This window comes from Lygodium microphyllum, chromosome 16 (assembly GCF_053477565.2).
Source record: "Lygodium microphyllum isolate KBCC chromosome 16, Lygodium_microphyllum_v1.1.10, whole genome shotgun sequence".
NCBI lineage: Eukaryota > Viridiplantae > Streptophyta > Polypodiopsida > Schizaeales > Lygodiaceae > Lygodium > Lygodium microphyllum.
The window spans coordinates 48189462-48261550 of NC_141150.1; the positions used below are offsets into that span (position 1 = coordinate 48189462).

General features: G+C 41.5%; 1 pseudogene; it reads right to left on the reverse strand.

The window, feature by feature from the left end:
* Positions 1 to 10720: 10720 nt before the first annotated feature.
* Positions 10721 to 18991, reverse strand: LOC148022785 (uncharacterized; annotated as a pseudogene).
* Positions 18992 to 72089: the final 53098 nt, after the last annotated feature.

Consider the following 72089-nt stretch of genomic DNA (forward strand, 5'->3'; position numbering starts at 1 on the left):
CTCTCTATAATTCTCTATCTTTGCGTTAATATTCTCTCTCTTCTCTTTCTCTCTCTCTCTCTCTCTCTCTCCTCTCCTCATTTTTCTTTTTTCTCTTTTAAAATTTATTTTTTTCTCTTTATGTTTCCTCTCTTTTTCTTCTTCTTCTTTTTCTTCTCTCTCTCTCTCCCTTTTCTAAAAAATGGTTCAAATTTAAAAAAAGACTCTTTTATATTTTCTTCTTCTTCTCTCTCTCTCTCTCTCTTTCTCTTTCTTCTTATTCTTCTCTCTGTCTGTTTGTCTTTCTCTCTCCTTTTTTTTCTCTCTCCTCTCCCAGTTTTTTTCTTCTTCTTCTCTCTTTCTCTCTCTCCATTTTTTGAAATTTTTTCTTCTCTTTTAAATTTTCTCTTTTATCTATATAGTTCTCTCTATGTTCATAATCTCTTTTCTTATTTTTCCTATTTTCTTTTCTTATCTCTCCGTTTTTCTTCTTCTCTTTCTCTTTGTCTCCCCTTTTCTTCTTCTCCTTTCTCATTTTTTTTTCTTCTTCTGTGTGTGTGTGTCCTCTTTCTTCATTTTTCTTTTCTATTCTCTCTCTCTCTCTCTCTCTCTCTCTCAAAGTGTTTGAGAAAGTATATCAAAAATTTTAAATTGATTTAAAAAATATTTAATTTAAAAAGTAAAAATACTTTTAAAAATTTTTAATTAAAAGAGAAAAAAAGATAGGGAAGTTTAAATTAAAAGTTTAATCTGAGAGAGAGAGAGAGAGAGAGAGAGAGAGAGAGAGAGAGAGAGAGAGAGAGAGAGAGAGAGAGAGAGAGAGAGAGAGAGAGAGAGAGAGAGAGAGAGAGAGAGAGAGAGAGAGAGAGAGAGAGAGAGAGAGCTTAGGCTTTACACGTGAGAGGAGGGGGGAGAGGATTTATTTAAAAAGAGGAGGGGGAAGAGAAAGTGAGAGATTACACGTGAGAATATTTTTAATTAAAATAAGGGAGATTTGAAAAGGGATGTAAGTTTGGGAAGTCCTTTGAAGATTTGGGATTTCTTAAATCTATAACTAAAATAATATAGTAGTAAGATGCTTAGTAGATAAATATCCTAATAGTAAAATAACAATGGAGAAAACATGATTGAATTCTCTGCTTGTTTATCTTCCTTGTACTTGTTTTGCTTCTCTTTTCTAACAAAAAAAGGTATGATGTGCTAAGTGTGCAAGAAGATAACACACTATGCACATAATGATGTGCAAAAATCCACCGATCTTAAGAGGAAAATATTTATGCTTGTAGTAAGTCCATTTGATTCGTAGAAAATTTATATCTTAGAATTAAAACACCATAACAAGAAGTTATAGCTAAATGTGATGCATAATGATGACTATATTGCCCATAAATTTGGAGAAGAAAAATAGAATATTACTAGGCTTTGGCATTGAGTTGATGAGACTAAAAATGATGCTCAAAACAAATACAGTATGAGTGAGGGTGGAGCCAAGGATCTTCCATCTAAAAGGGAATGTTTATAAGATCATGTGCGCATTCATATTTTCTTATCAAATCTACAACAACAAAGTATACAAGGTTACATCTCGTAATTTCTCTTTTATTACTCAAATATGTGAACTTTTTCATTATAAATGTTCAATTTAACATCTTTTGTCCATTTGTCTCTCGCTCACACACACACACACTCTCTCTCTTTGCCTCTCTCTCTCTCTCTCTCTAATCATGGAAAATCAAATATTACTTTTTTCTCATTGTTGATCCCATATGGTAGAAAAATTAAAATAATTATTAATAAAGATGAAGAAACAAACCCTCTTAGTGCATATAACCAATCATGATGGAAAATACAATATTGAGTTTTCTCTCTTTGTTTGTTTTGTAATGTAAAGCAACTCAAATATTAGTTAATACAAATGATGAAACAAACCCTATTAGTGTGTACATATTATCATACACATGAGGGGAGAGAGAAAAAAAGAAAGAAAGAGAAAGCTATATTAACATGTATAAAAGGCAAAATTAGTTTAGTTTGAGACCAAAATGTTACATTTGTAAGTTAGGAATTTTTTGAAGTCCCAAAATAGATGTTATCTAATACTATGACCAACTTAATGGAGAATAAACAATACATAGTTGATAAATACAAAATAATGTTAAAACCATACAATGTGGAATTGTTTTGAGCCAACTCTTATCCCAAGATATCTCTAATGGGTCTATCTAACACAAAGAGGTTGAAGTGGTGAGATAGGGTTCCCCGATGACGATGTAGCATCCTTTGTATCTGTTGATGATGCCTCTTGTGAGGGTGTGGATCAGCTAGGTATGGATGATGGGCTTTGCATCTCCTGGTGGTGATATCTAGGGTGACTCATTAGGGTGGGGCCACCAGTCGTTCTGATGGATGCTCTGTAGAACTCAATGAGTGTTTGTTGGTTAGTGCCTCCATGTGCATGCTCTTAAGTTTGTAAGGATGTAGCTTCAGTAAGAAGAGCTAGAGATATCTTTGATGTGAAAATTCCATCAGCTTGGATAATGGCATGAATCCCTCTCTAAATAGGCAATGGAATTATTCTCTTATCTCATAATATACTAGGTATTTGCATATGTAGTGCTTCTCCGTTGCTAGCTCGAGCTAGTAGATCTTGTCCTCCGAGGGAAGGGAGACTATATTCTATCTACTTGTCTCGATTCGTAGATGGTGTGAGGATGGATGGAGGTATTGAATGGTGCATCATAGACCATGAGACAAGTATGCATCCAAGTATCTTAGACAGGTAACAAAGCCATTGGGAGATATGTGTAGAAGACATTTCTAGTAGAAAGCCATTTTCATCCCCAAATCCTAGTAGGTGCTATGTCTTGGTTGTGTATATTTGAATAATGTCCATCTTGATGATGCATTTTAACTCATCTCAAGTGAGCTCTAAGTGAGGGCAATCCAAGTTGTATTGTAACGGTGGGAGATGATTCATGTGTAATCCATGTAGCTTTAACCATGCCTTTTATTGAACATCCTAGCACTCAAATCCTCCTATAATGCTAGTTGTCTAGCCTACTGCAAGTCGGGGGATCTTTACCTTGGCAAGCTCTAAAGCCTATGTAAGAAAATCATGGTTTGGAAAAGGGCCTTTGCCATTATGGGTGGTGCTCTTATCTTTGCTATGATGATCTCATGTGGTATAGAGTGTGTACTTCGAATCATTTGTGAAATCATTTGCACTGGGGGTCTCTCTACCTGCTCACATCTTTCATATATCTCCTCTCCCTTGGATAGTGGTTGATCTTGTGTGGCTCTCCTCGCATGATAGAGGCTTGATTTTCGTATGGGAATCCCTTGTAGAAGTGTTGGTGTGACCAAAGTGTTGAAGAACCAGAGCTTCATTTGAGGCTCTTGACATTGTATGTGTGCACTGTCTCTTTATCGACCAAGGTTGTATAGCCTTTGTCAATCTATCCTCTATTGTCCTCCTCAAAGTGAATCTCGGCTCGGAAAATGTAATCCTAGAGTAAACATATCTTTGGACCACTTCCATTGTCTCCTCTCCATATCTCATGAAATACTTTTTATATACAATGAGTACCATTAATATGTTGGTTAGGATGTGGGCCAAGCCCTTTGCATGGCTACAGATGTAGGTTGCATAAGATTCGTGTAGGCATGATGGTGGAGGAAAAGGAATTGTAGGTATAAAGAATGCTTGTTCACCTTGCTTTACTTTTCCCATTGCCACATAGTAAGCCTCTTAGAATCACTTAAACTTCTTTGATTGGCATGCTCACCACCTTTTATACAATTTGTCTCTCACTTATAAGAAGCTCCACCAAGGCTAAAAACAAGAAACACATAACCCAATAGAAGAGGAAAAAATCAGAGCAAAGCCTAGAACTTGCACCCCACTCGAATTCAATCTCCTTTCAAAACTTACCATTCGTGTGATTCAAGCAATCATATTTTCAAAGTTGTCGATAGTTATCCCAATTCCTATTGAATTCTAGTGCATCTTCAATCTTCAACCCATTTTTAGCTGTGCCAACTTTCCAACATCTTCTAGTAAGCAACTTTGATATCTTCCTTTCAAGTACTACCCCTGTCATGGACTAGCAGAGCATCATCATCCACCGTCTTCAGTACAATGAGGGTTCACAATGTGATCCATCATCTTCAGTACGAGGGTTCGCGATGCCATTGATAGACTCGAAAATGTTCAGCTCGGGCCTAGGACCATGATGGACTACCAAAGCACCTATCGCATGCCAAAGATATACTCATGCCCCTTCTAGCCCACCTCTTCAATAGGGCCCTATTATGGATCTATACTAGAGTATGGGTTGAGAAAATGGGTAGTGAAGCACCAAAATTGGGTACATGGATATGCAAGATTTAAGAGAGGATACTCTACACTTGATCATATCCTCACACTCCAAGCCATAATCGAGGAGAGTAGGGCACAGGGTAGGAATTTTTGCAAGGCCTTAACACAATACCCCATGCCAAGCTCATGTTGAGACTATAAGAGCTAAAGGTCCCGATTGACATGAGATGGGGGGTACTAGAACTGTATAAGTTTGGCTACAAGAATTGGGAGGGTTGTCAGAGATCACCAATACCATTGGTGTGAAAGAGAGATGCCCATTCTCACTTACTCTGTTCAAGATTTATATTGATGAGATATCAAATTATGTGGATAGACTTGGAGGGGTGGGGTCCAGCCTAGGAGAGACATTGATATCCATATTATTGTAAGCAGATGATATAGTCCTCATTCCTGGTACATCAAAGGGCTTGTAGCACCACCTAGATGCACTACAAGCCTTCTGTTAAGATAGGGATATCATAGTGAACCTTAGGAAAACCAAGATTATGGTGTTTAATACCTCCGCCTAGTGGATTCAATGATTAGTGCCCCCTTTCATATGCATGGTCGTAAAGCGTGTTGATGTTCAATGTAAGATTGTGATTTAGACATGACAGATGCAAGTAATTGTGACATGGTGATTTGGATCCATTACCTAAATAATAATAATCTCGGTAACTCTTACCTCATTTACTGTTTGTCTTGTTAGATCCACTTTGACTCCTTGTTACCAAGAGACATGTCCATAAGCAATAACATTGAACTATAGGCAAGACTTTAAAAGAGGGCTCACTCTATTGTCCCATGCTAAGTAGATAATTATCCTAGTAGTGAAGTGACAATGGATAAAACATGATTGATTTCTCTGCTTGTTTTCCTTGCTTGCTTCACAGTTTTCGCTTCCCTTTTCTCACAAAAAAGAAGGTACGATGTGCTATGTGTGCACGAGGAAAACATTTATGCTTGTAGAAAGCCCAATTGATTTGTAGAAAATTTGCATCTTAGAATTAAAAGACCGCGAAAATAAGCTAGAACTAAATGTGATGCATAAAGATGACTATATTGTCCATGAATTTACAAAAGAAACACACAATATTGCTAGGCTTTGGCATGAGTTGATGACTAAAAATGATGCTCAAAATAATAAAAGCATAAGTAAGGGTGGAGCCAAGGATCTTTGATCTAAAAGAGAACTAATTGCAAGATCATTTGCACATTCATATTTTGCAATCGTATCTATATTAATAAATTATGCAAGTTTACATCTCACCTCTTTTTATTGTTCGTAAAGGTTTAATCTAACATCTCTCTCTCTCTCTCTCTCTCTCTATGTGATATAAATGTAAATAAATAAACAAATAAAACACATGATATAAAATACAATATTATTTCCTCTCATTGTTGATTCTACACGCGCGCGCGCGCGCACACACACACACACACACACACACACACACACACACACACACACACACGTACACATAGAGTCTATTCTATATATATTGCAGTTTCCTTGGGGATCTCGAACCAACCAAAAGGCTCTCAAGCCTATGTGGCACAAGGAGAAGAAGTTTGGTATTCAAGAAATAAAAGGGTTTTTCCTTAAAGGGTGAGTGGGGTTTATATTTATTTTCTATCATCTCTCTCTCTCTCTCTCTCTCTCTCTCTCTCTCTCTCACAATTGAACACACACACACACACACACACACCTCTCTCTCTCTCTCTCTCTCTCTCTCTCTCTCTCTCTCTCTCTCTCTCTCTCTCTCTCTCTCTCTCTCTCTCTCTCAATGGAACATAGGATATGATCATGGAAAAGGGAAAGGTGAGTCTTTGAAATGTTGTATGTGGTTTCCTCTCTCTCTTTTTCTCTTTTTGTCTCTCCTTTTCCTAGAGAGATGAATTTGTAAAAAAAGTAGATATATTATATGATATGATATTTTAATTTTTTGAATATGTGCATGTAATCTTTACATACTCTAAAAGTTTTCATAAATGAATATATACTATAAAAATAGAGTTAAATTTTTTAAAAAATTGAACATATGAAATGTGATAATAACTTTAGTGGTTCAACATGTTCATGCAATGTATACATACTCTAAAAACACACACACATGTATATAAACTATAAAAATACATGAATAATACATGCATACATATGCATATATGTGTACACATGTATATGCAAACAAATATGCACATATATGCATTATATACACACAAGAATATAAACATGTATAAGAGAAAAAAATGAGAGAGAGTTGAGGAAAGACAATGGATACACACTTATAAACATGCACTTACAAACATGCACACACACATACACAACCACATACATCCACACATAAATATATACATGCAATGCATCCATATATATAGATATGTGCACACATATCTTTCATGTCTTAGCATAAAGTAACATTGCCTCACTCACCCCATCTTCCACTCCTGTAACATGTTTTCACCTTTGTGGATAATTTGTTTCACTTTAGAATAACCAAAACACACTTTAATTCTTTTCATATTACATTTCTCTACTTACTATGTTTACTGGAAATTTTCTCTCAGTCATTAATTTTTTTTCAACTATCTCTTATTTATAGTTAAGTATTTACCATGTTTTCTTTCCTAACAAATATTTTTTTGTTGTCCTTATTTTTAATCTTTTACTAATCCCTTTTTTGTTTTTGATAAAAATGCTTTCTAATCTAAACAACAATAAAGGTTTTGTCATGATTTTCATCATTCTTAGTTTTAATCCCTTACTGACATTTTATTTAAATGGTTTTTGTTTTTTGAAAAAGATCTTAAAAAAATTTCCCCCTAATATACATTACCACATTTACTATCCCATGGTTTATTTTATCCAATATAATCCACCTAAACTCCCTTAATTTTAATCCCTCCTAACCTTTTATATAATTTTTTTAATAATACATGCTACTGTGGTTACTATCTCATGTTTTATTTCCCCCAAAATCTACCTAACTTTCCCTTGTAAAAAATATGTTCGAAAAACCTAATATCACAATTATCCCACTCCTTTCTGCCTTAGATTCTTAGTGATTTCTGCTTCTATCTTATTTTATTATTTATTATTTTTTCTCATTACTTGATCAAAACCCTAAGCCTAGCCTAACGCATTTAAAATGCCTCCCCACCTACTCTCCCATCCCTTGCTATCCCTAATTCTGTCATAGCTCTTTTGAACTTCAAGCTCTTGAAACTCTTCATTTCTCTCATCTACTTGGTGCATTGAAGTCTTGGCCACTCAGATTTGCTTAGTTTTCAGCAACAAGTACAACCCTCAAACTCAACAAGAAGAAGGTTCAAGAAGATTCAACATCAAGAATCAAAGTTCAACATTAAGCTCAACAACTATAGTATCTTTTAATACTCATTTAGTGCTTTTTGGCACTAGTATTTCTTGTGTCTCTTGACATATCCAAGTTCAACTCACTTGCTAGTTATTTGCTGCTGCTTACATATCCAGTATGGGAAAAGATTCACCATCATGCTGCTTCAAATGAATGGGCTTCCACACATGGTAGACAAGGATAAAGCTAATCCTCATGAAGAAAGGTTCGTAGACAATAACTAGTGGACAGGAGAAGAGACCTAGAGATGCTGCTCTTGCAGTAGTATGGCAAAAGAGTGATGTCAAAGCCCAAGCAATCATCAAGCTTGAGCTTGATGACAGTTAAATCCACCATGTAGATACATGTGATACATCTCATGCCACTTGGGAGTAGTTGGGCATATTGTTTAGTGCCCAATCTAAATCTTCAAAATATGGATTGTTGATTGAGTTTTTAAGGTTGGATATGAAGGCTAATACATCCCTTGCTGCTCACCTTAATTATATAGAAAGTTTGCTAACTCAACTTGTAGGGATTAACTTAAAAATGGAAGAAGACATATGCATTGGAGTCTTGCTTAAGAGTCTTTCTCTAGAATTGGGTAATGTATCCACCATACTAATTAATATGCCAAATCCAAAGTTGGTAGACATAAAATCATCACTCCTTGAAGAAGAGAAAAATATCAAAGGAAAAGAAGAAGCAAGTACTTCAAAGAAAGAACATATTTTCTATGTCAATAATAGGTACAAGAGAAAGAAAGACATTGTCTATAAATTCTGCAAAAGAACGAGACATATTGAAAAATTTTGTTATGCCAATAAAAGATCACAAAAGGCCTACCTAGCAATTGCTAAAGAAGAAGAAGAAGAAGAAGAAGACACTCGATAGCAAAATGACAAGTCTCATCATTCCTTTTATTCCTAGTATTCAAATCGACTTTTTTAAGCCTTATATGTACTTGCATTAATGCTCCAATCATAAGATTTCTAACCCTCATGCAACCTGTGCACTACACCCTCTACATGCTTAGTAAGGCAATGTAACAACCTCTAGCTTTATATGGTTGGTTTTTCCATGTCTACACTTAGCAAGGTTATACTCATGATAGCCTCTGTATACTTAGTGCTTTTTATGGTTGTGATTGAGGAAGGGTGTTGACATTTATGCAAGCACACTCCTAAGATAGCCTCTTTGTATGGAGCAATAGGGCAAGGGACATGCAACAACTTAGGAGAAGTTTCCTTTATCCCATAGGCATAGCGAGGAAAGTAGTACCATCTTGCAACTATAAAGGAGTGTACTTGACAATCATTTGAATGGAATGCTATTGTACTTTGTACTACTGAAGATTGTGTTTATGAGTCCAAGCTAATTTGTCTTGGAACCTAATTCACTTGAGTAAGAGTCTTGCTCAAGATCCGTGTTTATGTATGTAACCTCTACAACTAACCTTGCTCAAGATCCGTGTTTCTCAACACCATGCATGTCATACCAAACGTTTTGTGTATTACGTATCTATTTGCTATATAAACAATGATCATAAGACTCAAAGCACTTATAGTCAAGGAGGAGTGGAAGATACTAAAAACGGGTAAGCATTTTCATTCATTTCAAGGACATATGCCCAAGTGGCAATGCTAAAGAGATACATGTGGAACTGCATCCATTGCCGAAACATGGTCAATTGGCATAGATACAACAAAGGGGTAGAAAGTATGGGACTTAGCACCATGTGAAATAACAAGATTCCCATGGGTAATCTTCCATGAGGAATCACCAAAAGAAACTACATAACATGCATAATCCAAAGTGCCAGCAGAGATAAGGCTCTTCGTGAGCACTGAGACATGACATACATCATGAAGAGTAAACATGCAACCTGAACCAAATTGCAGCTAGACATCACCAATACCAACTATCTTTAGTGCCATGTCTTACCCAAATGAGACCCAAATGGACAGATCCAGTAAAAGTGCGATAGGAGTGGAATCATTCTCTCTATGAGGGGTCACATGAAAGGAGGCCCCTAAATTTGTTAGCCAAACACTGAGTTTGCCAAGAGCATCAATCAACTGTGAAGTATCAAGAGAAGAAGTTGCAAGTATGAAATCATCATCATAAATCAGTCTACACAATACTAATCTCTTCAATCTTAATATTTGAGTTGCTAGGGACAATGTTGTGATTATCATTTTTGTCCTCTACTTTACCCTTGCCCTTTTCCTTGCACTTGTCCTTGCACATTTTATGGCATGGTGGCCAAATATACCTTGCTTTCCCGCAATAATGATGAGTCAATGAGGACTTATGGCGAGGGAACTTACTACGAGACTGTCTACATGATTGAGAACAAGACTGCTAAGAGTCTCTCCCACATCGGTCATTACTGCTCCTACCATTATTTTCTCTAGTTGTCAAAGTATGAGAGATATGGGAAGCATTGACGCTCTTTCTACTAACCTCTTCATTCAAGAGTGCACCTTCTACACCTTGTAAGTCTAGCCCATTAGTAGGCATGTTTACATACATAGTAGTACAAAATGTATCCCATGATTCAAGTTGGGTAACCAAGAGGAACAAAGGGGGGAGATTGCCCTTGAATTCAATCCCCTACGAAGACAAATGGCTGAGAATAGAATGAAACTCATTTAAGTGGGTTGACATGGAAGTGTCCTCCTTCATGCAAAGGTCCATGAGTTGCTTCAGCTAGTACATTTGAGAAGTGGGGCTCTGCTTGTCATAGACATTGCAAATCTTTTCCCATAAGTCCCATGCGGACTGCCCATCACAGACAACATTATAGAACACCTGCTTAGAGAGGGACACTATTATGGTGGACTTACATAGCTCATCTAATTTAGCTCAATCCTCTACATTAATATGTTTAGGCTTGACACCCTCATGTTTCAAAGGCTTAACCTGAATTTTTTGTACTAAAACTTGGCAAGATTTGGGCCTCCCAATAGCTGTAGTTGGTGCCATCCAACTTGCAATATTAAAGATAGCACTATCCTTGGAACTACCAGCCATACTGAGACCAAGTAAAAGCACATGAGGGTAAAATATGTTGCTGTAATAGCTTGCAAATCAACCCCAAAACCACTATTAGATCAAGCATAAGAGAAACTGCTGAACCAAGAAGCCGTCTACAAAGTATAAATAAATGAATGTTAAACAAAAGTGACTGCCCTCATGAAAACTACCAAAATTTGGAATTACAGTTTGTTGTAAATAAAGTACAGTAGTAAGAAAACCAAGCCAAAGTTGAGCTATCATTGAGACTGGACAAACTAGAACTGCTAGGTGATATCCCGCATCATGCGGGGTGTGTAAGAAACTCTAGCAACTAGCATACATAAGACAATCACCCAAAGTTGTCAACTACAATCTGTTAGTGTGGTATATATCAACTGGCATAATAGTCATTCATGTAGGAGGTCTTGAGGTAATGTAAGAGACCAACCAAAGGCACGAGTGAATGAGAAAAATCTCAATAAAAAGCCAAGTTAGGTGTACGCATAACTGATAATGACTTGATAGAGGTTGGTGCTAGTCTAAGACAAGTGTCAACTCAGATCAGCCCTCAAGGCATAAATTGCAGACATATAGCATGTAAAGAGAGTATATACATAAAGTGAATATCCCAATAAGTCAATAATCAAGCTCAACTGCATAACCACAAGCTCTATGTAACATTAAAGTCAATGAAGTGGCTTCCACTGGAACAAAGTCAGATGCGGAATGAGCAAGTAAAGCTCAGATACATCATGTACATAGTAGCAGACATCCAAGATTCAAGTGTATACATCCAGAGCATCCAAGTTAAAGTAGTTGGCAAAGCATCCATTGTAGCATCCAAGTAGGTAACTAGCAACCAATGTCAATGTCCAAAGCTCCAAAATAACTCAAATGCAAGTCAAAGGACAAGTCCAGTGTGTAGAGTCGACATGTATAATCTATATTAAACATCTAACATCCAAGCGGATAGCCCGAGTATCATTCACCGATAAAATCCAAGTAGTTGGTAAGCACCTAAGAAGCAATAGGCATGTATTGTACTAACAAAATAACCTTCATCCCTGTTGATTACAGTAGCCAAATCTCTATCAAACTGAGCAAGAACATTGTTCAAATCAATGCCAAAATGAGCTCAAAGCATAGGCATATCATCCCTGTTACAAGAATGTCATGGACATGGACCATGCAACCAAACAGAAACAAAGGAAGACCAAGGAAGCTTAAGTTAAAAAGTAAATGAAAAAGCTCTTTCTACCGAGGCAAGAAAAAGTGGAGGATAAGGCAAACCTAGAAAAAATGCAGGATATCACCGAATATTCGAGGGAGGTCCTCTCAAGGATGAAGGATACTCTCTCAAGGATGAAGGAGAGCCTCCGAGGGCTCTCGCAAGGAAAGCACGAGGCGCAATGTAATTCATTTTATAAGAGCGCCAGGCTCCCAAGGTGCTCTCAAGGATGAAGGAAAGTACTGAATATTCTAGCAAGGTCCTACGAAGACTCTAGCAAGGAAAGCGCAAGGTGCAATGTAATTCATTTTATAAGATCGCTAGGCTCTCTCCTATGCAAGTTGTAAATTCTAAACGGACATAGATGAAGGGATAAGGCAACTAGAAGGGAATAGAGAAAGAGGAACTTGGCAAGATGACCGGTCATGTAAAAAGGGGGATGGGTGCCCAAGGGATTTAGGGTTTTGTATATAAACTTAAAAAGTGAACGAGGAGCTCATTCTTTGGTGTGTGGCTAAAGTGGTCTCTTCTTCTTCTCTTCTTTCTCTCCTTATTGCTTGCTTGTGTGTACTTGAGAGAGGCAGTATGAGAGTGTGATGGAGTGAGTGTGTGAAGGTGAGGGATCAAGGAGAAGAAGCTCTCCATAATATCCTCTCTTCTTCTCTTCTCTTCTCTTCTCTCGCGTGCGGCTATGGAGGATGGAGCTTGAAGGTGGAGGCTTGAGGTTTCTTGAGCTTGCATCTCAAATTGTGGAGCTACCGGGTTGCTCTCCCTCTAAGGAGAAGGAATGGGGAAGGTTCTGTTGGTCTCTTATCTAGCTACAAACATAATATTAGAAGTATCTAGTGTACATTTAGTTATTACAGACGCTCTTGGACTACGAGGCTGGGTGGTGGTGGAGGTGTCTGTTGTATGCATGAGGTCCAGCTAGTGCTATAGCCAGTGCTAGCCCATTTGTGGTTCCATCAATGGTGCATCTGCTGGGAGCGGCCTCAAAGTGGTGGTTTCCGAATCTAGGGTCTCTTGGGACCTATTTGTTAGTTGATGTCCTTTGAAGAGATCCATCAAGTCAAACTCCAAAAACAGGAGAGATCCGAGAGGGCTAGACAAAGGGTCGAAATCAATAGGCGTTATTCTCCTAAAAGGAGTAATCTTGAACCTATTCAAGGGCGGGGTCTTAGTAGCCTTAGTTTGAATGAAAGTCCGTCAGGAGGTGGAAGTTCTAGTACTTTCCCCCTCCCAATTAATCTTCCCACTTCGAGTGGCATGACAGCTTTGCATGTCCCAATTCCATTAGCAAATCCAATCATTGCCACGGCACAACCTATCGCAATCCCTGCAGGGGAATGATGGATTTGCGAGCCTTAGGTTTTCCCCTACCCATTTTTAATGGATTAGTGGAAGAGGATGTGGAGCTTCATATAAGGGAGTTCCAAAAGTTGATGTTTAATTGCCGCATCCAAGAGGAAGGGCATCTAATGATGTTCTTCAATATGACCCTGAAGGAAAGGGTAGCTATATGGTATCATGGCCTTGAGGTCGGAACCATAACCATTGTGGATTTATTTTATGAAGCCTTCCGTAGGGAGTTCGCCCCCGAGAGAGGTGGCCAATATTGGCTGTGCGTGTTGAATTTGACACACCAAGAATCGCATGAAGATATATGAGCCTATGCTAAGAAGATCAAAGAGGTTTTCCGTAAATTGGATGCCTCTATCCCTATTCCACCCATTGCCCAGTTACAATACTTCTTGCATGGTCTTGATTTTAACATCTAGGTGCAGTTGAGTAGTGTCACCTTGGCGGATATAGACACTGCCATTAGACGAGCGCAAGAAATAGAGTCCCGTCTGCAAGCGGCCTATGCTTCTCGAATCAATCCCAATATGGGTCTAACGTTGGGAAATAATTTGCAATTGATCAATGGCAGCAGTGGAAGCCAAGGGACGAGGATGGCCAACCCTAACGGGAGAGGGAATGTGGTGCCGAACGTGCCTTTATTGCCACCTAGTGTGACTATGCCTATGGCTAGAAAGATGCCTCCAAATGTGGGAAGCCAAGCAGCGAACCCTAATGTCATTCCTGTGGGTTAGCAACCAATGCAACCAATGCCTAATCAAATTGTGTGGCCAAGGGACCGACGGGTAGATGATCAGGGCTATGAGTCGAGTTCGTCAAATGTCCTTAGCGAAGTCAAGGACATGATGAAGCACTACACGGATATGACCTTTCAACAATATTGGCAAATAGCCGTTCATGTTAATTTCTTAAAGAAACAATAGAACTTATAGGGAGTCGACGCCCCGAAGAGGGTGCACCCTCTAGATTCAACTGCAAATGGTGTGGTGGGCAACATTATCCACAAAATTGTCCAAATGTCAAGTGCAACATTTGCGGGAAGTCTTGCCATTTAGCAGCCTCCTGTTGGAGCAAGATCAGTTCCCTCTAGCAAGGCAGTCGGCAACTAGGGCCTGTTAATCATCGTGCGTAAGGAAATAATTTTCAGTAGAATGTTGGGCCGAAACAAATACTCCAAAGGGGTAAGGCTGCTATCAAGGAACTGCCAAATGGTAGTGGGGTGAGCCTCATCGAGGCTATGTAAGTTAATGGCACTGAAGCTTCTAGTCTACTACCGTAACAAGAGGCCAAAAACATAGAGAAGGCGACAAAGATAATGTAAAACCTGTCGACAAAAACCCTAGGCAGGAGGATAAAGGAATGCAAGTTCTAAATTCTAACAAGGAAGGGGGACCTCTGAAGCCTGTAGAGAGTAAGACTGATGCCAAGAGAGATAAAGAGGTATCAAGAAAGAAGGTGAGAGTTAAAAAAGAGACAATAAAGCCGGTGCAACGTCCTAAAGAGCGGATGGTTTGGCACGAGAAGTGAGCTTTAGCGAATTATCACGAATTTGATTTAGTTAGCTCCCTTTGCGATGTTAAACGAGACGTGAATTTCTTGCAGCTAATCAAGTTGTCGCCAGGAGTATGCAAAGAATTTAAAAAGATCTTGCGTACGGGGTATATCGTAGAACCCTTGGGAATAGCGCGGGTAGGGGATGACTGGGTTGAACATGCCAAAAAGCACTGCCCAAGGGTTGCAGCCTATGTTGATGGGATTCTTGGTGCATAGATCGGATACTATATGCACGCGTAGCGAGTGTCAGAAGGTCCCCAAGAACAAAAAACTCTACTTTTGCACAAAAAACAAGAGAGAAGACTTGCATGACATGAAGCAAAAGACTAATTGGGTACAATCTCCCCCCATGCCTTGTGTGAGCGCTCCACAAAGCATGTATTTGATATATTATTCATCTCCAAGCTCAAAAAATAGCCCAATTTACAATTAGCACACTTTAGCTTTTGTGTTTGCTTTTGTCCCACTAAAGAATTAAAGCGATTGAACGCCCAAAGAATCAGGCTATGTTGAGAGAGAGAGAGAGTACGAGAGAGATACACAAGACATGCTCCCAAAGAATGATTCATATTGATGTAGAGTTAGTATATATAGGTGAGACCCAAGTCAAGTGAGAGATGATATATATAGTTGTAACATCCCCACTCAAACAAAGGTCTTTGGCTGCGAGTGAAAAAACCCTTGGGGAGAACAAGGGAAAAACCCGAGCCTCTACACATACCTACGATACAAAAATGATTTACTATCTTGAATACAATGATACATGCCTCAATTATTAGTTAAGAACTTGGAACAATACCAAGTGCATGTCTTAATGAACTAAAGCGAGCTTCACTAAGAGCTTTTGTGAAGATGTCTGCAACCATTTGATCACTGGGACAATGCTCCACCATAATGGAACCTTTCTTGACTTCATGTCAAACATAATGATAATGAATAGCAATATGCTTTGATTTACTATGTTGTATATAGTCTTTGGTAAGACTAATAGCAGTTTGCTTGTTGCATCGAAGAGGTGTACTAGATGATGAAGGATGTCCCATATCATTAATAAACTTTGTCTGGCGAAGAAGAAGAATGCCTTGTTGTCAGTGTCGTTGAACTTGAATACCCAAACAAGAATGTATCTCACCAAGATCCACCATTTCAAATGCAGTCGATAAAAGCTTCTTCACAGCATCCAAGAAAGCAATATTATTTGACACAAGAATAGTATCATCAACATATAGAGCAAGAATAATAAAACATTTGTCCTCCCTTTTGATTTAAAGAATTGGGTCAGCAAAACATGCAACAAAACCTTTAGATGTGAGGAATTGATCAATCTTAATATACCAAGCACGAGAGGCTTGCTTCAATCCATATAATGCACGATGAAGCTGGCATACAAGATGCTCCTTTCTAGATCAAATAGTGTTGCAAAAGCCAAAAGCATACGAATAGTTGTGGAGCGCACAATGGGAGAAAATGTTTCTTGATAATCTACTCCTGCAATCTGCGAGTAACTTTTGCAACAAGTCGTGCTTTGAACTTATCAAACGAGCCATCAACTTTGGTCTTGATTTTATAAACCCATTTACATTTGATAGGAACACGATTTGGGGGGAGTTCAGTAAGAATCCATGTACCTTTGGAGATTAAAGAATCGTACTCAGCTTGCATAGCTTCTTGCCATTGATCCCTTTGAGAGGAATCGATAGCTTCCATATATGATATTGGATCCTCTTGGACAGGCATAGCATCATCAAAGACATCATATTCAATAGAATAGAATCCATGCTCTATCTCAATAGGAAGATCGACATATATCTCCAAATTTTCATCAATCTTCTTTGGAGGTGAAGGAGGTTTATGATCATCAAAATTAGTAGACTCACAAAGCAAGTAAGAAAATGCACTAACCAAAGACTGTGTATCATCTGAAACATCTGACGACCATGTGCCACCCATAGTCTTCTCATCAAATATAGCATCACGACTAATGATAACCTTTTGAGTAGAAGGATCATAAAATTTGTAACCTTTGGAATGATCTGAATAACCAAGAAAAATAACCTTCAAACCTGGAGGATCCAACTTATGTTGAGTGTCCTTGGGCACATGAATATAAGCAATGCATCCAAATGTGTGAAAGTGAGAGACTGAAGGTGTCTTCCCTGTCCAGATTGTTATAGGAATTTTACCAGCAGTTGCAGTTGTTAGAAGATGATTTTGAATAAAAACGGTTGTTAGAAGTGCTTCAGTCCAAAACTTTCGCGACAAACCAGAGTGTATAAGCATGCAACGTATAGCATTAAGAATAATGCGATTTTTGCGCTCAGCAACAACATTTTGCTGAGGAGAATAAGAAACTGTAAACTCATGATGAATACCTTGATCCTTACAGAAGTCATCAAATAGATTGGATACATATTCACCGCTATTGTCACTGTGAAGAGTCTTTATAGAGAATCCAGTTTGAAGCTCCACACTTATCTTGTATTGTTTAAATATAGATAAAGCCTCAGACTTATGCCGAAGAAGATAGACATGTGTGTACTGTGAGAAATCATCAATGAAAGTTATAAAATATCGATATTGAGACTTTGAGGCAGGAAAAGGACCGCAAATATTGGTATGAACCAAATCCAAGAGAGCACATGAATGTGATGAAGTAGAAGTGTGAAAAGGCGAACGATGGTGTTTTCCAAGTGCATAGTACTCACATATTCCCATACGTGGATGAGATTTAAGCTCCATACCTTGCACAAGACCATGACGATGAAGATCAAGAATTTTGGCAAAATCAGAGTGTGCAAATCGTTGATGCCATAATTTGCAATCTGCATCTCCAAGGATAGTAACAACATTTGCAACCGTATTGTTCAATGATAGCTCAAATAGATTACCATGTCGAGGAGCCACTGCTATAGTATGTCCGTCTTTCTCTATATGACATTGATTATGATCAAAGCCAACAAACAAACCAAGATCAACTAGACGAGCAACAAAAAGAAGATTTCTTTGCAAATGTGGAACATGAAGAACTCCTCTTAATATTCTAGTGGATGAAACAGTCCCCATATATAAATCACCCACTCCTTTGACTTGACAAGTCGTATCATCCACAAGGTAAACAAACTTCTTGACAGGAAGAGTATGATAATTGTGAAGCCACTGCGATTGGTATGTCATGTTTCCAGTGGCACCTGAATCAACAATGAATAGAGAACCATCATGAACATGAAGTACCTTTTCTGGAGAGATATCATGATGGACAAAATTGAGCTCTTGATGAGTATGATCATCATCAGTTGTAGTTTGTTGAACAATATAAGCTCGAGAATGTTCTTCATCATATCTACGTTTATAACAATGAAGAGATGGATGATCTGTATGTGCACAATAATCACAAGGAGGAAAAATTTTGGACGAGCGAGGTTGCTTTGTAGTAACTCCATGCTCCTCATCATATTGACGTGCCCAGCAATCAGAAGCCACATGGCCTTTCTTATTACAATAAGAACAATGTTTGTTAGGATAAGCAAGACAAGAAGATTTACCACCTTGATTAGGGCGTCCACCCTATTGAAGACGTGAAGTGGGACGCTTGTGAGCAACAAAAGCAGCATCAAAATCCCTTTTTTCGTGAGTGACCAAAACAGCATCAGATTTTTCCAAATGATGCTCATGACGTTGAGAATATTCAATAAGAGATATACATGCTTTGTTAAAGTGGATATCATCCTTGTTAGAAAAAATAGTGATGATATTGTCATATAAAGGATCTTTGATGGTATGAAGAAGTTGAGTAAAAATATAATTTTTAGCAACAAGAGCGTCGGCAGCACCAAGCTGATTGATAATGTCTTTAAAAGCCTCGATATGAGAGTGCATAGAAGTACCAACCTTATATTGAAGATTATTCAAACGAGTTTGGAGATATAAAATTTCGATGACCGATTTCTTCTCAAACGTTGAGATAAGATACTCCCAAACAGCATGAGAGGCTTCCAGATGAAAGACATCCAACATAAGTGAGTCAGGAAGTGCAGAGAATATATAACAACGAGCTGCTTTGTCATGACGAATCCAATCAGTATGATCAATATTCCATTGTTCAAGTAACGGGCCAATCAGAGAATTGTCATTCATCACATCAATAGGTTGAACTGGGCAAGACAGGTCGCCCAAAACAATATCAAATAATTCGTCACCTTCAAGAATTAGCATTATCTTTGCTTTCCACCCAGGAAAGCCTTGTCCTTGGAAGAAGGGAACCAAACGTTGGCCAGACGGATATCCGTTAACAATTACGCAATTGACCATGCCTGTATCTCGAGAGAAAACAAATAAGATGAGATTGCAGAATCTGCAAACCATGAACAGCCCGAAATAGAGAGATGTAACGTGCAAGACGAGATGACACGTATAAGAAAAGTGCTATTTTGGTCAAACAAAGAACGTGAACGAGAATAAAACATCGCTAAAAATAGCAAGATGTTTGCTTGTCGTAATCAACGTCATTAATCAAGATGAGCGATTAACGAACTGTAATTGGGAATTAACGAACTGTAATTAGAATTATAGTTTTAAATAAAGAATTGCAGATTCGAGTAAAATTGTTGTCTTGAATCCTGAACTGTCATAACTTTTGATCCAAAACTCCGATTGACAAGCGGTTTTGAAAGGATTCGAGAGAACGACGAGAGCTACGCACTCAGACCTGGTTTTTTTTAAAAGATAAAATTATTTAATACTTCTAATTTGAACAAGTTCTTGTATCAAATCATCACTTGTGCAAAGAATTCAATCAAGTATAAACAATGAAACAACTTATCTTCCTTGTTGTTGCTACACATCCATAGCTCTGATACCACGTTGAGAGAGAGAGAGAGAGAGTACGAGAGAGATACACAAGACATGCTCCCAAAGAATGATTCATATTGATGTAGAGTTAGTATATATAGGTGAGACCCAAGTCAAGTGAGAGATGATATATATAGTTGTAACAGGCTGTGCCCAAATACAGTGCCCAATAACAAATATTTGAATCGTGCGCCCATGCGCATATAAAATAATAAATAAATGTTAGGTGCTTCAATAAATAAGTGCGTCAAAATAGATATTGGCACTATGCCTAAGATGTGCACCCATAAAAAATGATAATTTCTTCTAAATAACTTGAATACACACTATCGCCCAGTGCTTCCCAACGCCACCGCTGCATGCCTGCTCTACACATCAAATGAAGCATTCACAATTGTTAGAAAATAATAAAATTAAACTGACAAAAGTGTCAAAATAAATATTGGTGCCACGTCTAAGATGCGCACCCATAAAAAAAGATAATTCCTTCTCAATTGTTAGAAAATAATAAAATTAAATCGATAAAAGTGAATACCTAGTAGTCTTCAGCTACAAAATAAATAAATAGGTTAGAACTCAATCCTAACCTTAATTTATTACGAGTGCGCACTCTAAACTCATAAACATCCATTAATTTAAATATGCATTTTGTGGAATCACCCGCTATGGAATCACCCACTTGCACATTAAATTAACAAGACGCCCGAAAAGGACAGGCATCCCCATTGACTTTTTGCACAAGGAATCCACCTTGTGTATGAGCCCCGGCAATAAATATAATTTTAGAGAATCCACTGCAAAACCTTACGAAATCCATCGACATGCTTTGTGAAGTGCTCACACAAGGCATTAGGGGGAGATTGTACCCAATTAGTCTTTTGCTTCATGCCGTGCAAGTTTTATCTCTTGTTTTTTTGTGCAAAAGTAGAGTTCTTTTTTCTTGGGGACCTTCCGACGCTTGCTACGCGTGCATACAACATCCGATCTGTGCATCAATTCTAGTGGATAGTGCTATTGTCGACACAAGATCCTTGGTTAATATTATGAGTTCTGAATTGATGGGGAGGTTGGGTCTTGCGATTCAGAAAGATGCCTCCACAATCCTTCGAATGGTTGATGATAGTGTGAGACAACCAGAGGGTTGCATTACTAAAGTCCATGTGATAGTCACCAACATAGAATGCCTGTTGGACTTTAGGGTAATCGATTTGTAGGGCGTCCAAGTTACCAAGTATTGCTTGGTCGACCTTGGATTTTACAAGAAGATTGTCAAGTAGATATATCCACTAGTAGATTGATATTTGGAAGAGGTGCTAGATGGGTGGTAGTTGATGCATATCTTGAATCACCTCAAAGTGAGTAAGCTCCCTTGTCTTCTACAAAGTTAGAGACAATGGAAGATGTGTCTGAAAGTGAGACGTCGTCGACTGATGAATCCAAAGAGGGATCGACCACGGAAGACATCTATCAAGTAACGTTGAATGAGCCATTAGAAGCTCAGGATAGAATAAGGGATGTAGATGTTATCGAGCTAGACCTTGGTACACCAGACGATGAGCGGCCAATAAAGCTAGGGTCCATGCTTAGTACGAAGGAGCAGGAGGATTATGTCACTCTAATCCAAGAGTTCCACAATATTTTCACATGGAGCTATGATGAACTTAGAGATATTCCTCCTAGCATCGCTGTCCATACAATTTCATTGAAGGAAGAAACCTGCCCTGTACATCAGAAAGTAAGGCATATTCCTTTTGAATTACAGGACGGGTTATTCGAGGAGCTACAAAAGTTGCGGAAAGTGGGTTTGATATTTCCTGTTCAGCATACTGAATGGTGTTCACTAGTTGCGATCAAGAAGAAGAAAAATAATCAAATCCGATTGTGTGTGGACTTTTGAGAGCTAAACAAGCAAACAGTTAAGGGCTACTACCCGTTGCCTTTTATTGACCAAATTTTGGATCAATTAGCGGGTAGAAAAGTATATTCGTTCATGGACTGCTTGTGATGGCATTTGGTTTGTGTAATGCACCAGGTTCGTGGCAAAGAACATCCGAAAAGACCTTTGGTGACATCTCCCCAGAGGAGTTAAAGGTATTTATCGATGATGTGGGGGCAGCCACTGTAAGGGATAGACAGTTGATCATTTTATGGAAGTGTTTTGAGCATTGCAGACAATTTTGCATAGCTCTTAACCCACGGAAGTGCGTCTTTGGAGTGCCTTATGGGCTATTGTTAGGGCATGTGGTTAGTTTAGTAGGGATTGCGACCAATCCTGAAAAGATCAAGGTCATAGTTGCCATGAGTCCGCCACGTATTCCAAAGGAAGTACATAGCTTTTTGTCATCAGTAGGGTATTATCGAAGGTTTATCAATGCCTTGGCAGAAAGAACATTGCCACTGACAAACCTATTGTCCTTTAATTGTCAGTTTGCATGGAGTGATGCTTGCAAAGTATCTTTTGACGATGTGAAGCAGGAGCTTGCTAAAGCACTTGTATTAAAAGCACCTAAAAGGGGTGAAATGTTCTACATATTTTCAGTAGCCACCAAGTATAGTATCGGTTGCTCTTTATCCCAAATTTGGGAGGATAAGTAGTACCATTTGATAGCTTTTGCTAGTCGAAAGTTGGGTGTATCGGAAATTAACTACACCTACATGGAGAAGTTGTGCCTTGCGATGGTATTTGCGACCAAAAAGTTTAGGCACTATATCCTTTATGAGAAGGTAGTTTTTTATATGAAGGTGGAAGGGCTTCGATTGTTGCTGAATAAGCTACAGTTGCCTGATCATTTAGCAAAGTGGTTAATCATGTTGCAAGAATTTGATTACGAGATTAAGAGCAAGCCACCAAAGCTACAGGGTATTGTAGAGTGTCTTGTGGATTTTGGAGAGCCAAAAGAGGTCTTGGCTGATGGAAGTGACATAGAAACTTTGTTCAAGATTGATACATCATCTATTCCCTCCTGGTATGCTGCTATAACACACTATCTATCTATGGGAGAGACTAGAGCTACTTTATCCAAATCCGAAAAGAGAAAAATTAAATAGCAGGCATTGAAATTCTCCTTGATCGCAGGAACACTCTATCAGCAAGATGTTGATGATATTTATCATCGATGTGTGATGCCTGGTGAGGTTTCATTTATATTGGAAGAGTGTCATGACTCCGCTTGTGGAGGGCACTTTGCTAGGCGGTTGACGGCACAGAAGGCTTTAAGAGCCGGATATTGGTGGCCGTCCATCTTCCAAGATTCATTTGACCATGTTAAGAAATGCCATGCATGTCAAAGACATGACAGTAGATAGAATAGGAAGCATCCCCTTACGCCTATTATGGTGGTTCTTTCATTTGAGAAGTGGGGCATCGACTTTGTGGGTCCGATTACCCCATCGTCTACCACTCAGAAGAGATATATCATAGTAGCCATTGATTACTTTACTAAGTGGTCAGAAACATGGGCGATGAGGCATGACAATGCAAAAGTGACTATTAGTTTCCTACTTGAGTAGATCATTTGCGGTTTTGGTCGGCTAGGGGAAATAGTATCGGACCGTGGAACCCATTTTTTGAACAAGGTAATTGAAAGCCTGACCGAAGAATGGAAAATCAAGCATAACAAGATGACCCCCTATAATTCGCAAGCTAATGGACAAGTTGAGAGTACTAATAAGCAGCTTGTGGGTATTTTATCCAAAATAGTCTCCGAAAAGAAACAGGACTGGGATACAAAATTATACGTGGCAGTATGGGCGTATAACACGACGTTCAAACAAGCCACTGGCCACGCCTCGTTTAAATTAGTTTATGGGGAGGAGTGTGTCTTACGCTTAGAAATTGAGTTGCTGATCATCAGATTCTCCATTAATCATTCTTTGGGTGAGGAAGATGCCCTATTTGAGCATTTTACTACTATAGTCCACTTGGATGAGCTTAAATTGCAGAGTTGTTGCACAGGAAGTGGCTAAATGTTGGATGAAGCAGCTCTATGACGACCTAAAAGCAAAGAAATATACTTTTAAGAAAGGACAGCTAGTGTTGTACTATGATGCGCGTAGATAATTATTTCGAGGAAAGTTGGAGCCCAAATGGGACCGTCCTTATAGGATTGTCAGGATCGGAAAGAATAAATCCACAGCATTATTGGTAGATCTTGAGGGTATGGAGTTTAAGAATAAGGTTAATCTTAATAAGATTAAATCTTACTATTTTTGACTGCGCTAATGACATAAGTGCCTTCCAGGTCTATGCACAATTGATCAGACATCTGCAAGAAAACAACGATAGAGGTTGATGGGTTGGCTGATTTCTTATTTGGAGCACCCATATCTAGAGCAGCGATATCATCAGGGAAATCTCATCTGGTGGAGTAAAGGCTATAAAGTGACTGAGCAAGACGATGGGACATTCCTTTGGGAGATTAAGGTATTTTGTCATCACTGTTTTTTGCAGATTTTGATGAGAGTCCCTGTAGTCTTTAATGATGAAGGTGGGATGGAGCTGTCAATTCATCCTCTCAATATGTTGAATTTTGATTATCATAATTACGAATAGGGGAGTTCTGGATAACTGGCTATGTAAACCCATTGTGGACATACACATTATATTTTCATGGGGCATCTAGGGGTTCTAATAAAAAAGGGAGTGTTGGAGTAGTTATCCGAGATCCTCGATGTAGAGTTACAATGAAATTAGTTGCTTATCTCAAAGTAGGATTCACTAACAACATGGCGGAGTATAAAGCCTTGATTATGGGAATGAATATTGCCAAGAAAGGTGGTATTCGGTAGTTGTTAGTAAAAGGGGATTCCCAGTTGATCTTAAATCAACTCAATGGGACATATACGGTCCGGAATCCCATCCTTCGTATGTATCATCGAACTACTATAACCCTACTTAATGAATTTGAGATTCAGCTGATTCCTCGATATTGGAATTAGTTTGTGGATTCACTAGCCAATTTCACTTATGAAGAGGACCTCTTCTTCAACTGTGGTCCTAGTTCAGATGTTGCTCTTGATAATGAGACCGAACCTGGTCATTTGTGGGGAATGCTAACAAACCATGCATTATATGGCAGGCGATGGTTGACATCGGTAATGCGAAGAGTAGCCGAGACCCATTTACCATTATTATCTTGGACCCACAGGTTGATTTGACGACATGTTATGTGTACGCCTCTTGCTATGTATGCAGGAGGTATGGGTTACAACTTGATGCATTTAGTTTAGGGATGCGAGCCCTATTTTTCCCCTTGGAATAGAGCGTATTTTTGTATATCTGCCTTCTTCTATGGAGGGATCTAAATGAGTTGGTTTGATTAATTTCTTTAGGCCAAGAGGGCCAGTTTTTTTAAGGGTTTAATGTTTGATTTCTTTAGGCCAAGAGGGCCCTATGTCTATTTGGTGCAGGTACGTTTAATGGGTTTTTATTTTAGTGATTGCATCATACAGGTTGATGAAGTCGCTGGAGGGAACCTTTGTTGTGGAGGAGCTTCTTGTGGCCATTCTAGGTGGTTTCGTCCCCTTTCCGAGTGTTTTTTCCCTTAAGCAATTAATAATATATATGCCTCTGAGGGTTACTTTCTTTTTGTTTGTTGGGGACCGGCAATCGAGGCATGAAGTCCTAGGTTTAGGTTTGGTATGTTTGTGGGAGGTTTGAGTAGTCCTTGCCTCCTGCAAAGGCATTGTCAAGCACTGAAAGACCTGTTTTAGATGGGAGTTTTAGTGACCCTGTTCTACTGATCTACTAGGCGGTCGTTCTAGGATTTTCTGTTAGTGTGAGGCAGTTAGAGAAGCCTGCTAAAAATACCCAAAAGAAAAAACCTAAATATATGAAAGGAAATATATGAATATACGGAGGTGTGTAAAAAGGGATTCTAACCCCTAAAGCAATAAAAAAGAGAAGAAAGAAAAATCTTTGAGCGGTTATTTATCACCTTGCAAAGACCTGGTAGGTTCTTGGGAACGAGACAAGACCTAGGGCTGATGCCTTGTCTTCTTAGGGGTGGCAACTAGCTAAAAAGCACAGAATAAAAGAAGGTTGGAGTGACAATAAAAGTGAGCGTTAGAAAAGGATTAACTGTTGCCTTGCGAGGGCTTGGTAGGTTCTTGGGTACCGAGACAAGACTTGAGGCCGATGCCCTGTTCTCCTTGGGTCACTACGCTTAGCTCCCTCCTTTTTACACACCCGAGTATGGAAAATAAGAGGTTAAAGAACCAATGTGCTAAAAGATAATATTTTTGGATCAGGCTATAGGAGTCCTTGCCTAGTAGGAGCTACTGGTTGAGTTGTCCATAGTTACGTAGGTAGTTCAGGCCACCACTTAGTATGACCTCTTTGCTTGTTCTTTTTTGCTTGGGTGTGTTGGAATAGTTGGTTAGTGACTAGATCTGGCCTCTTATCAGATAATGCTGGGCCTACTCCTTGTGGATTTTATGCCTTGGTTTTGTCAAGGGGTAGGGTGAGAGTTGTGATGTGTTTTGTTGCCTATATTTTGTATCAGCTTGATGCTCTTTGTGGTTGTGTTTATGTGCAGATCTGCTCATAGGATTCGACGAGCTGAGTTGCCCTATCCCGTGGTCAAAGCCTTCTGAATTTTAGGGAAAAAATAGACTTCATCAAAGGCGGCGGTTGCAATCAATACGATTTTAAGCGGCAATGCCCAAAAGTTCTTAAAAGAGCCACTGGACGACAATTGGTGAATTTTCATAATTTTTTGGCATGATAGATGAGACCCTGGGAGATACCCGGCAGTGGATAACTTTGAGTCAAAGGCCCAGGAATTTTCAGAAAGTGATTCGGATGCCGGATGAGGAAAAGGGAGTGCTCGGGAGGCCAAGGACTAAAATAGCAGTGGGAAAGGACTTCAAGCCCAAAGGGTATGCCTTTTGGGGGACTCCCTTTAGGAGGGAGCCCCAACTAAAAAACGAATTCATGGGGGAGGGGCATTTTTTTTCGGCCGTGATCAGGATGGAGGTGCCATTGTCACGATTGATGGAGAGGGGGGTTGGAGAGCCTAAAAGCAACCCCCCCAACAAATCTGATGCCTTGCCTTCTTGCTACCTTCTCTCTTCATTGCTAGTCTCCGATCCTCGAATGGCTGCCCGGTTGTGGAGATGCAGTTTTAGTCTTTCTCTCTCCTCCCTCTCTCTCTCTCCTTAAGAGGCGGTTCATGCCCATGAAGAGGATTGAAGATCCATTGAAGACCGCTTGTTTGGCATGGTACCGGATCACTCCCGGATTGGTAGAGGGCTAGATTTTGCTATTGGTAGGTGGGTTGAGCATTGAATGAGGGCTGATCTGCAGTCCCGCATCAGATTTTAAAACCCGCAAAGAAGGAAAAAAACCGGTAATTCTATTTTACAAAGGAAAATTGCTTGTTTTTATATTTGAAGGAGTTAATATTGTTCTTATGGAGTAAAAATTGGTGGGAACGCTGATTACTATTTGTTCTATGCTTCCATGCCAATAAAATCTATATTTCTGTTATTCTAAGAATCAAGAGCCATAGCTCAAAAAATATATCAGTTTTTAATTGAAAAAATAGAGGAAAATAGAGAAAAATAAGGGACAATGAGAGAAAAATAGGAATATGCCTTAGAAAAATATGGAAAATAATAATAAGTGGTGGTGGATGTATGGTGGGGCAAAGTATGAGGTTTAGCCTCAATTTTCCCTATCTTTTTGTTATAGTGTGTGATTTATTACTCTTTATACACTAGATCATGACAAAATAACCTTTATATACCTATGTAACAAAGCAAAACTTAAATGGTGAGAGGGAGAAGGATTTTGTGCAATAGTTTGAGGGCTGAAATAATACAAATTCTGATTGTTTTTCTATGCATAGCATTTATGAAACGGTTTATTTGGAAATCAGGGATCTAGTAGCACAAGGTTTGCCTTGGTGCTAGATCCTTGCAATGAAGCATATACGTGTATTAGTTGAAATTCATGGAAAGATTGTTTGTGTACTAGCACATAGGCTGATTTCGAAACATAACTGTTTGTGCACGATGAGACATCCACTATTGCATTAATCATACATGTGGTATCAACTCCTAGAAATGCATAGCAATTGTTTGAATTATAGTTGACCCACGCTTGAGAGGGTGAAGATTCCCTTGCTGTTGTTATGATTAATGCAATAGTGGATGTCTCATCGTGCACCCACACCATTTTCAACACTTGAAGTGGACATGGAAAAATTGAAAGCTCGATTTTGCATAGTGCATGGAAAAGAGCACCACACACGCACCAAGTGAACATAAATTGAGGGTTGTTTGTAAATAAAAAGAAACACACTCTAACTTAACAAATAGAATGAACCTACCGATAGGAGACAACCCTTAAACCTAGATGGGGGATCAAGAAACCCCAAGTGCTAGGACCAAGTGACAGATATGACTCGGAAGGCCAGATGCATTGAAGGAGCAACACCATTGGGAGCGTGATGCTGCCCAACTTGATCAACCTCATCGACAATTTAGTGGATCACGAGACCGCAGAAATGGTGGAACCCAGTATAAAACCACAGAAACGATGAGCTTGACTTGGGAGATTTTCCGATCAAAATCCAGTGAATGGTGAACAAATACAACGCACAAACCATGCTGAGGATCATCATGGTAGACTGTCAGACGACATCATAGCAGATCTCGAGGAGGAAAGAGGGCTAGCACAGAAAGCTTTGCAAAGCATAGCATCATACATTAAGCTAGAAAGTTGTGCTAGGACATCGATGATGTGGGAAGTCTAGCGAGTGTATGGCATCAAATAGGACCAAATGCAGAGAGAGAGAGCGCTAGAGGGTAGACCTAATGTTGAGCGAGCTTCTCACGAAGCGGCTCATTGACAATATGGCAGCAAAAAATGGTGTAGCAGCACTAGCAACCTCATTGCTTGCAGGATTAGCCCCCCGAGGGATCCAAGAGCCAATTGAAAATTCTTATATTTTTGAAGTAGTTAGATAAATGCCAACCGGACAATGACCCTTATAGCTTCGTGGAGTAGTTCAAGTAGGTTCTGCGAGGCCAATGGCCTCATCGATCTTGCTCAGCGCTCGTAGGCTTTTGGCCTATGCTTAGGCAATAAGGGCAAGATGTGCTATACAAGCTTAGATACTACAGAACACAACAATTTCAATGACCTCACGAGTCTCTTCATTAAGAGATTCTCGGAGGCTAGGTACTCGGATAATCTTATAGTGCGGCTAATGAATGTCAAGCAGGGGGACAAAGAGGACATTAGGGACTACGTTACTCACATGCGGGGTCTCTATAAGAGAATTCCCACTGAGAGAGCGGTGCCTGCAATGTTCATCAACGGAATACACAGTGTGGAACTCTACAAGGCCTTAGTAGGCAACTCAACCTTGCAGAGAGATGCACTAGCGAGGGTCTTTGAAGAGGCCATACAAGTGGACGACCAGCTTAAGGAGAGAAGCTTTAAGATCTATAATCAAAATGAAGCCAACTCTAGAATTCCAGAAAGGGCAATAACATCTAGTGAACGGTCAGGCCCCAAGCAACCAAGATAGAAGGAAGGGCACTAATCCAAGCCCGTAGCTAGTAGAGATGATGTCATATTTCATGAGGACAAAATGCATATGCAGCCAGAGAAAGTGGTTGAGGTACGCATAGTTATCTTTTAGGAGGAGCCACCTGCTCTCATTCAGCCTGCCGCTCCACGGCCAGCTAGACACCGCGCAGCATCACCTGATGCTCATGGCCTAGATGTTAGACATGCTGATGTTAGACATGATGTTGGTCAAGTAGCAGAGCTTGGATTGAGGCATTCTACTAGAGATAGACGACCTCCTGACCGTTTTGCACCCTCTATGGATTATGTACTGGTTACAGATGTAGGAGAGCCTCTCACTTATGATGAGGCTATGCGCAGGGGTGATTGTCACTCTTGGGAGAGGGCTATGCAGTCTGATCTTGACTCATTGCATAAGAATCACACTTAGGATTTGGTTTCCTTGCCTTAGGGTAAGAAGGCTTTGCCGTGCAAGTGGGTGTACAAGCTGAAAAGTACCGCTAGACACCCCAAGCTGGCATACAAGACTCGATTGGTTGCTAAGGGTAATGGAGCTAGCCAAACTACAAGAAATAATGAGGAGATCTACGTGGTCTCATGTCCAATGCGTGTATTGTGGCGGAAACCACCTTCTAGTGTTGAGTGTCTGGATCCTAGGTCCTGGCCTTGTGCTAATTGCAGTAGGTTTGGCCATGATGCCATGCATTGCAGACTGTCGACGTGAATCCCATACTCATAGCCTTACTGCTACCCTTACCTAGGGAATATGCCTTCAAATTTCTTTGGGAGAGGAGTCCCATTGGCTTTTTGTGCACCAAACGATAAAAAGCTAGCTATCCCTAGGATGGAGATCAATCCCATAGGCATATCTAGGCTGCCCGGACCTTACGTAACCCATCCATGCCAATCCACTATTTGGAGGAACCAAACGACGATGAGCCTTACGTGAACCCCTATGTCTTGCACAACAAAGAGTGCAACCCAGTTCTCATGGATTATCGAGTAGTGTCAGTGATGGCATTAGGAAGAGGGAGAGGTAGAGGCTTAGGAGGGTAGACCCAAGAGCCGATTTCTTGTTGGACTTGTGGTCACCCAGGACACATCTCTTCATGTTGCCCCAAAAGAAAACAATCCAATCAGGATAAGGCCGATCTTGATGCACTGAGTGTGGAATTAACCACCTTTTTGATGATTTCCCTAGGTGAAAACCATCCTCTAGTTCAAAAATCATACCATCAATTTCATTGGGGCTATTTGGCATCAAGACACTCGATGGGGAGGCCACACCCATCCTGTTGCATGTTATGATCTGCGTGCAGATGAAGCAGGTTAGCATATCAATGCCAGGGCCTAGTAACGATGGCGTAGCCTCAATCAAAAAGAGAAGCCATAGGTGAAGAAAGAAGAAAAGTGAAGCAAAGGTCACGTTGAAAATTGAGAGCGCAATGACACTGCTTATCAGAAAGAAAGTCAGGGACACTGAGGTAGAGATATTTTCTCTGAAGATGATTGAAAAAGGGAGTGCCAAGGTAGGGGAGTACCGCAACTCAAAGTGCCAAATCGAAGCCATAGAAAAGTTTAAGGAGTGGGTGAGAGAAGCCCAGGGACACCTAAAGGATGTTGAGCCCATTTTTGAGGATGAGATCAATGATCTCTCTAGCATGAGAACACCAGTCTCTCCCATACAATCGAGAGACACATCCACACCTCAAATTGTGCCACCTAGATGGAGCTTGAGCTCCACGGGCCAACAAACTAATCAAGGCCATTGGCCAAGGAGGAGTGCAAAATTAGGAGACAAGCAAGCCGCCAGCAATCTTCTCACAATGCTAGTGACCGCTCTTGTAAATTTGAGCCTAGGAGATCTACTTAGGCAACATCCCATGCTATGGAAGGAGCTAAAGAAATGGGTGGAAGGGTCGATAGAGCAAGTTTCTGTAGACTTGCAAGACCACGACACAGTAATGCAAATACCGAGCCTGACGTTGCACTTAGTACCCAAGTCCTTGCATGTTAATGCTTTTTGGGAAGGCACTGAAATGCGCGCGGTCTTGCCGGTCTTAGCTCTAGCTGACACAAGGAAAGGGATTGTAGATACAAGGGCAGAGTCAGTGTACTTAACCACATAGTACTCCAGGCTTAGGGTAACCCGCCTATTAAGGATGCTAGATTTAATGTCACACTGGCTAACAGAATGAAAGTGAAGCCATCTAGAGTGCTGAGAAATTGGCCATTGAAGATTGCAGAAGTCCAGTTCTCTGTGGACTTTATAGTCATGAAAGGAGTGGACTACAATATCGTGTTAGGCCAATCCTGGATGCGCAATGCACAAGGCATAGAAGACTAGGGTAACTGTCTGATCTTCCTAGGCAATCGACTGGAAGCAGTAAGAGTGGAGATGAATAATTGGAAGACCACTAGTCAACCTAGACACTGTCTCAACCACGCTCAAGGGTGACGCTTAGATTAGGAAATCTTACAGGTCACATACTAAGTATATCCCTAAGTATATCCCTTGGCCTAAGGATGAGCGAGATTAGATGCATGTGCTAGCCACAATTGATCTATTATTCTCAGATAACGAGGAATACGAGCAAGCTGCTAAGGCAGTTAGTAAGTCCAACGCGTCCTCAGTACCAATCTACATGATGGCTAGGAGCTCATACGGGCAACCCGCCTCTATCACATTCCACGTCTCGAACAACAAACGAGACCTCCACGAGATCTTAGAGCAGCTAACGGAAACATTAGCTGATAACCTTGCTGCAAATCTTAAACCACTCAAGGATCTCTTGGATGAACCCAAGTGGCAATGGACCAAGGTGCATAACCTAAACTTAACATAAAATTAGTCCTTAGTCATTGATGACAAGGAATCACATTAGGAGATGACGAGTAGGAAGATGTGGACAATTCCCATGATGAGTACGAAGACTATTATTTCTCCAATTGACAAGAGTGAAGAAGAGATTGACACGATAGAGAATGACATGGAGGGACACAAAATTGAACAAATAAGGACAGACTCCAAACCACAGAAAAAGAGCATCTTCAGAATCGAGAAAGGAGTCATGCAAATGAGCTGCAATCGCACCTGGTTAGAGCACATAGGAGCAATTGATTATGATGAAGTAGGTCTTGCCTACTGCAAACTTATGAATGCGAACAAGAACTGTGGCACCATGACAGTGAGACAAGGAGGAGAGACTTACAAAGTAGAAGTGGAGTTGAGCCTCGAAATGGTGGAAAGAGCTCTAGGGCTAGTCAACAATCCTGAGAGGTGGCCCAAAAGAGATGTTTATAGTATGCTAGGGATGGACAAGGCCCAAGTATACACGAATGATGGAGTTAGCTTAGCTGACATCCCCGACCTCGATATCCGGCTATAGGCAACGATAGTCCATTCTCTATTCTCTAGTCAAAGGTACAATGCCTTGATGAGCAGGATTGGAGTACCACTGCTTGAGAGCCTTGTAGCTAAATCTCTTGATGAAATCAATTAGAATGGCTATGTGTGTAAGATTGTTGAATCTTCAGTGAAAGCACTAGCCACAGGAGCTAGAGCAGTAGGCAAGGAGTCTCTAGCTTCCAGAGCAGAGATGGCAAAGGAAAAAGTTAGCAGCTAAGGCCTCAAACATAGGTTTTGGAGGTGTTCTCACCGCCATCATTTAGGAGGCCATTGGAGGATTAGAAAGACAAGAAGTGGTGGAAGAAACCCCTGAGCGCTCACTAGCCCATAGATCGCTTATGTAGACACCCAAAAAGAAGGAAGCTCTACTCCAAGTCCAGTAGCAATAAGAAGCTTTTAGCAAGAGAACCGGTAGTGGGGAAGGGAAGGAGGGCTCAATCCCATATCAAGCAAAGTCAAAAAAAGAAAAATCAAGTTGAACATCCAAGGAAGAATAAGAAAACCATAGCAGAAGGAGAAAGAATTAGAAGCCACACAGAAGGAGTTGAGGTAATTAGAAGATGAATGGAAAAGGAAGTAGAAAGAAGAAGAGTAGCAACTAAGAAGATGGAAGAGGAGTCCATAAGGGAAAAAGAGGAACAAAAAAGGTAGCAAATAGAGGACAAAGAAAGGCTAAAAGGAGAAGAAGACGAGCAAATAGCCCTAGTCTTGTGGTTGTTGGTAGAGCAAGCCTCCTGCCCCAAAGAGCTCACAAGGAGAAGTCTAGGTGATGAAACAGGCTCCAGTGCTACAACACAAGAAAGAGTTCAAGGACCCATTGTGCTAGGAAAGGGAAAGGCCCCCATGAACCCACCACCACCAGCCCTAATTATAATGCCAGCCACCACCTAGGAGACCTGAAAAGTGGGAGTGGAAAAAGTAATGTGGTGGCATGGGTGCAATACTTGCTAAACTTGGTGAAGCAACTTGGCCCAATGCCAAGTGGTGGAGCCCCAGTAATAGGGACAAAGAGACCGACTACTATGGATGTAGAATCTAGAAAAAACCCAAATACGTCCAAGGTCAAAGCATCAACAATGTCCATGCCATTGGCCATACCAATAGCAACCAACTATGACAAGTATGTGCAGGAGCTCCTAGGCCAACTTGAAAAGATGAAGGAAGACAAGAAGGCCGCTATGGCAGAGTTAGAGATAAAGAAGGATGCATTTGCTGCCTACCAGCTAGAGAAGACAAAGTAAATAACCATTTATCAGATGCAGGCGAACGACCTAAAGAAGGAACTAGAAGCAAGGAAGAAAATGGAGGTGGAGAAGGAAGACGAAAGTGCAAAGGTGCTGCAAGTGGAGAAGGTAGAGGGAGAAATGGGGTTGAAAATGGACTTCTCAAGCCTCATACAAGGGCAACATGACATGGAAGAGCAATTTAAACAACTAAAGAGCCTCGGAGAGGAGCTCACGTGAGGAGCTAAAAAGGGTGAAGACACAGGCCCATGCGGAGTTCCATAAGGAGAGACAAAAAAAGAAGAACTACTGAAGAAATTACAAGAGGTTAGGGCCCATGGAGTCAACTAAAAAGCTACTAGAGGCAGAAAACTGACTCCTTGGGACCCTCCAAGAGCAGGAACAACTAAAAGAAGAGCTAAATTTCACAAACAAGACAAGGAGAAGATGTTTGCAATCTAGAGAGAATAAGAAGAGGTGGTGGCAATGCTATCATAGGAGTTGAACCAGAGTCAACCAAAGTCAAGGGAACATGAAGGAGAAGACTGAGGCCTAGGAGGAGAGGAATCTTGGAGGTTAGAGACTTGGCCAAGGGCCTTGTCCTAGCAGAAAATGGGAGAGTCATAGCGTAAGCAAGGGCCGAAGCAGTGGAGTCGGGGGGACTAGAAATCTAGCATCACGCCTTCATGAACACAGTGCTTCAGTAACTCAGGATGGAGATGACAACTCCATGTGTAACGTGTCCACTAGTATCATCCAGGACACGTCTTAGTAGTCCAAAGGATAGGATGTCTAGAAAGCTCCGCCGGCGCTCTCATGGAATGCTACGGGGTTTGTGATCTAGGGCTTTCTGCGTCTGCAACGTAGCTGAAGTATTCTGGCCGTTCCCACTTAGGATCGACCGGAATGAGGGTTTTCTTGATTGGTCATTTCCTAACAGCAACTAGCGTCGGACCCAAGCAAACTACTTTACGCAGAAACGCCAGGTCCGAAGCGGATTCACGTTGCACTTGGTTCAAAGAGAATGGGAAACGAGAGGGATGCAAAGCTCAACCTCTCTGCCATAAGGCATAGTCCCATTCCGTTCCCCTAAAACAGCGTAAGTCGGTTAAGACATAACTCTAGGTCAACGCTTTTGTTGTTCGTGTCCTTTGATGATCATCCCGCTGTTCTTCGAGATTTGAGAAAAGTTCCCGGCCAACGGGGACCACCCAACCGTGGGATAGATCCATGGCCCATCCTCCGCACTTTCCTCGGTTTGTTTTAGTTAGGTAATTATCTAACACGTTAGTTGGACATGTAACAATCAGCTTCTTTAATTAAACCGTTAAGCATTGGTTCCTTCATGTAATCTTATCATGTGACATAGAAAAACAATATCAAACAAGTTCTTTATTAACATATCATCATATTTATCTTTGAAATACAAGGAGTTCCACTTGTAGGCTTGTCCATAATCTGCCCAAAGGCTATCCAGTAATCCACAGGGATCACTATTCCAAGTTTCCGCCCGTAGACTAGTATGCGGGCCTCGAGATCCAATCCCGAGTCACGTTAGCCTCTTGTGCAAGACCGGAAGGCGAGGAATTTATGGCCAGAGCCCCCCCTGGCACCCAAGCGTCCTCCTGCTCCAAGTAGTGCTCAATGGAGAGACCTCTCGCGGTGGGTTCGGTCCACGTTCCCGGTGCGTTCAACAACCCCCTTGGTTAGGGTCAGGTAGGCAGTCGGGGGTAATTGAGGCTGACTCTCCCTTCAGGCCTTCAACTTGAAGTATAGATATTCATTTAATTTGTAATTCATAAATCAAACAGTGCTCTAAAATCTCTAGCAAGCACAAACATTTTCATTAATCGATCTTGTTGTTGGCAAACTGCTAAGGAAAGAATCTTTCCTTTTGAATATATCTAGCATTCGATCCGGGGTGCTCTACAACTTGGCAAGATCCTTTATATTTTGGGTTAGGGAGTACCCTATTAACCCAACTTTCTCAACCCTAAAGTTCATTGGATACTTTAGTTTCCGGTTTTTAACCTTCCTTACTTAGACGGATATCAAAGAATACATCTTTTGCAAGATAACTTGTATAAGGATCCGCCATCCTTGTTGAGGGTCTTTAACCTTTCTTCCACTACAAGATATAGACCTTATAGCGACGTTTAAAGCGACGAAAATACAAACAACAAAATTTGCCCCCGTCGTCGCAAAAAGCGTCGTTATTGACGACGCCATAGAATCGTCGCTATATGCGTCGCTATTGGCGTCGCTATATGCCTCGCAAATGCGACTCACATAGTGACGCCAATAGCGACGCATATAGCGACGGTTGCAGAGAATTTGCGACGCTTATAACGACGAGAATAGCGACGCCTGCAGTAAATTTGCGACGCAAATAGCGACGGTAACAGAGAAATTTTTTTTTTTGTGGCCATACAAAATAGTTTCTGCATTGCTGCATACAAAGCGTTGGCAAACAAAAAGAATGTATACTGAAATCATAAAACTGATAGATGAAATAAATACATGATATCGCATAAAATGCGATTGGTACAATCATAAAACAATATCACTAATACATAGAAAATGTCTACATAGATCGGGCGACTAAAAACTAAAGGTATGTGAGCGCTAAGGATCCAAGGGCGAGCTACAAATCGTCGTCCCCCGAAAGCTCTTCCCGCTGTAAAGGAGCATCAAACGGATTCTGCAGAAAAAGAAACAACATATCAATCCACCATACAATAATGCATTCAAATATCTCATGGTAACTACGGACATGAAAGATGAGAGACTTACTGGGCCGCCGCGTCTGTACAATCGGTCGATCAATGATCTGAGACCGTGCCTCTCTGCATATCGAGTCTCAAGGCCTTGCGGATCGCGATTTGTAATGGAGTGCTGCAAAGAAAACAAAATGCTAACTATTAGAAACATGATTGTCAGTACAAATAATATCTCAAAAAAACAAATAAGCAAAACAAAAGAGAAACTTACAAAGTCCTCCAAATATGTCCTGTGGCCGCCACTCCCAAGATGATGTACCGATCCGGCCTTGATTCGTGCCCTCGCCGCCTCCCGCTGCTGACTCCAACGTCCTGGCGAATTTGTAGCCTCCTCCCTCAGTCGGCGCCAGTCCTCTGCATCTAACCACTCGGGCTTTGGAGGCCCACTCTTGATTGCCTTGCGTGCGTCAGATCGTCTATGTGACATGTATGCACGCATGCAATCCATCATCCAGCCCGTAGAGAATCTATCCACTGCGGCTGGCACCGGGAACTCCTCGTGCAAGGATGCTACTATGTACTCCTTGCTCCCCTCCGGTATGTTCCTCCAATGATCCAGGACGTTGTGCCGAAAAACTTGTTGGCACAACTCCCTCATGCGAGCCATCACCCTCCTCCCCTCATCATTCATGATGATAGCTCCTGACCTGCCATCCACTAGGTATCCATAATCCCTAGGAGTGTGCCTCGTATGGGCCCTCTCCCATCTCCGTCCACGCTCCTGGGCATATCCAGGAGACCCCTGAACATCCGGTGTACCGACGGGGGTACCCTCTTCCGGAGTGCCACTGAAAGGGGTGCCACCAGAGGGGGTGCCACCAAAAGGAGTGCCACCAAAAGGCATGACATCTGCCGACGGCTGCGCAAAAGCCGGAGTAACTGAAGTGGACGTCCCCACAGGTGTGACAAATCCTGGAGGTGACCAAGCTCCAGCTGAACGACGAGACGGAGACACCACGTCCGTGTCTCCACAGCAGCATCCCCCTGATCCTCCTGCAGTCGCAGTCCCTCCCTCTGGCCCAAGTCGCGAGCGTCGAGATCGTCTGCTCGAAGCTGAAGCATCTGATCGCACTGAAGCTGATCTAGCAGAGCGCCCTAACGAAGAACGAGACAGCTCCTGATCTGCTATCTCTCTGAATCTCACGAGCTGATCTGGAGACATACGTGCCATCATCTCCTGAAACTCCTCATCGCTCATCCCTCGACTCATCCTGAAAATATCGATACCTGCACAGATAAAAAATAATGTTAGAATAATCAATTTATACTATACAAAGCACATTAATATAAATCATTTTTGAAAAATCCCTCTTAAAATGCATATCTTATTTACCTTTATGGAAGATCTAAACAAAGAATTGAGTAATACAATTCTCCAAGAATGAAGTATTCTATGGTCCCATGTTAATCTCCTGACACAACTCTGCATACACTGGAAGGTCAATAGACATGTCACCACAAAAGAACGAGTCTGCCTCGTTCTCAAAAAATTCTACGACTTTTGTATTTCCATCATTGTTAGCCGATGCGGGCTCCAAGCTTGCGGTGGCCTCCACCCCTTGTAATTTCCATCCCTCTATTTGCATATATTCTTCATCTATGCCTGGAACATCGCTTTGATCGTATACTCTCGCACCTCGAGGAGTTGAAGGTATAACATACCACCATCGAGGTTGTCGGGGATTTGGATAGAAGATTACCTGTTCACAAACACTTACAAACCGTCTTCAAACCATTGTGACATAAACCATGTCGTATTACAATTAGCAAGCAAATGACTAGTTGTACCTGTTCACAATGTGCCGGCAACACAAAGGTGTCGCGCAAATCCATCCATTTTTTTTCGGAATCTATTTCGAGAAATCCAGATGGACCTCGTCGAACCGTTGCGCCAGCTCCTCCAAGTACCACTTTGAACCACTGCACATCGAATATTATCATGGAGAAGCTACGGTAATCCACCGTAATAATACTTTGCAAATTCCCAAAATACTCCATCTCATCCACAACCGTGTTCGGATCCGTTGCTCGTCGCCGGCTCTCTTGCTCAAACCTTGCCATGACACCACAGTCCATTGTGGAGTGCATTTTGTCAATACGCTCCACCCGAAAATGCCGTCCCCGCGACCACGCTGCACTATATATTTTGTACTGCACATTGAAACACTCAAATTAGATGTAGCAAACAAATTCAGATACGACACATTCTAAACCCCTCATTACCTTTGGACTACATCCCCTCGAGAACTCCCGCTCCTCCATTGAGACCTCTGCCCCTTCGCTGGATGCTGCGATCAAGGCTCCATGCAACCATCGTGTTGACATAAACCGCGGCATCTCCTCCATGCCTTCGGGATATCGAATCGGTCGGTGACGCGTACTGCGTCGGAATTCAGCTCGCGCTTCCTCTCGATCTTGCCTTGCAATCTGGTACTTGCGAGCCACGTCTCCATGGAGGCATGGTGCAACATACAAAAGCGATTCACCTTCTCTTCCATTGAGGCATCCATTCTTTTTTCTACCCCATTTCCAACCACCACATCTCCAGTCAGCCTGTCATCGTCCTTGAGCGTCCATAGCATTTCATTGTCTGGTTCCACCGTTGGTAGCCATTGTGAGATATGCACTAACGCCTCTGACACCAACCAACCCTCCGCCATGCTACCTTCCAGACGAGCTCGTTGTCGCACAAAGCCTTTCAGGGTTTTCATGAAGCGCTCCAGGAAGAACATCCATCGCGTATGGACAGGTCCGGCAATCTCCACTTCGTCCACAAGATGCACAAGAAGGTGAACTTGTATCGTGAGCATGCTAGTGGGCAGGTATTTCTCAAAGAGACAGACCGTCTCAACTGCTCCCTGCCTTGCGGATTCAATAGAGGACGTCTTAATCTCTTTCTGTGAGATCCATTGCACCAAAGTCGACAGCTTGTAAATGGCCCCGCGAATTTCTGGAGTTAGGCATCCCGCGATCGCGATCGGTAGGACAAACTGCCACAAATGAGAAAGCATTAAGAATAATGGTCACTTTTCAAATTTCAAAATGTCCACGCTAATTAAAATCCATTCTGTTCACAAACCTGACATATCTTATGCCAATCATGGGATTTTAGCCCAGACATTTGGTCATCTTTAGAAAATGCGGACCTGAGAGAACGCATCATATCCGTCGGAGTGCGGATAGACTTGATTACTTGCTTCACAATGCGCTCTTCTTTGGTAGACAAAACCCAGGGAGCGCGAGGAAGCTGCACTCCCCCTTCAGCACTCGACTGCGGCCAAAGCGCCTCCATCTTACCTACCTCCTTTAAATCCATTCGTGACCCTATAGTGTCTCTCTTTCCTGTGATGTGGTCCCATAGCAAGCTGCCCACATTTTTGAAAATATGCATGGGATCCAACAAGTGGTTGACCTGTAAGTGGGTCCAATATGGCAACTCGTAGAAAACTGAGAACCGTCGCATTCCATTTGGATGTGATTCCGGTTTTACCATTTTCAGCTCGTACCAGCTTGCAGCGTTCATACGTGCTGGAGGTCGTCCAAGAAAACCTTCCCTGAGTTCATGATCCTCCGGCAAGAAAGCGGCGTGTCCTTGATATACCATCTTCTTCATGGTTCGTGACCTTCGGGAGTCTAACTGTGGCCCACACAATGGACATGCATGATAACCTGAGGTAACGAGACCTGCAAGGCGATCCACGACCTAGTGAATACTTGATTGAATGAAATAAAATATAGATATTACCGGCGTGAACAAAGGTCTGCTCACCTGAGCACTCTCCCAATCCCGGAAAGTCATGCATCGTCCACATGAGAATGGTTCGAATGTTGGCTGACTGCCGACCATCGCGCCTGCTCATATCTTGCACCGTGACCCCCTCCTCCCACAAAATCTTAAGCTCATCGACTAATGGACGAAGATACACGTCCATATTTTTTACTTTGTAGCGGCCCGGGACGAGCAAGCTAAGGATGAGATGTCCTTTCTTCGTAGAAAGCCATGGAGGAATGTTGTAGTTGACAAGCACTATAGGCCACACACTGTAAGAAGTCGAGCGCAGACCGAATGGGTTCACACCATCCATGGCGAGACCGAGCCGAAGATTCCTTGGCTCTCGCGCAAAGCCTGGGAAGGTAGAGTCAATGTGGCTCCATGCGCGCGAATCTGCTGATATTTGTTGAACTCCATCCGTGGACCTATTCTACACATGCCACGTTGTCAAGCTTGCCATGGCAGACGTGCGAAACATGTGGTTTATGCGGGGGATGAGCGGAAAGTGTCTGAGGACTTTTTGAGGGATGGTCTGCCCTTGCAAGTCCTGTCGATACCTGTGAGCACCACACTTTGGACATGTCTCCATAGTCTCGTATTCATCTCGAAACAATATGCAGTCGTTGATACATGCATGGATGTTATTGTAGTCCATGCCAAGCTTCCGTAAAACATGTCGTGCATCATCACGAGACTCAGGCATGGTGTTTGCAGGTGGCAATATATGATATTTCAATAACCTGAAAAAATCATAAAACACCTTGAAAAATCCATCCATGTTTACAATAATACTGTTTTAAAAAAAAACAATGAAGTCTGTGTGCAAGGTACCTGAATAACTCAGTCACACTCGTATCGCTCCAACCGTATTTTGCTTGCACACTTAAGAGTGCAAGCAATGTCTTCAACCGAGATACTCGGCACCCATCATATAATGGTATGGATGCTTCCTCTCTAAGCGGGTCAGATGTCTCAACATCCATGGGAATCAATGCATCGATCATTGCCTCCATCTCAGGCTTCAAGATTGTAGGCAAGTCGGGAAGGTTGTCTGTCTCCTCTGGCATTGACGATATAGATGGGCCTTGCGAGTGGTCTATTGGCTCCTGCCATCCATCCATCGCACGTCCACGAACTCTTCTAATTGGCCGCAAAGGGTGCACTCCCCCTTGGGTCGAGACATCACCCCCCTGGATACAAAATTTGCCAACAAGACCCAATCTTATTGTGTATGGTTTTCAATTAGCTTGAGAGTACAATGCATGAAAAATGCTAACTTGAAATTACCGTTTGCTGAAAATCTGCAATCGCCTGATCAATGATCTCAGATTGAAACTCGCCAAATCGTCGTACGTGTTCTATAGACAATCGGCGTTTTCGTCTAATTGCCAACTTGCATTGAGAGCAAGGACATGGGACACGCTAATTAAGATACGACTCGCGGTCTTGAACAATAGGACCTTCTTCGTTTGCCATCTTATCTACATTACAGCAAACGAGGCTTAAATGGATAGCTTTATGGAGATGTACGGCAAGTTGCAAGTTGACCATAAACCTTGCATTGTATATAGTAGTCGAGAGATTTTCCGATGTTATATCTCGGCCTTGTATCATGCTCAATGATTTGTTTGTCCCGGTAGATAATTTTTTGTTATATCTCGGCTTTGAGTATAAGTAATCCATTTTAAAATTAATGCGCGCCATCTATGAAATTTTACAACTATAGTAATAAAATTTATTTCAATCAATTCTACTCATAGTCATAAGACCTGAGAGAAATTATCCTATACTCAATTTAAGGGTTTCTTCTTCTATAACAATAATTTTGGGTTAATTTTGATGAAGTACGTGGCCGTATGCAAAGCACATTGCATACCATTATCGATACGTATATTATCTTAAATTTCCTTCCCTTCCCTCTCCCTCTCCCTCTCTTCCTCTCTTTCTCTCACCCTCTCCCTCACCCTCTCGTTCTCTTTCTCTCCCTCTCTCATTTCCTCCCTCCTCCTCCCTCTCCCTCTCCCTCCCTCTTTCTCCCTCTTTCTCCCTCTCCCTCTCCCTCTCCCTCGCTCCCTCGCTCCCTCGCTCCCTCTCCCTCCCCCTCCCTCTTTCTCTCCCTCTCTCATTTCCTTCCCCTCCCCCTCCCTCTCCCTCTCCCTCTCCCTCTCCCTCTCCCTCTCCCTCTCCCTCTCCCTCTCTTTCTCTTTTTCTCCCTCTCCCTCTCTATCTCTCTTTCTCTCTCATTTCCTAAACAAGCAAAAAATAAAGTGATTTAAACATCCTCCAAGCAAAAGGGAGAGGGAGAGATACAATGCACTCTCCCTCTCTTTCTCTTTCTATCCCTCTCTCATTTCCTTCCCCTTCCTCTCCCTCTCACTCTCTTTCTCTCTCATTTCCTCTCCTAAACAAGCAAAAAATAAAGTGATTCAAACATTAAACAAGCAAAAGGGAGAGGGAGGGAGAGAGAGAATGCACTCTCCCTCCTTCTCCCTCTCTTTCTCTTTCTCTTTCTCTTTCTCTCCCTCTCCTATTTCCTCCCCCTCCCTCTCCCTCTCCCTCTATTTCTCTTTCTCTTTCTTTCTCTTTCTCTCCCTCTCCCTCTCCCTCTCCCTCTCCCTCTCTTTCTCTCTTACTCTCTCGTTTCCTCTCCTAAATAAGCAAAGAAGAAAGTAATTTAAACATTAAACAAGCAAAAGGGAGAGAGAGAGAGAGAATGCACTCTCACTCTCTTTCTCTCCCTCTCCCTCTCTTTCTCTCCCTCTCTCTCCCTCTCCCTCTCTTTCTCTTTCTTTTCCTCTCCTAAACAAACAAAAGAGAACGATTTAAACCTTCAACAAGTAAAAGAAAGAGAGAGGGAGACTCACCAATGAGATATGGCGAGCGTGGGCGGCTTCTCTTTGCAATGAGGGCTCCTCCTCTCCTTCGCGAACAATGACGGTGACGGTGGCGGTGGCGGCGGCGGCGGCGGCAGCAAGTCTCTTCCTCCTCTTCTCTCACAAAGCCTTGGCTCTCTCCCTCGCTCTCTCCCTCGCTCTCGCTCTCAAAAGGCGAAGAAAACAAAATGAAAACGGCGCTCTGGTTTCGGCCGCGCTTTTTTCCCCTGCGGCGTCGCAATTGGCGTCGCTATATGCGTCGCTGTTTGCGTCGCAATAGCGACGCATATAGCGACGCCAATTGCGACGCCAATAGCGATGCCAATTGCGACGCCGATAAACGCCGTCGCTAATCGGCGTCGCTATTGCCTCAGTCCCTTGTAGTGTTCTTGTGAATCAATCACAAGACCATATGACTTCATACTTGCTGCGCAAGTCCTGCATCGTAATATGCGATGAAACAATCCGTTTTAGTTTCTTTAAGCTAACGTTTGTCAGACCTAGGGTCTCCTAAGTTTTATTATTTCGTTTAAGAACTCAGAGACAAACCCTAGTTCTTTTACATTTACGATTTATTGACCCTACAATCAGGGAAGGTGGGCAAGTATTTAAGGTATAAATGTTTCTTGGATTTTAAATAATTCCCAATGCATATTTCACAGCATAGGTATTTCTAAGTTTATATTAATTCGGTTAACTTTTAGAAGGTAATATCGAGATCACCTCGGCACGATTTGTTATCTATGTGACAATTGATTTTTCAGTCCTAAACTTTATTGCTTTGAGGTTAGGTAAATTCAATTAATCTTCCTTTAACCACGAGAAAGGGGTAACAAGACCTTTAAGGTCTTAGCTTCTTTAGAGAGGGAAAGGTTTACAAAGCCTAAAAGAAAAGGCCCTATAGGGATTTATACGCGGTGAAAAGGGTGTGTGTGAGTGTGGTTTCAAAAAACATATGAAGGGCCTTGGGAGATCTTTGGGATTGGGAGTAAAAGGTATAGGAAGGGGGATTCTTGGAGATGTTTTAGGACATGAAGTAGTAAAGGCTTAGGGATTTAAACCTGGGGTGAAAGGGGAAAGGTGAAGGGTGAAGGCTTATAGCACGGGGGGAGGGAAAAGGGTGTGTAAGAAAAAAAAGGGGACACGAGGGGGTGAAACACGGGGTTTCAAAAAAAACACAAGAAGGGGGCTTATAAATTTAAGCACCGGGGGGGGGGGGGGGAAAGGTAATAAGGCTTTTCAAGCCTTAGTTCTTTCTTTTGGAGGGGGGGTCCATCCATGGGAAGGGGGCTTAAGGGTTTAAAACCGGGGGGGGGGGGGGGGAGGGGTGTAAGGCCACAGGAGGGGGGCTTAGGAAGCCCACCCTTGGAAGCTTCCAAGGAGCTTCCAAGAGCTTCTGGACAGAGCCCACGTGGAAGAAGAATGAGGGCGACTTCATGGTGATCTCGCGGCAGGCAGGGCAATTTCTCCCTGGGTCACGGTGTCCAATTGGCAGTGCCTCGACGGCTTTTATGGCAGCATCCTCAGCTGTCCTCACAACCTCCACTAATTTTCTTTGATTCCTCCTCTCTGTCAGTTGTTGACAGAATGACGACTCTCCTATCCTCCCAATCTCTCACCATTTCCAGCCCTCCTCCTCTGTCATTGAGTTTTCTGACAGCCCCGATTTAAATAGAGGGGGGGGTAGGATCCTCCCTCCCCCATGCGTCGATGTGCATGGGTCTCCTTGCTCCTACAAGCTCCATCAAGGAGCTTAATTGCTCCTTCTATTCCCCTCCCCCTCCTGCTCAACAGTCGGCTGGGGGGAATAAGGGGAATAACAACAAAAAGAATTTGTCCTTTATCCAATTCAAAGAATATTATCCCTATGACCCCTTCCCAAGCGGGAATTCATATGCGGAATTGGGTATTTTTATTTTGGAGTTGTTACATTCTCTCCCCCTTAGAGGAATCAAGATGTCCTCATCTCGAGATAAGTCGGGGATATTGATGGTTGAGAGTGCCTTCATCTATCCAAGTGGCATCCTCTTCCGGATAATCTTTCCATTGGACGAGGCATTCTCTTAAGGTTTTGGATCTTAACTGACTCTTCCTAACATCTAAGATCCTATCAGGCCTTAGTTCAAGGACTCCTTGACTAGGCATTACAATTTTTTGGTCATCAAGTACATGGTTAGGGTTGGGTACATATTTTTTCAATAAGCTGATATGGAATACATTGTGAACCTTTAGGTTCTCAGGGAGTTGCAATCTATAAGCATTAGGTCCTGGGCATTTGAGGATTTTGTACGGCCCACAATACCTTGGACTTAGCTTCTTGCAATCTCCTAAGGATAGAGAACTCTTTTTAGGGCGTACACGAATGAAGACCATGTCTCCTTCTTCGAAGACCCTTTCTTGATGCTTCAAATCTGCGTATGCCTTCTGTCTATCCTTGGCTGCTTGTATGTCCTGTCTTATTGACTTTATTTGATCATCCATGTATTCCAACATCTATCTTGAAGCTTCACCCCTTAAGGTTGGATCGGAAAAATTTAGGGGACTTCGACAGTCATGACCATACAATGCTTGGAAAGGAGTCATCTGAATGTTCTGCTGATAAGAATCATTGTATGCAAATTCTACCAAAGGCAAGTATTGAATCCACCTCTTCGGCTCTCGACAGCAGTATGCCCTAAGCATATCCTCGATGACTTGATTTGGCCATCCATTTGGGGATGGTAGGCGGTGCTAAAACAGAGTTGAGTCCCAATAGCTTCAAAGATAGCTCTCCAGAAGTGTGATGTGAAGAGAGAATCTCGATCACTAATGATTCTTCTGGGTAAACCATGTAGTTTGAATATCTCTTTGATAAACAATCTTGCAATGTTGGAGGCTTTATAGTTTGTGTTTACTGGAATAAGGTGTGCAACTTTAGTAAGCATCTCATGTTGATCTCATTCTGGGTAAAGATCCATTTGAGACTCTTATGGTCGGTTACTAGAGTAAACTTGTTACCCAACAGGTAGTGTCTCCAAAGTTTTAAAGCATGGATGACAGCTAGTAATTCCAGATCATGCGTAGCATAATTCTTTTCATGGTTCTTCAATTTCCTTGAAGAGTATGCTACTGGATGACCTTCCTGCATAAGTACACACCCCAAGGCAAGAATGCTTGCATCAGTTACTACCTCGAACTCCTTATTGAGGTCTGGAAGTTTTAGAATAGGTGTTGATACCAAACTTTGCTTCAATCTGTCGAAGCTATTTTGTTCGGGAGTTGACCATACAATGGAAGTTTGCTTCTTTAGTAAATCCGTCAGAGGTGCTGCAATCAAAGCATAGTTTTTGATGAAGACCCTATACCATCCTGTCAATCCAAGAAAGCTACGTATCTCTTTGACAGATACAGGTGTGGGCCACTCAAGCACATCTCTGACCTTGGATGGGTCCATTGATATTCCTACTGATGATACTATGAATCCCAGATATTCAATCTGACGCTTGAAGAATGCACACTTCTTCATTTTTGCATACAGCTTATGTGACCTCATTGTCTCAAGGACAATCCGAAGTTGAGGTTCATGATCTTCTTCCTGTTTAGAATAGACTAAAGTGTCATCGAAGAAGACAAGTACGAAATCATCAAGATATGGCCTAAAGATATCTTGCATTAACCTATTGAAGGTGGCAGGTGCATTCGTAAGCCCGAATGACATAACCAAGAACTCAAAGTGCCCATATCTTGTATTGAAGGCCGTCTTTGGGATATCTTCTTCCTTGATCCTTATCCGATAGTAACCTGACCTGAGATCAATCTTGGAGAAGATCTTCGCACCCTGAAGATGATCAAGAAGTTCATCTATTCTAGGAATAGGATACTTGTTCTTGACTGTTGATTGATTCAACCCTCGGTAATCAATACATAGTTGAAGTGTCCCATCTTTCTTTTTTTGGAATAGTACTAGAGCTCCCCACGGTGAACTGCTAGGCCGGATGTAGCCTTGATCTAACAGTTGTTTGAGTTGTTCCTGTTGAGATTCAGCAATCACACTCACTAAACAACCTCTTTGTATGGAGCTTCAGGGACAAGGACATGCAGGCTAACCTATCCCATATGCAAAGTGGTGCCTACTGCAGTTTCCTACTTTCCTATAAAGCATTGTACTTGCTTCCTTTTTTCTTAATGCAATGATTGTACTCTTTTCTTTTCAGTGAAGTGTCAATGTCATTGTCCAAATACACAAGATTGTGTTTATGAGTCCAAGTCTCAATCTTGGAACCTAATTCACTTGTGTAACAAACAGTGTCTTTGTCTTCTCCATCATGAGTCCACACCTCTCCTTCCATCCACCATAACTCATTGCCATGCTCTAGATCTCGCATGTTTCTCAACATGGTATCAGAGCCCAGTCGGGCATGGATCAGCTCGGCTTAGCTCTCCTCTGTCCTCTCTCAGCTCATGTTAATCTCTGGTCGGCTTAGTTCCATCCCATGACTTTATCTCCCAACTCTACCCTCACTGAAGCTTCCATGGCAGCCATAGCCAGCAGCACCCTGTCAGATTGAGCTGCTTATATCTCACTCCAGAGGTCAAATTTCTTGGAGCTTCCTTTTGAAAAAGTATTTCCCAACTCACAAAGCTTCCATGTATCACATCAATCCATGACATTTGGCTATCTGAAGCTCAGCATTGTGAAAATTCCCAGTCACTGCCATAGTCTTCAACTGTGGCCTGCAAGACATACCCTCCATGGAGCCTTCATATCTCTCTCTGTAGAGCATATCTTCATGAACTTTCTTCTAGAAATATCTTCCTCTACTTAGGGCACTCCCTCCTGGCACAATAATCGACCACATTGGTGATCTACAGCCCTGGCATTGCAGAAATTTGACATCGCTGCCCAAATCTGCACACCAGGCCCCTATCTTAGAAACCCTAATTCCACCATAGCCAAAATCTCTCAAGCTTTTTTTTCCTCATTTTTCTCACTCCTGACACTAAACCAAGCTAAAGCCCACTCTAATCCATTGACCTAGCATCAAATCAAGGAGGGAAAGGACCTGACAAGATTGAAGAACGACCGAATGATCCCGAACAAGAAGAATCAAGCTCAACATCAACACTTACATAGTGTGTTTTCACACTGTCATTAACTGTGTCTCTTGACACATTGCAATCTGCTCTTCTACTGATAAAATCTCAGAATTCTGGTGTTGATTTGCTGTTGATATTGCAACCTCAACATGGGAAAAGACTCTCCAAATGCTCGATTCAAATGAGTCGGGTTTCACACCTGGCAAACCCGCATCAAGCTCATCTTGATGAAAAAGGGTCTCTGGGCCATCACAAATGGCAAAGAGAAGAAACCTCGGGATGCGGACCTTGCAACTACTTGGCAAAAGAATGATGACAGAGCCCAGGCCATTATCAAACTGGAGCTAGACGACAGTTATATCCACCATGTGGATAACTGTGAGACCTCACAGGATACATGGAAGAGACTTGACACCTTGTTCGGTGCACAATCTAAATCATCAAAGTATGGTCTCCTGATTGAGTTCTTCAGGCTTGAAATGAAGTCCAGCACATCACTTGCCACACATCTAAATTACATGGAAGGACTCCTAACCCAACTTGCAGGAATCAACATTAAAATGGATGAAGATATTTGCATCGGTGTTCTACTTAAGAGTTTGCCTCCTGAATATAATAATGTATCAACAACTTTAATCAACATGCCAAATCCTGAACTTGTTGATATCCAGGCATCACTGTTAGAAGAGGAAAAGAAGCTAAAAACTAAGAAGAACCAAGTACCTCTAGAGATGAGCATGCATTATATGTTGGCAACAGGTACAAAGGCAAGAAGGATTAGCTCTTCTGTAACTTCTGCAAAAGGACGGGACACACCGAGAAGTTCTGCCACGCAAGAAAGAGATCCCAAAAGGCCTATCTAGTCGCAGTCAAAGAAGAAGAAGAAAATGGAGCAAAGGAAGAAGAAGAAGACCACCAAGAGAAGGACAAACCTGATTAGTTCTTCTATTCAGATAGACTTTTTTAGTTTTGTATTTCCTTGCCCTAATGCTTCCTGCCATAAGCTTTGTAAACTCCTCATATAACTTGGCATTATAGTCCCTGTACACTTTGTGAGGCCCCTATTACAGCCTCTGGATGTCCATCATGTTTTGGTGCCCACACTTAGCCCATTCTGCGACAGCCTCTGGTGTCTACCATGTTTGTGGTGTGCCCACACTTTGCAGGTGGTTCTCATTACAACCTCTACACACTTTGTGCCTTTCTAGTTTTGATTGAGGAGGGGTGTTGAGATTCAACAATCACACTCACTAAACATCCTCTTTGTATGGAGCTTCAGGGATAAGGACATGCAGGCTAACCTATCCCATATGCACAGTGGTGCCTACTGCAGTTTCCTAATTTCCTATAAAGCATTGTACTTGCTTCCTTTTTTCTTAATGCAATGATTGTACTCTTTTCTTTTCAGTGAAGTGTCAATGTCATTGTCCACATACACAAGATTGTGTTTATGAGTCCAAGTCTCAATCTGGGAACCTAATTCACTTGTGTAACAAACAACGTCTTTGTCTTCTCCATCATGAGTCCACACTTCTCCTTCCATCCACCATAACTCACTGCCATGCTCTAGATCCCGCATGTTTCTCAACAGTTCCTTCAACTCAATTGCTTCTGGTATGGACATTCTATAAGGTCCCTTTGCAATTGGTGCAGCTCCAGGCACTAACCTAATCTCATGATCCACTTCTCTTTGAGGCGGAAGTTCAGTCAACTCTTCAGGGAATACGTCCGCGTATTCCTTTAGCCAAGAAGGTCCTTCATGAGACTCTTGCTTTTGATCTAATTTTTTGAGTTTGATCAAGTAAACAGGTAATCCTTTTCTGACTCCTTTTATGATCCGAGATACTTTGGCCAATTGGATTCTTGGCACTCCTGCCTCACCTTGAGTTGTGAATAATTCCCTTTCAGAGTTTCGAAAGGAAACTTGACCCTTTCCACAGTGAATGTGGGCATCGTTGGGCCTAAGCCAATCCATTCCGAGTAGATACTCATGGATACCTAAATTCATGACTCTGAATTTAATCGAAGTCTTCTTTCCTCCCAGAAAGAATTCCACCTTAGAAATTTGCCTGGTACAAGTAACCTCACAACCATTTGCCAATTCCACAAGCAAGGTAGGTGCTTCTACTGTGGCTATTCCTAATCTTTTTGCACATGCTGGTGAGATAAAGGAATGTGTACTGCCACAATCAATCAAGGTCTTGAAACTTTTACCTTGATAGTCCGACGGTGTCTGAATCACCGAGAATTGGCGATTTGGCCCTTTTTTGTGTAAAGCGGCATGGACTGTCGCTCTTTCGAATTCTGCTTCCATGGTCGATCTTCCTCTTCTTCTTCTTCACCTCTTTGCCTATTGGCAATGCAGGTGGTTCTTCCTCTTCCTCGGGTGGCGGCTCCTTGACCACGGCCTGTTCCTTGGAAAGGCGCTTGGCGATGTCCTCTGCCAAGCTTGGGACATTGCCTCTTGAAGTGACCGGGTTCGTTGCAGTGGAAACAACGGAGGTTTGGGCCATTACTTTGAGTAGGAACAAAGTTGTTGACGTTATTCGTCCTTGCTTTCTTTCTTTGTTCTTGATTATGACCTTGAACTCTCTTCATTTGAGGTCTGAATGCTCCTCTGTTCGGGTCATTATAAGACCAAGTTTTGTTACCCCTTGGTCTAGCTTGCACCTCCTGAATTATAGGCGCCGCTCGAATGAGTGCATCCTGAAGATCTAATGGACACATAGATTTGAGATGGGTATTTACTGGTGGATTTAAGCCCGCAAAAAATTTGGACACCTGCTGTGTCATGTCCATATGTGGCGCATACTTTAAAAGTGAGATGAATTTAGAGTAGTATGCGTCAAGAGTGAGTCCTAGCTGTTTTAGCTCGTAGAACTCGTTCATTTTCTGTGTGCGATATGCAAGTGGTAAGTATCTATCCTACACGGCTTTCTTCAGCTTCTCCCAGGTAACGGATCCCTCTACGATCCCTTGATCCCTGAACAATTGCTTCCACCAAAGTCTGGCTTCGCCTGTGAGTTTTAACTTGGCAAGCATAGCTTTATTGGCGGGTGCAGTACCGGCTGCTTCGAAGTAATCCTCCATGGATTCAATCCAAATTTCAGCATCAGCCTGAACGAATATGCCTCTCCCATCAAACTCGCGTGGCTTAATCTGCTTGAGAAGGAACTTCTTCTCCTGGATCACAACAGTACTTGATGTTGGAGGCGAATTAGGAACCTGTACCTGGGGTTGTGCCTGAATAAAGGTTTTTTTAATGCTATTATACGATATTCGATGTTCGCTTATATTACATCTTTAATTCAGCTATCTCGTAAATAATGTAGCTACTTAACTCTTATACACAACCAGACATTGATAAAAGAAGTCTTTATTTGTATTTATATGGGCATAGCCCTTTCGAATACAACGTTTCATACGATGATAAGCCTATTTTTACATTTAGTTTGGGGAGAACAACGTTGTATTGCATTTATCTACAGGAACTGTGTAATAGTAGGATTTTGGATCATGGATCTTCAGGAATCGATAAGTCATTGGAAGTTCAGGATATCCTTTCCATTGGAATCCATACGTCTCATGACGGCCCAACACTTTAATCCTGTCGGCGGGGATTACACGAGTTACTTCCTCATATACATATGAGTTCATCTCAACCCTCCGGCCTCAAATATGTAAAGTCGAATTTACGTGAGCTTCCACAAAAACGAATAGCCTCACGACTTTCAGGTCTTCCAACCACTTGATCCTTTTTAGGTTGGTCTCTAGATAAGCAAACTGGTGGGCAGCTATATAGTAGATTCCTAAAGCATCCATCCATCTTCGTTCCATGTACAAAGGTGATGGATTATAGATCTGCTCCAGTATGTTCATCATCCTAATTCTTTGTCTATAAAGCGGAGAATGCATTGCAGTCACAAACATGACTCAAAATACCAAGAACTTGTCCCATGCTTCGTAATTCTACAAGACATCATTGAAGGTAAGGAAATGTTTGGACATCAACAATTTCTTTACTCCATTTTATTGAGATTTCATAAAAACAATTCCGTTGTTGGTCGTCTCTGATACCAACTGTAACGTGTCCACTAGTATCATCCAGGACACGTCTTAGCAGTCAATCGGAAAGGATGTAAAGCTCCGCTAGCACTCCCATGGAATGCTACAGGGCTTGCGATCTAGGGCTTTCCACGTTTGCCACGTAGCGGAAGTATTCTGGCAGTTTCCACTTAGGATCGACCAGAATTAGGGTTTTCCTGATTCGTCATTTCCTAAAAGCAACTAGCGTCAGACCCAAGCAAAGTACTTTACGCAGAAACGCCAGGTCCGAAGCGGATTCACGCTGCACTTGGTTCAAAGAGAATGGGAAATGAGAGGGATGCAAAGCTCAACCTCTCTGCCATAAGGCATAGTCCCATTCCGTTCCCCTAAAATAGCATAAATCGGTTAAGACGTAACTCTAGGTCAACGCTTTTGTTGTTCATGTCCTTTGATGAGATCATCCCGCTGTTCTTCGAGATTTGAGAAAAGTTTCCGACCAACCTGGACCACCCAACCGTGGGACAGATCCATGACCCATCCTCCGCACTTTCCTTGGTTTTTTTTAGTTAGGTAATTATCTAACACGTTAGTTGGACATGTAACAATCAGCTTCTTTAATTAAACTGTTAAGCACTAGTTCCTTCACGTAATCTTATCACGTGACATAGAAAAACAATATCAAACAAGTTCTTTATTAACATATCATCATATTTATCTTTGAAATACAAGGATTTCATCCCGTAGGCTTGTCTATAATCTGCCCGAAGGCTATCCAGTAATCCACAGGGATCACTATTCCAAGTTTCCGCCCGTAGACTAGTATGCGGGCCTCGAGATCCAATCCCGAGTCACGTTAGCCTCTTGTGCAAGACTCGAAAGGCGAGGGATTTACGGCCAGAGCCCCCTGGCACCCAAGCATCCTCCTGCTCCAAGTAGTGCTCAACGGAGAGACCTCTCACGGCGGGTTCGGTCCACGTTTCCGGTGCAGTCAACAACCCCTTGGTTAGGGTCAGGCATGCAGTCGGGGGTAACTGAGGCTGCCTCTCCCTTCAAGCCTTCAACCTGAAGTATAGATATTCATTTAATTTGTAATTCATAAATCAAACAGTGCTCTAAAATCTCTAGCAAGCACAAACATTTCCATTAATTGATCTTGTTGTTGGCAAACTGCTAAGGAAGGAATCTTTCCTTTTGAATATATCTAGATTCGATTCGGGGTGCTCTGCAACTTGGCAAGATCCTTTATATTCTGGGTTAGGGCTTACCCTATTAACCCAACTTGGTCAACCCTAAAGTTCATTGGATACTTTAGTTTCCGGTTTTTAACCTTCCTTACTTAGACGGATATCAAAGAATACATCCTTTTGCAAGATAACTTGCGTAAGGATCCGCCATCCTTGTTGAGGGTCTTTAACCTTTCTTCTTGTGAATCAATCACAAGACCATATGACTTCGTACTTGGTGCGCAAGTCCTGTATCGTAATATGCGATGAAACAATCCGTTTTAGCTTCTTTAAGCTGACGTTTGTCAGACCTAGGGTCTCCTAAGTTTTATTATTTCCTTTAAGAACTCAAGGACAAACCCTAGTTCTTTTACATTTACGATTTATTGACCCTACAATCAGGGAAGGTGGGCAAGTATTTAAGGTATAAACGTTTCTTGGATTTTAAATCATTCCCAATGCATATTTCGCAGCATAGGTATTTCTAAGTTTATATTAATTCGGTTAACTTTTAGAAGGTAATATCGAGATCACATCGGCACGATTTGTTATCTATGTGACAATTGATTTTTCAGTCCTAAACTTTATTTCTTTGAGGTTAGGTAAATTCAATTAATCTTAATTTTTCCTTGCGAACAAAACTCATGCCAAATAAACAATCTTTTCCTTGCTAAGATATGCAGTTAGCAATGATAACTTCCTAGAGTTTAAGCAACGTAAGAAACCTTTCATGAATTTCACCTTCTATGATGATTCGTTGTAAAAAGAATAGGGGTTAATGGTGCAAGATGCAGTTTTTATACCTTTAAGATTTAACCGAAATATACTACTTTAGTGGGTAAATAATCTTGCTCATAATTCGTTTCAGTGCATAATGCTATTTGAAGGAAAACTATTTTTATACTTTATCCATTTTGCATGTTCAATTAAACTAAATTCCTTCATCGTAAATAACTAGGACAAAATATATCTTATCCCTAACAATTCATCTTGCATGATTGAATTAAAACCGATATAAAATTAAGAAGGAAAAACCTGGTTTTGGGGTGAGATATCCACATGGATACCGGGAGATGACCCTCCCATAGCTACTCCTTGGACTTTCTTAGGCGGCATCGCAGTTGTAATCCTTCGAACGTGAAAGCAGCTTTACACTCCTTTTCGGAATTCACCGTCACTTCAATATTCTTCTTCTCTGTTTCGAGTCAAGGAATCATTAAGGGATTAACCACGAGAAAGGGGTAACAAGGCCTTTAAGGTCTTAGCTTCTTCGGAGAGGGAAAGGTTTACAAAGCCTAAAAGAAAAGGCCCTATAGGGATTTATACGCGGTGAAAAGGGTGTGTGTGAGTGTGGTTTCAAAAAAACATATGAAGGGCCTTGGGAGATCTTTGGGCTTGGGAGTAAAAGTTATAGGAAGGGGGATTCTTGGAGATGTTTTAGGACATGAAGTAGTAAAGGCTTAGGGATTTAAACCTGGGGTGAAAGGGGAAAGGTGAAGGGTGAAGGCTTATAGCACGGGGGGAGGGAAAAGGGTGTGTAAGAAAAAAAAGGGGACACGAGGGGGGTGAAACACGGGGTTTCAAAAAAAACACAAGAAGGGGGCTTATAAATTTAAGCACCGGGGGGGGGGGGGGGGGTCCATCCATGGGAAGGGGGCTTAAGGGTTTAAAACCGAGGGGGGGGGGGTGTAAGGCCACAGGAGGGGGGGCTTAGGAAGCCCACCCTTGGAAGCTTCCAAGGAGCTTCCAAGAGCTTGTGGATAGAGCCCACGTGGAAGAAGAATGAGGGCGACTTCGTGGTGATCTCGCGACAGGCAGGGCGATTTCTCCCTGGGTCACGGTGTCCAATTGGCAGTGCTTCGACGGCTTTTATGGCAGCATCCTCAGCCGTCCTCGCAACCTCCACTAATTTTCTTTGCTTCCTCCTCTCTGTCAGTTGTTGACAGAATGACGACTCTCCTATCCTCCCAATCTCTCACCATTTCTAGCCCTCCTCCTTTGTCGTGGAGTTTTCTGACAACCTCGATTTAAATAGAGGGGGGGGGTAGGATCCTCCCTCCCCCATGCGTCGATGTGCATGGGTCTCCTTGCTCCTACAAGCTCCATCAAGGAGCTTAATCGCTCCTTCTATTCCCCTCCCCCTCCAGCTCGACAGTCAGCTGGGGGGAATAAGGGGAATAACAACAAAAAGAATTTGTCCTTTATCCAATTCAAAGAATATTATCCCTATGACCCCTTCCCAAGAGGGAATTCATATGCGGAATCGGGTATTTTTATTTCGGAGTTGTTACACCATGGATGGGCTAAAGAGAAAGTTGGAGATCTCAAGGAGAGCCGTAAGGTAAGGGCTCTAGGGGCACACCCCTAGAACTAGCACTAGCCCAAGTTTGATGCAACAGAGGAAACTTTTGTTGCAAGTGGGGCTCTTGATGGAAGAGTTAGAGCAGCTTGAAATTGGAGAGTAGAAGCACTGAGAGTAGCCAACCATAGTAGCCCCAATCAAAACCACCAAGGGAAGAAGGCCCCGACATTGAGAAACTTGATGACATCAAGGCTTTTCGCAACATGCTACCATATGAAAGGGATGATCCCACCTACATGGCTTACTCGAGGTGTCGTAGTGTGGATTTTGACTAGGGGAAGCATAGCAAGTACAAATTGCCTTTGATCTACAACGTCAATGCTGCCACTCCTACAGAATGCATGACCTTTGGGACATAAGACCTTTGACGCTTCATCATTCACTTCTTGGATGAGTTCACGGTATGCCCCAACTCCGTTTTCCTTACCACTTGTAATTATCTCCATCTCTTGCGAATCATACTAAAACACTGCCACCCCTCTATTTTGATATCAATGTAGGGATAGACAACTGTGCAATGACTTGCCTGATGTTAAGGGTTGCTCTCTTGCTAGCTTCTTTCATGAGCCTTTTAGAAGATATGAGTGACAACTAGTTCTCAAAATGTGATCATCCTTTCCTCTCTACTATCCCTCTCAATGTAAAAATTAACCAAAAGGGCTACATGAAATACCATGCATTCCTTAGCAAATCTCTTAGACCCCCTCAAAATGTAGCTATTGAAGAGCATTACGATGAGGTCTAGTGTTCTCCCTCCTAATGTACCTCAAAAAAAAAGAGAAAAAGAAAAAGAAAAGATCCATACAAAGAAAAAGGAAAGGAACAAAGAGCTTTTGCATGTAACATCAGAGTGCCACCAATGCTGTACCTAGGGGTTCTCAAGTTAAGTGCGTTCGGTGGCCTCGATCAACCAATTATGTGCCTAATTCCCTCACCCTCCCTATTTCCCCACTTCACACTAGGAAACATCAAGGGCAAGACACACCTAGGGAGTTTTTGCACTCGCGGTTAGACCTATCTCCCTAAGTCATACCCACAGCGCCTCCCCTTGTACACAAACTGGGTCCTCAATGTGGGACAATACCCTAGACTTCCCTAAGGTTTGATCCAACTCCCAGTTTCAGTGGGATGGACACCCCGCACTGCACCGTGAGGTAGGCACACCCCCAGGTAGTGCACTTCATTTTCCTTTTCAGGTACATTCAACAATCTGCGATCCTCCGACTTTGGAGGCCCCCGTCACACCCACTCAATCTAGTCTTAGCCTCCACAACACATCATCCATTGGGTGATGCTTCTTCTCCATATCCAATCTCCATAAAGCCCCATCATCAATCCATATGGAAACCTTTTAACCACCCAATAAAGGGTCAAAAGAGACAATGGAAGGAGGAGACCCCAAAAGGCAACAATCCCCTAGCCTCAATTCTACCCTCACCAATCAAGACAGCACCTCCTGTGCTACCACGCCCCTCCCTGCCAACTTGCATGCCAACAATTCCCTCTTTGAGCAACTCCAACGTTGGCAAAAGGATGCCACTCTCCGAGAACATTGACAAAGGTTGGAGGCATGCCAACAAACACAACTGACTTGTGCCATGTCAAGATTGTGGGAGAGAAGGAAGGAGTCTCACTTGTATCTTTCTTGCTTGCACAATGGGAGAATACACACAAGGGTGGAGGCTGAAAATAGTTTTCCTCTTCTTAGTTGTGTAAGCCAAAAGAACTCTCATAGAAAGAAATAGAAGAACCCTATATATGGGTCTCAAACCAAACTCAACTAACTAAGGTGGCATACTAACTGAGCCACGAACTAGAGTAGATAAGGATAGCTATCATGTAGCTATTATTCATGGGCGGTGTACCAACCGCGTCTGCAACTGACAAGTTGGTGACATAAATACACAACGGTCACCCTGGCGTATCACGAGTGGAGCTCGATATCTCAACACTCCCCCTCAAGCTCAATCCCAATTCCTGCACACCAAGCAGGTCTCTGAACTTGCGCAGCTTCTCTGCGCCCAATGCCTTCGTAAATATGTCAGCTACCTGATCCTCTGTACTGACATAAACTAGATCAATAAGACCTAGTAAAACCCTCTCCCATACATAGTGATAATGCACCTCAATGTGCTTTGTTCTAGCATGATAGACTGGGTTATTTGCCAAGTGTATACTACTCATGTTGTCACAATAAATGACAACTAGCCCATCTGTAGATTGATGCATATCATAAAGTAGCTTATGCAACCAAGCTACCTCACATGCAGCCATTGCTGCACCCCTGTACTCCTCTGTGCTCGACAAGGCAACTGTAGGTTGTTTCTTGCTGCTCCAAGTGACTGCAGCACTCCCAAAAGAGAACACATATCCACTTGTAGATCGTCTATCAAAAATACTACCAGCCCAATCAGCATCAGTGTATCCATGCAACTGTATCTGAACCCCAGTCTCATAAAATAGTCCATACTGCAATGTGGACTTCACATACCTGAGTATGCGTCTAGCCGCATCCAAATGTGGTTTCCTTGGAGCCTGCATAAACTGACTTACCAATCCAACATCATAGCTCAAATCTGGCCTGGTAATAGTCATATAAATCAAGCTTCCTACTATGCGTCTGTACATAGTAGGGTCTTCCAGAAGCTCACCTGCATCTGCGCTCAGATTCACATTCTGCTCCAAAGGAACTGAAATAGGCTTACAGCCTGTCATCCCATATTTGGACAGCATGTCCAATCCATACTGCCTCTGCAAGAGCTGTATCCCACTTGGTGATCTAATCACCTCAATGCCCAAGAAATAACGCAGCTCTCCCAAATCCTTCATCTCAAACTTCTGCTTCAATAGCATTTTCACATGAAGGATATCTTCATCACTGTCACCTGTCATAATCAAATCATCAACATAAATGACAAGTAGCATAATACCTTTCTCTGTTTTTCTCACATAAAGTGAGAAATCTGCCTTGGAAATCTGAAAGCCAATAGTGACAAGATACTGTCCTATCTTGTCAGACCATGCTCTAGGTGCTTGCTTCAAGCCATACAAGGCTTTCTTCAACCTGCAAACAAACTCAGGATGCACAGCATGCACATAACCTAGTGGCTGCTCCATATAGACCTCTTCTTGCAAATCACCATGCAAGAAGGCATTCTTTACATCCATTTGATGTAAAGACCATCCCTTTGATGCAGCCATAGCAATGACTGCTCTTACGGTTGCCATCCTTGCAACCGGACTGAATGTTTCTTCATAGTCAATGCCATATGTTTGTGCATACCCCTTGACTACTAATCTTGCCTTGTATCTGTTCACAGAACCATCAGCATTATGCTTCACCTTATAAACCCACTTACAGCCAATTGCATTCTTACCTTTAGGCAAAGGTACCAATTCCCATGTAGCGTTTGCTTCCAAGGCATCCATTTCTTCATCCATGGCTTTCTCCCATTTTTCTTTTCCCATGGCTTGCTCAAAAGAAGTGGGTTCTGGTTCCTGTATCACCTTGACCATATATGCATAGTGAATGGTTGTAAATCCATCATATTTCAGCCTATCCATAGGATACCTAACTCTGGTAGACCTGCGCAAAGTGGGTTCACTCCCAGGTGCTCTCAAAACATCCCTGGTCTTCCTTACTCTAGGTGTAACAATAGAAGGAATACCCAACTCATCATCAATGCTCTGTTCTGAGCCACTGGATTCACCATCCACATAAGAGTGACCTGCATTCACATCAAACATGGGCTGATCAACCTTCTCTTTTCCTTTTCGTGATACCTGCATACCACTATCTGTATTACTTTGAGAAGATTCTCCTGATCTCAATCTGCCTGTCCATGGCGAAGAATGTGAACCACTGCTAGAGGACGCTCCAGGTCCACTAATATTTTGTGACTGCTGCTGTGAATTCTGTGCAGCATTACCATTTTGTGCATCTACATCATCAATCACATTTACTGGTTTATACCAGCTACTCATCTCATCAAAAACAACATCTCTGCTCACTGTAAACTTACGAGTAGAAGGGTTATAGCATCTATACCCTTTTTGCTGCAGAGAGTAACCAATAAAGATGCACTTCTCAGCTTTTGGATCCAACTTGGATCTCAGCTCATCTGGCACATGTACATAGGCAATGCAACCAAAAATTTTCAAATGAGAAATATCTAGTTTCCTACCAGTACACCTCTCCTCTGGAGTCATTCCATGTATTGCTGCAGTGGGAGTCCTGTTCATTATGTAGACTGCTGTAGCAACTGCTTCAGCCCAATAAAAATCTGGCAAGTCTTTTTCATTGAGCATGGCACGAGATACCTCTCCAATATGCCTGTTTTTCCTTTCTGCAATTCCATTTTGTTGTGGAGTATAACTGCATGAATATTGCTGCTTTATGCCATGCTCCTGCAAGAACTTTGCAAACTCATTTGAGAGGTACTCTCCCCCTCCACCTCAGGCATTTTATTTGCAGACCTATTTCTTTTTCAGCCATAGCTTTAAGGGTTTTGAAATGCCCAAAAACTTCACTTTTCTTTTTCATAAAATACACCCAAATTTTTCTGCTATAGTCATCAATAAAAGTGACAAAATAATGACAGCCTCCAAGAGATGCAGCTTTAGTAGTCCACACATCAGAGTGGATTAATTCCAATGGCTTCTCACTCTCTTGAACATGTCTAGGAAATGGTTTCCTTGCCTGTTTTCCAAACTGACAGGCTTCACATACCTTATGCATTTCTGCAACCTTGAATTTTGGCAATCCTGCAACAATATTTTGGGCCTGCATTGATTTAAGTCGCTGTACATTAACATGACCAATGCGTTTATGCCAGATATCAATATCTGCAACTACACCGGTCCCATGTGCAAACATTGCTGCACTCAATTAAGACATGTCTGCATCCAACGTAAACATTCTGCCCTTCTTCTTTCCTTTTGCTATCAAGTGACCTTTATTTTTCATATCCTCAACAAAGCATCCATGAGGATTAAAAATCTGACCTGCAAGCCCTGCTCAACCATTTGACCGACTGAAACCAGATTCTTGGTGATATTCGGGACATGAAATACATCGGACAGGTATTTCTTTTTCCCATCCTGCATAGACAAGGGAATTTTTCCAATCTGCACAATAGGATGTGCAGTATCATCACCAGTCTCCACAAATCCTGGTTTTTCAATTTTCCTTGCATCCTCCATCCATTCTGCATGACCTGTCATGTGGTTTGATGCACCTGAGTCAACATACCATACATCATTACTTTCTTCTGCACTTGTCATAGAATTGTTCATGTGCTGCACCATGAACAAATGCTCATTTTTGTCATCACCCTGTCTGCTAGAAGATGCATAATTCCCTTGTTGCAGTTTTCCATTCATGATGTCATTCTGCTTTTTATAGCAGTCTTTAGCCATATGACCCATTTTACCACAGTAGTAGCATTCAACATTACTGTTTGCATTTTGACCTCTTTGCCATCCACCACGACCTCTTTGGCTCCCCCTGCCTCTAGAGTTACCACGTCCTCCTCCATAGGACTGGTTTTCTTGAGTTTGCTGCATATTCTGATTTCTACCACGGCCTCCAAATCGGCCTCCTCTACCTCTGCCTCTACCTCTTCCAGCATTTGAGTAGAAGACAGCTTCTTTTGAAGTTCCTCCTGAAGAAGATGCACCACCATTTCTCTGTTCCTCAGAAATTAGAAGAGCAATCAACTCCTCAAAATCAGGAAATCTTTCACGAACTGAAATGGATGTCCGAAACTGTGCATAATCCTTTCCTAGACCATTCAAGGTCACAGAAACTAAATCATCATCTTCCACTGGTGACCCAATGGAAGCAAGTGCATCTGCAATCTTCTTCACCTTCATATGGTAGTCGTTGATGCTCATATTTTCTCTTTGCACATTGTGCACCTCTTGCTTGAGCTGCATTTTCCTGGCTTGCGTATTTGTGCTATACATTTTTGACAAAGTATCCCATGCCTCCTTTGGCGTACTTGCATCCTGAATATGCACAATCATAGAGTCTGAAATGCTGATAGACGGCCAATACATAACTTTCCTGGCTCTCTCATGCCATGCTTTAAATGCTTGCATTTGCTGTTGATTGGGAACATCAGGAAGAACTGGTTCTTCTTCATTTCCTGCAACAAATTCCCAATATCCTTTTCCCATAAGGAAATTCGTCATTCTAAACTTCCATGCTTGGAAGTTGTTCTTGTCAAGCTTTTCAGTGACAATCTGTGAAAGAGAATCAGATGCCATTATAGAAGACTGCAAAAACTTCTGTCATTGCAAAAACCACAGCTTCACCCTCACAAGGGAAAAATCTGCAAAACTGGCGAAAGTGGTATTTGACCACACAGTCACTTCCTAGTGACGATTTTGCATCAACAGGCAACAAGGATGATTCTGTAACTCCCAATGTCTCTGCGCACAAGCATACAATGCAATTTTTACAGTAACTATTCACCGACCTGTAGAACAGTGGCTGCACAGCATAAAACTGGGCCTTTTACTGAGTGCGTGCAGAAAACTTCCGCCTCCGAAACAGGCCCCGAAATGGCCTCAAATCAAAAAAATAAGGTCGCTCGGGGCTAAAGCCCTCTCCCGCAGCATATACTGCCGTCTTGCTTCACCGCGAAGGGCGTCTCAACCTAAGACAATGCACTCCTGCACTTTCCGGCTGTGCTACCTGCAGAGATCTGCTCCCAAAACAGAAAATGAAAGCAACACTGCTCCTCTTACTAGAACACCGCGAGCTTGGCTTGCTTTCTTGAGCTCCTTACCACGAACAAGGCTCTGATACCATGTCAAGATTGTGGGAGAGAAGGAAGGAGTCTCACTTGTATCTTTCTTGCTTGCACAATGGGAGTATACACACAAGGGTGGAGGCTGAAAACAGTTTTCCTCTTCTTAGTTGTGTAAGCCAAAAGAACTCTCATAGAAAGAAATAGAAGAACCCTATATATGGGTCTCAAACCAAACTCAACTAACTAAGGTGGCATACTAACTGAGCCACGAACTAGAGTAGATAAGGATAGCTATCATGTAGCTATTATTCATGGGCGGTGTGCCAACCGCGTCTGCAACTGACAAGTTGGTGACATAAATACACAACGGTCACCCTGGCGTATCACGAGTGGAGCTCGATATCTCAACATGCCAATGATGTTGATAGAGTGCAACAGTTGGAGTACTAAAATGTTTTTCTCCAAGCATGTTCAGCTAAAGCAGAGAACCTGGATGATGTAACCCCGCTGTACCTGGAGATAATTTAAGAACTCCAACGTAACTATGAACCAGAGTGGCTCAACTAATGGAAAAGGCTCAAACAAGAACTCCGGACCACCATGACCAACTCTTGCTCCAAGCTCCCACCTCTATCCAACACATTAGGTGAGGCGGAATTTGATGCCAACTTTACTCCCTTTACCCACCCTCATTTTACTGCAACTCCATCCCATCCACTACAATAAGGCAAAAGCTCCCATGTCAGCTCGGCTTCCTCTCACTACCACTCTACATCAAGCTTCGTAGCCAAGTTCAAACTTATTACCTTGCCTCGAATTAGATTATCCACACTCCAGATCCTTGTAGACTAACTAACCAAGGAATAAGAAATAGTAGCCAAATGCCCCCTATCCATCAGTAAAGGCAAACAAGTTGCCACGAAGGATCCTATCGGTACCCTGATTCAGGAGAATGTGTCTTTGCAACCCCTAGCTCCGAACTTCTTTGACTTCTTTTCTGGCACCAATTCTTCCAATTAAAAATAGCAGCTCATAGTGGAGCACTACCAAGCACTGGAGCAATGGAATGTCAAAGTAGAGGAGAGGATCCAAGTTGTCAAAAATCACATAGTGGGGGACTTGCTTGAGCTACTGCACCAAACATACACCATACATGCAAGAGGAAGCTCACTCAAGAATGTAAGAAGAGAGATGGAGGCCAAAACATTTTCTTGTTGGTTTCTTCTTCTTATTTTTCACACAATATAATGCATACAAAGTATAAATAAGATACAACAACATAAATAAAAGTGGTCTACTAAGTCAAACCGTGCATAACTAACTATATTAATCGTCTAGCATTATAACTATGCTAGTTGTAAGTAGGTGCAACAAACTAAATATAATAAGTGATAAGTCAATGGCCATGTGAGGATCATAATTGCTTCGACAAGCTAAGTATAGACATATGGACCCATGTAATCAAGTGGTCTATCATCAATGTCAACACATGTTGAGCATGTCATCTCAACACAGATGCTACCACAAGTAGTGCTAGACTTGAATTGAGACTAGAAGGCAGAATTTGATATTCTTTGGTAGCACATTCCGCAGGAACAATGGGCTAAAGTAGCCCGGGATATGAAGAAGATAGATATTCCTCATTAGGGCTAGGATTCAGCGGATCTACACAGTCAAAGGGGTTTTAGTCAAAAGGTCATATCCACTAGGGACGAGAGAGATAAGAAAGTAGAGAATAGGGGATAAAAAATAAGAAAAATAATAGGTAGAAGATACACAAGATAAAGTTAAGTCACACACATAGTAACACTTGATCTCAATATGTTTGGTGTGTGCATGAAAAACTAGATTTTTGGCAATAGCGATGGAACTTTGATTGTCACATCTTAGCATTTTGGATCTTCATCTTGTACTCCCATATGCCATAGGATCCTCCTTGACCATATTGCTTCACATGCAGTAAAGCAAGTTGCCTTGTACTCTACTTCGATAGAAGACAATGCCACAATTGGTTACTTCTTACTGATCCAAGAGAAAATTCTTGAACCTAAAGAGAAACAATATCCAAGAGAATCTTCATAGTTCCCCATAAGAGCACTTTCGGAATTGTATGTGATACCATAGTCAAGAGTTCCCTTCAAGTATCGGAACATCCACATCTTAGCTTTCCAATGACTTTCTTGTGGTTTGTTTGAGAACCTGCTCAAAACACCAACATCAAAATTGATATCTGTCCTAGTGTTACATAAGTAGATGAGGCTGCCCCAACCAACCTCCTATATCTCCCAAAGTCTACTAGTGTTGATATATCCTCAATGGTGGATAACTTCACATTGACCTCCATAGGTGTATCTATCTCCTTACACTCGGTCATACCAAATGCTTTTAAGATCTCACATACATACTTCTTTTGACAGATCAAGATTTTTCCAGGCACTTGCCACAGACTTTAATTCCCAAACAGTAGTGCAATGAGCCCAAGTCTATCATTTCAAACTCAGAGCTCAAAGCCTTTCTAGTTTGATGGATCATATCTTCATAGTAACTTGTAATAAGAAGGTCTTCACATATAGGACAATCACTATAGACTTTTCACCATCCTTGTAAACCTACAAGTTAGTATTTGAGGTACATCTTTTGAAATTCAAACCTAGAAAGAATTTATCTATCCATTAGTATCATGCTCTAGGGGCTTGTTTCAGCCTTCTTCAGCTTACAAACTTTGTTCTTAAAATGGGGGGCCTCAAACCGTGGTGGCTAATCCATATACACCTCCTCCTTAAGGTCACCATTCAAGCATGTTGATTTGATATCCATTTGGTAAACTCGCTACTTCTTATGAGTAGCCATTGCAAGTACCATATGAATAGTGGTCATTCTAGAAGTTAGAACAAACAAATCTTGAAAATCAAATCCTTCAACCTGTGAAAATCCATGTGCAACTAATCTGGCTTTGTACTTTTCTAAGCTCTCATTAGCCTTGTACTTTACTTTCCAGACCCACTTGGTGTTAATAATCTTCCTCTTTTCTGGCCAACCCATTAGCTTCCAAGTGTCATTCTTCATTATATTTTCATACTCAACTTACATAGCTTCTCTCCATGCTAGATCTACGAATGCATCTTCCAAATCTATTGGATCCTTTACTTCTCTCATAATCTTAACTCATCAAGGCCATATTGACTATGTGAGCAGAAGCCTTTCTTTGCTCCTCTATTCTCAAAGACTTCCTTGGTCCATTTGGCTTTTCCTCAACTATAGTAGGCATAGGATTACTACGATCATAAAGCTACTTCACCCATCACGGCAATGGATTTTTCCTCCATGGTGTGATTGCAGGTTGGTGAAATTTTTTCTCCTCATCTAAAGATGATGCTTTCTCCTCCTTGAGAGTAGGGATAGCACTTGGGATAGGTTCATAGTGGACTACTTCTTCGCTAGATGATAAAGTGGAAGAACTTATATTCTCCTCCTCCATTGTATGTGGCTACTCCTCGAACACCACATCATGTCTCACTATGATATTCTTTGCCTCTTGTTAGTCATACAAATTGTAAGCCTTTTGCTCATCACTATAACCCAAGAAGATACATTTTGTGCTTTTTGGATTTAACTTGTTTCTCTTATCCTATGGAACATGTGCATAACATTCACATCCAAAATTTCTAAAATATGAGATAGATGGTTTCTTACTAGAATAGACCTCATGAGGAGTCTTTCCCTTAAGAGCCTTTGTGTAACTCCAATTGAGAATGTAGACTACATTATTAATAGCTTCTACCCAAATGTGGTTATTAGGCAATCACTTGCCCTTAAAAGCATGCACATTGCCATTTCCACAATGGTACGATTTTGGCATGCAACAATTCCATTCTGGTGAGGTTCATGAGGCATCGTCAATTGATGCTTAATCCCTTTGCTCTTGCAAAAGTATTCAAACTCCTTTGAGTTAAACTAACCACCACCATTCGTCATACTTTGCTCTATTTCATTCTCAACAAGCTTTAGCCATTCTTTAAACTTACCAAAAGCTTGAGCATTATCATAAAGAAGTACACCCACATCTTCCTACTATAGTTGGTGACAATCAATATTAAATAAGAAGATCCTCTCGAGGCTTTCGTAGGCATTTTACCACACAAGTTAGCATGTATCAACTCTAGAGGAGCCTTTGCTTAGTTCTTGCTTTCTTGTGAAAATTACTTTCTCTATTACTTTCCCATCATACAAGCTTCACACGGTTCCTTCATTTTAGTTATTGTAGGTAGGTAAGCAACTATACCTTGCTTATGCATCTCCTTCAACACTTCAAAATCAAATATTTCATGCCAAATTTTACTTGTGTCCATACCAACAATGGGGCTATCAGATCACTTAGCTCATACAGGTTGTTCCTCCTTTCTCCTTTGTTGATAATTTTTCCATCACTATCAATAATTTCTACACCTGTCTTAGTGAACCTCACCTCATAGCCAATATCAATTATAGAAGCAATTGATAATAGATTTCTCTTAATCTCTAGAACATACAACACATTTGAAATATTCTTGAGTTCACCATTTGTAATAACAAAGCAAAGAGTACTTGTACCCTCAATAGGGCATTTTATATCACTCCCAACTATCACAATGATGGATTCTTGTAGAGGCTTCATAGAACTATATAGACCTTTCTTGTTGGTAATGTGACAGGAGGTGCCCCTATCCAATACCCATGAGTCAGTGTTAGATATTTCTTGCATAGAGGAATATACTTTCTCAAGTTTCCATGAATAACTCCAACTTTGCTTCAACCGCATTAACTGTCTCCTTTTTTTTAGTCTTCATGATGCCATTCTTTTCATCTGCCTTCTTGACACAACAATCTGCAATTGCATGTCCTTTCTTCTTGTAGTAGAAGCGCTCTCCTTGAAACTTTTTCTTACCACCGTTCTTCTTTTTTTCACCATTGATAGAGGAGCCACATTTGCCTTTCGCATTAGTGGATAATTCACCATCTTCACTATTGCAACCTTCTCGGGCCTGAAACCTCAATTCCTCCTCCATTAGTAGTGGATAAAATTCCTCAAAAGTCAAAGCTTAGGGTCTCACTTGAATGTTTGGATAGTTAAATAGTTAACAATCAATCAAACTTTGGTGGACAAATCATAGGACACCTTTGAGCTAGCTCCTCACTAGTCTTTTGTATCCTCGTGCTAGATAATTGGTTGTGTAGATTCATGATTTGAGTGATGAATGCTTCAGCTATCTCTCCTTTAGCAAACTCTTCTACTATTGAAGTTTTCTAAAAGAGTTTTGAATCCTTGTTTGATTCCACGTTTCATACTTACTCCTTAATACTTCCAAGCCTTTGATGCCTTGGTTGTGTGGTGGTGAATCAAGGTCAAAAACACTAACTAAGGTATACAATGCTTCTACATCCTTTATTTACAAGGTCATAGAAGATCTACGTTTAGAGGAATCATAACACTCGAATTTGATGGGTGGCTTTGGGTCAATCCCCAACACCGTCTCCAAAAGCTCATAAGAATCAAGGATAGTTGTGATTTTAAACTTCCACTAAGTATAGTCTATACCATCTAACTTGCCTTTGCTAAAGGTTGGTTGACGAATCCTTAGTGTTTGAATTGCTAGTACAACAACACCATCACCTCATGCACTAATACTGCTACTTGATGCACTAGAAAACATTTCTCCTCTTCACTATTGAAGCCCTTATCTCTCATGTACTCTTCACTCCTCAAAGCCCCCTGGGTTCTGATACCAATGGACATAATTTGAGCAGGAGTAGAGAACACACAGAAAATATGAGATGAATAAAGATTGTTTTAATTTGAAATGAATTGATACAAATATGTCTTTGTCCACCCGTGCGCTTCCACAGTGAAGCTTAGATGGCGATCCAAATGGATGATAGGTGAAGAGCTTAGGGTAGTTGGAATAACTCTGATTGGGTGAAAAATACCATAGCTGTTCCTTTTATATCCCAAGAAGGTAATCCAGTTAGCATGACTGTCCATATTATGAATCTTCCTTAGTCAAATAGGGAATATTCCAAGGAATATTCCCCTTATGGTCCAGGCAGGGGCGTTGCCCTCGGACCCCCATCAAAGGGGCCACTGGCTCCCATGAGGCCCCCCAACCAGGGGCCGCTTTCATAGCCCCAAGTTCCCAAAATAGGCCCCCCTGATAACTCCCACATGTCGCAACTCACTGCATTGTGCCTCAAGTTGTAACCAATATAACTACTCTATCTAACCCAACGACTAGATCCACAAAGGTTATCTTTTTGCCATCTGATCATATACACCTCATTTGATATTCAAGTTAGGACCCACCCAATGTCCATGCTCCCACATGGCTTCTCCTCATAATGGGGGCCTTATAACTTAGAGCACCATGGATCATTGGTGGCACCTTACAAGGGTAGGGCATTGAGCATATCTAACATTGGCATTGACCGATCAATGGACATTGAAGCTATGGAGATATGGAGTAATTTGAAGCATTCATTCCATCTTGATGGCTAAAATTTGATTCATATTGGTTCATCAATCTTCTTTAATCTATGAAAGAGATAATCCACTCATCTAATCTCTTAATATATCTTAACCCAATTTTTGAAGCTTTATCCACTTATTGATGGGAGATTATGGCATTCATAGGCTTCTAATGCAGTATAAATCAAAGAGAGATGCCTATTTTAGATTGATATAATCTTGTTGATCAATTCTCAGAAGCATTAAATCCAATTGGATTGCAATCATATTTCAATTTTCTCATGGTTTTATTAAATCACCTTGATTTGTGCTTGGATTTTTATTAGCCCAAAAGGATATTGTAAAGGGTAACCTAAAGCAATCAATGAGTCATTGAATTGTAGATCCAATCTTCCATTTCAAGTCTCTTTTTCTAGTTGATCCACACACTTCATTTCTAGAAATCCATATCATTCTTGGTTTCATAGATTAATATACTCTTCCCATGTGAAAGATTCCCACTGAGAAAAAACATTGATACTGAGGAAAGTAGTGGAATAAAAGAGAGATGACCCTCCCTCAATATCAAAGATCTTGAAGGGTGAAATAAACAAACCCGAGGGAACTTTGCCTGCCTCCTAGTGATTCAGAACCCATGTAGGAATCTTGTTATACCACTTTATCCCTCACATAGGTACTATGAGGGAAGCATAAAAGATTTGAAATAAAGTGCAAATAATAGAAAAAAATGTGCCTATTATTATCCTATAGGATTTATAGGTTATCGTGACCTTCAAGAATAGGATATAGAAGTTCACATGCAAAACAGGATACTATATGCTATTTTGGGGTGATTCCCATTCATTTACATATACTTGCAAGGTAGTAGTATAGGATATGTACATGTTGATTATCGATCATTACAAGTTTCTCTCACCCCCCATAGGTTATATAAAGGTTCTTATAGGGTTTGAACACCTTATTTTGGACCTATGGATAGTAAGAACTCAAAAGCATGGCATATACAAGTTGCTGGATAGTTTTGTTTGGCCCTGAAAAAATATTTCCAAAATATTCTTTCATGATTCTAATGGAGTGCTTGGTATCTCATCTCAAAGACTCCTCCTTGAGCTTGTTTCAAAATTAGATCAAATGGTTGAGTAGACGAGTTTGATAAAATGACTCATTCTACCAAAGATTATTTGGATAAGTTCATAGCTTTCACAAAGGATTCATTGGACAAGCTCACTTCCCACATCTTACAGTTTGTGGTACCATAGTGTGGCTGATGAAGAAAATAGAAACACATTTGACTTAAAACATTCATTTTAGCCCTAATCTCAACTCACTACCTAAGATTATTGAAAGAAAAGGAATAACTAATAGCACTTATGAAAAAGGGGAACCATCATTTAGAAATGAAGAGCCAATCTTGAGCATTCATACACCCAATCCTCAAGGGGTAAGAATTCAACCACCTCCAGTTCCAAGTAGATCTCAAACATCTTTTCAAAGGAGTGCTTGAAATAATTTAGTCCCCACTAGAAGTTACATAGACACACATCCCCAAACTTCTAATGGGTAGCAATACTTTGTTGAAAGAGAACTATGTGATAAGATAGTTTTTGACTAAGTATAGTGGGCACTCATCTTCCCCTTCAGATTTATTAAAGGAGTGCTTCAAATAATTTAGCGCTGGTGGGTAGACCTATAAGAAATCATCTATATAATGTGCATTCAAGGGGTGTAAAGAAATACCCTTTCTTTACATGCTATAAGGTTATAAAATGAACCCTTTTACTTTACTAAACTTACAAGGGTTTTTTTAAAATTATAATTTAAAAATCCCTTTTGTAAATATAATCATGTAAATTTTACTAAATAAAATACCCTTTCCTTTGAAATCATGTGGTAACTTACATGTTCTATAAGGTGGATTCCAGAGGAATTTAGTCCCCACTAGAAGTTACTTAGACATGGATCCCAAAACTTCTAATGGGCAACAAGTCTTTGTTGAAAGAGAACTCTATGATCATATAGTTTTGACCAAGTACAGTGGGCACTCATCTTCCCCTTTATATTTATAGGAGTGAACATCTAAGGCAGAGTCATATTTTGACATCTTTTCTAAATTAAATGAGAAAAAGGTATACTTTGCTACTCTTCAGTGTCAGGACTCAATGTGCTCGACACTGATTCTCTAGGCACTAGCCGGGCCTCTCTACACTCAAAGAACACATCCTCTCAACCTCACGGCTAGGACTGTCTAAGGGACACACAACCCTAACTTATATCATAAATTTCACGTTTGTTTTGGATTGTAATCCAATGATTAAGCCTTCCCTACAGTTCTCAAAGGGAGTCCCTACACATATCAATCTAAAACACCATGTGAGCATAGACAAAGGAGGCACCCCTTGGCTGAATGCTATTAGAATATGTAGGATCTAGAGCATGACAGATGCGGAAGCTATGGAGGTTGAAAGAGAAAAAAGAAACTCATGAAGACATTGAGCTTGACAAGGATAAATTGTTACACAAGTGAGTTAGGTTCCAAGATTGAGACTTGGACTCATAAACACAATCTTGTGTATTGACAGTGACATGACACTTTACTGGAAAGAAAAGAGTACTATCATTGCATTAGAAAAAGAGTGCAAGTACAATGCTTTATAGGAATTGAGTGGTGGTACTTTCTCCTACTGTGCATATGGGATTCTGGTCCTGAGCCCTCACTACTTCTCACAAAGGGACTGAAGTAGGTGTGATTGCAAATATCTCAACAAATGCCACGGCCCCACTACATTTCTCCTACATCTTGGGGATTGGCCCCTTGATGCGT